The sequence below is a fragment of the Pleurodeles waltl genome, chromosome 12 (assembly GCF_031143425.1).
Source record: "Pleurodeles waltl isolate 20211129_DDA chromosome 12, aPleWal1.hap1.20221129, whole genome shotgun sequence".
Classification (NCBI taxonomy): domain Eukaryota; kingdom Metazoa; phylum Chordata; class Amphibia; order Caudata; family Salamandridae; genus Pleurodeles; species Pleurodeles waltl.
In genome coordinates this window covers 65,574,600-65,646,688 of record NC_090451.1, presented here as the reverse complement: position 1 = coordinate 65,646,688, position 72,089 = coordinate 65,574,600, and the positions used below count along the sequence as shown (strand labels likewise).

Sequence of the window (72,089 nt, the reverse complement as noted above, 5' to 3'; positions counted from 1 at the left end):
AAACTGAAATGATACATTGTTAACACCTTGTGCTGAGATGATATATTGGTTAAACCATGCATTAAGATGATACATTGTTTACAAGTTCCATTGACATGATACGTTGCTTACCTCCTTCACTGCTAGGCATTTTCCCCCTCTGCAAAGCCTTTTTTTGGCTTTTTGGGGTATTTCGCACTTAGGCCCCCATAACATTTTGTCCACATAAGCTCGCCACAACAAATTTGCGTCCTTTTTTTCCAACATCCTGTGGATTCTAAAGGTACCCAGGGTTTGTGGATTCCCCCAGAGGGACCAAGAAATTAGGCAAAATACATCTAAATTAGTTTTTTGCGGGGGAAAAGTGATGCAGAAGAAAACCTTTGTTTCCCCCCTAAAAATTGCATCAACAAAGGGTTTGTGGTGCTTAAATCACCACATTCTCAGCTTTCAGCAACAGGCAGATTAGAATCAGAACACCACATTTTTCAACACAGTTTTTGCATTTTACTGGGACACACCCCTTTTTCCTTATTTTGTGTGCTTTTGACCTCCTTCCAGTTAGTGACAGGCATATGTGACAAAACAATAGTGGATCCTGGAAACCTATACCTTTTTTAGAAACGTAGACAACATTCTGAATTCAGCAAGGGGTCATTTGTGTAGATCCTTTAAGGTTTTCATATGCAAAGTAACAATTGAAACAAAAAATATTGAAATTGAGTTGAAACAAAACTAGCCATTTCTGTCTACGTTTTCATCTGTAACTTTTTCTACCTATGGCAGAGTTTCGAAACCAATATACCGTTACATTCGCCGGACCCTTCTGAATATGGGGAAATATAGGGTTCACCCGAGGTACCCAGAGCCTACAAATGATCTGCACCTGGCAATGGTTTTTCTTGTGTACAGGGTATACAGCAATTCATTTGGTCAAATATAAAGAGTGAAAACTATATATCAAGGAAAGCTATGTATTTCCGAAATGGGCACAAGATATGAAGTTTAGAAGCAGTGGTTATTTGCTCATCTCTGAATTTGTGGGTACCCATAAGAGCATGTGAATTAGAGAGCATTTCTCAAAATGACTTCTTTCCTACACAATGTCTTACATTTTGGAAGGCACAAATGCAGAGAAAGACAATTGTTAATAACACTTGTTTTGCCATTCTTTGTTCCCCCAAGCCTTCGGATTAAAATGGTGCCTCACTTGTGTGGGTATGCCTAGTGGCTGGGACAGAAACGGTCCAAAACACAATGTAAACACATCACATTTTTACACTGAAAATGGACTTGTTTTTTGCCATGTGCCTAGCTGTGGATTTTGGGCTCTAGCTCAGCCGCCACCTAGGGAAAGCTAGCAAACCTGCACATTTTTGTAAACTAGACACCTATGAGAATCAAGGAAGGAGTGACTTGTGTGGCTTTCACCCGTTTTTCTACCTAGAATTACTTACAAACGTCACAAGTTCTGGAATCTGAGGGGAGCCACAAACTTCCTTCTACTGAGCATTCCCCCAGGTCTACTGATAAAAGTGATAACTCATTTGCATGGGCAGGCCTAGTGTCCATGACAGAAAACAGCCCAAAATGCAACATGGACACATGACATTTTCCACTGAAAACTGACTTGTTTTTTTTTGCAATTTGCCTAGCTGTGGATTGTGGGCGCTAGCTCAGCCTTAAAAGCTAGAAACCTAGGTGAATCAAGGATGGGGTCACTTGTGTGGCTCCTGACTCATTTTTCTACCCGGAATCCCTTGCAAACCCCAAAATATGCCTAAATACACATTTTCCGCATATTTTTGTGATGCAAAGTTCTAGAATCTAAGGGGAACTACAAACATCCTTCCACCCAGCATTCCCCCAAGTCTCCTGATACAAATGGAACTTCACTTGTGTGGGCTAAGCCTTTTGCCCGGAACAGGAAACAACCCAAAAACACAACATGTACACATCCAATTTTTTCACTGAAAACTGACTTGTTTTTGCAATGTGCCTAGCTGTGGACTGTGGGCTCTAGCTCATCCAGCACCTAGGAAAACCTAGTAAACCTGTACATTTTTTTAAACTAGACACCTAGGGTAATCTAGGAAGAGGTGACTTGTGTGGCTCTCAGTACAGTTTTGTACCCAGAATCCCCTGCAGATCTCAAAATCTGTCTAAAAAACACATATTCCTCACATTTTTGTGATGCAAAGTTCTGGAATCTGAGGGGAGCCACAAACGTCTTTCCACCCAGCATCCGCATTCTCTTGCAAATCTCAATATTTGTAAAAAAAACTCATTTACCCCACATTTCTTTGATGGAAAGTTCTGGAATCTCAGGGGAGCCACATATTCCCTACCACTGAGCGTTCCCCTTGGTCTTCCAATAAAAATGATAACGAAGTGTCTGCAACAGGGAAGGGACAAAAATGTGTAAAGTTTGAGGGGGAACCAAACCGGGTCCAAAAGGGCAGTTTTTAAATACATTTTTAGGCTGCCTCTGCTGTAGGCCCCACAAGTAGTATGGTAGCATTTTTATCGAGAGACGGAGGGGAATGCTGGGTGGCACAGAAATACACGAAAGACGTGTGAATTGAGTCACATTTTGAGGTTTGCAGGGCATTGTGGGTATGAAAACTTGCTGGGGTCCTCAAGAGGCACACCACCCTGTACTCCCCTGGGTGTCTATTTTTCGAAGATATCTAGGGCTGGTAGATGTTCCCTAGACAAGATGCAAGCACTCAACCAAGTCTCTTACATCTGTGATGTCTGAAATTGTGAAAAAAACACTTTCAGGTTTTGTTAAATTAAAATGACCCCTCATCCACCATCCTAGTTGGTGGCATGCTTCATCATTGGGGTCCCTCCCAAGACATGTAGTGTGTCCGGGTGTGGTTGAACACCGGATTAGAGTGGCGCAGGCTTTTTTTTTGTGAGTTGAATTACCAACTGAGAGAAGTGCACTAAAAAGGGCCTGTGGATAGCCATGGTTATTTGTACACATAAATACTGGTTGGTTTTGGAATGAGGTTGAGTGATGGTTCAATATATAAAATGTTATTAACAAGAGATTTCAAAAAAATGAAATGCACTGTTAATAATTGAAAGATTAAAAAACGGAACCAAGGACCCACAGCTTGTGAGATGTACAGCTACGTCAAGGCACCAACCGCTTTATAGTCCATTCACACACCTTTCATACGTGACACACACAAGACCATTTACACTTCCAGCTGCGGACACAACACTCACATCAACAGACAGCGCCTTTCAAGGGCCCATCACTTTCATATGCCCCATGTGTGACACAGCAATCACACCGACTGATGGAGTGTGTGGACTGGTGTTTGGCTAGCAGTTATGTTATGAAATTTGTAAAGCGCATGGCTGCTCCAACACCGGAGCTTCCCAGCGCTAACCTGGGGAAGAGAACTGAGAGATTACTACGGCAGGAAATTCAGGGAAAATAAGCAGTGTGTTTCGTAACCAGCAGCAAGTCACTAGTCACACACTGCCAGCCAAGTGCCAGTACACATACACCGCCAGCCAAGTGCCAGTCCACTCTATGCATACCACCAGCCAAGTGCCAGTCCATGCACATCGTCAGCCAACCACCAGACAGACTCTGCATCTCCTGTTGGGAAAGTCTTTTTTGGGTGTGGGAGGAATGTGACCCACAAAGTGACGATCTTTCAATCTAGCCACATCCTCCACCACTCCAACTCTAGGAACACTGGCGTGTTCCACTCTAACAAGGCTGCCTATCACAGACTCCTGAAACTGAACAAATGCCATCTTTGACTCAGGAGAACAATCCTTAAATACAACAAAAGCATTAAAGGTTACTAAGGGGAAAAGATGGATAGCCAACTTGTTATACCAAATGTAAGCCTTTCGAGCACCAGTGTAAGGTTCCAACCTCTGATCTACTCTATCAATGCCACCCATGTGCGTATTATATTCTAAAATGCGCACAGGTTTGCACACTTTAGCAACCTGATCCCAAACAGTCACATGCGAAGTACTTTCAGCATGGATGGTAATCAGCATGTAGACATCTCTCCTGTCTGCACATTTCACATCTAGAAGTTCACCACTAAGCAAAGATTTGCACTGTCCCCACTCAACTTTTTTTTACAAACAATCTCTCTTTGGTAACCTTTATGGTTAGAGCAGACTGTACCATAAGCAAGAGTGTCAACTTTGACCGATTCCACACCAGTGTAGAAGTTATCTATATGTAAATGGTGACCTTTGATAAAAAGTCCTCTACCAAGTTCCCACACAAATTTCTCATAACTCCGAAAGTGGACAGACAACCAGGGGGGTCAAAACTAGAATCCCTATGAAGTGTACATCTCAAATTATAGGCATATCCAGTCCTACTCAGACAGCATATGCATCTTAAATCTATAACGTGCCCTCCTGCTAGGAATCTACTGCCTAAAATCAAACAGCCCTTGAAAAGGACCAAAGACTCGTCGACAGCTACTTCTTTTCCTGAAACATAGATCTCTGAAAAACGATCTACAAAGTGATCGAGGACAGGCCAAATCTTTAAAAGATGGTCACAATCAGGGTGATCTTATGGTAACGCTAAAGCATTATCAACAAAATACAGCATTCAAAGCAGAAGCAAATACTGATCACAACTCATGGTTGCAGGAAATATAACCATTGCCATACAAGGACTAGTAGACCAATAGTAGACCATTATGAAGACAATGACGGCTTCCTTATCAGGCCCATCAAAAAAATTAAAGCCAAGACCTTCTTCAACTCTTCCAGACTTGTAGGAGTCCACTGGATAGCTCTAGAGTGGGACTTAAGTCTGGCACTGTTGTCCCTCAAATACTGTTCAGCATACAAATTAGTCTGCTCAACAATCTCATCCAAAAAGATATCATCCATAAACAACTGAAAGAAATTAATAGGCAAAAAGTTTTCAGTATACGCTCTACACAATGCAACAGCAGTAAAAGCAGGCAATGCTGGCTGCACCGTGTTTGGGGCAACCCAGAGCTCAGCACTTCTGAAGAGAAGTCTCTCAGCCCCAGACTGCAATCCAGATGCCTCATGCTGCACTATCTGCACAGCAGTGTCCTCTTCTAAAAGAGGCTCTTCATCCGCACTGAGAGTGGCTTTGTCATCAGATGATTCCTCTCGGACAGAAAATTCACTGCCAGAATCTTGCACTTCCTCCTCTGCTTCAAATGCAGAGTCAATCTCATAATCATGGTCAGAGGAAGATTGAAAAGCATACCAACAACCTGCTGAGCTGTAATCTTGTGGCTAGCCATAATACTTGCTAATAAAAGTAACTTGACAAATAAGTCAAAAACAACTAACACTTTGTAAAATAAGTAATAAACAAAGTGTAGCTTTAGCACAAAGACCTTTATACTAAAAAACGATATCACTCACTTGCCAGAGACAGCTAGACTCACCAGCAACTATGCTTCACAGACACAGCAAGCACCAACAATAACCCACTACAAAAGAAAAGCAAATGAACATTACACAAATGACAACACAATACACATTGTGCACAAACCTAAAGATAATTTCAAACACAATCAAACAGAATCTTAATATGCAGCTGTTATTACCGTATTTACAAGAACGTTTTCTCACCAAACACATGCAACTGCAGATCAGCCACTGCCCAAACTGCACGCAGGAGTCGCAGCTAAGGAAAAGTAAAGCTTTGCACTAGAAAATAAAAGGAGAAATAAAACATTATGATTGCAGAGGATGACAAAAAATAAAACAGTTAACAATATAAAACGCTATGAAGTCTGCCCAGCATCATTCAAATGCCAGATACACACATCATCAGCCAAATGTCGGTCGATGCTCAGAGTCAGTTCATGCACACTTCCAGCCAAGTGCCAGTCCATGCACACCGTCAGCCAAGGGCTAGCCCACACACGTAGGCCATCAACCGAACTCCAGTTCACAAATACACATACACACACGCACACACAGAAACCTGGTCTAGAGGTTTTTTGCCCCCCCTAAAAATGGCCAATCCAAAATACATGCCCCAAACAAAGGGAGCAATCCTTGCCAAAGGGGTCACTCCCCTGCATATAAATAAATAAAATATTTGGTGTGTACTGGCTTTCTCTCCCCTGTGGGGGTAAATGAGCCTAAAAACATGGCCAATCTGCCCCGGGGGGGGGGGGCAGAAAATGGCCAAAACATTTCCCCAATAAAAGGGAGCAACACTTGCCCAAGGGGCCACTCCCCGACATACAACAATAAAATCCCTGGTGTCCAGTGGCTTTCTGCCTCCTGTAGGGGCAGATGGGCCTAGAAATATGGCCTGTCTTCTGTAGGAGGCTGGCTTGGTTTGTAGTGGGTACCACAGGTACTTACACCTTATACCAGGTCCAGTTATCCCTTATTAGTGAACTGTAGTCAGTGCCTAGAAGCCAGGCTGTCTAGAGGCAGCTGTAGGCAGAGCAGCCAAGGCTGAACTAGGAGACATGCAAAGCTCTTGCAGTATCAGTGTAGTCACACAGTACTTACACACAAGAAAGGCAATACTCAGTGTTACCAAAAATAAAGGTACTTTATTTTAGTGACACAAGGCCAAAAATATCTTAGAGACAGTACTTCCTTAGGAGGTAAGTAATAGACATAAACTATACACTAGTAACCAAAATCAGGTAAGTAAACAGTCATAAAATAGTGCAAATAGTGAAAATACCCATAGGTTACAATGGGCCTAGGGAGAACACAAACCATATACTAAAATAGTGGAATAAGAATGTTGATTTCCCACCTAGGCAAAAGTAGTATGTAGAGGGGTGCTGGGACAGTAAGAAAACACCAAAGGTAAGTAAAGTACCCCACCCCAAAACCCAGGAAAGCAGGAGTAAATTAGAGCAAGTTTCCTCAGAACACACCGGAAATCGTGATAAAGAATTGTGCAAAAACCAAGCAAGACTGTAAGACACCATTGATGGATTCCTGGAACTGAAGGCCCGTGGAGAGAGGAGACCAAGTCCAAGAACAGCTGAAGAGTCCAGGAGTAACAGGAGCCCCTGCTAACCCAGATGGAGGTGCAAAAGTGGATTCTCCGGTTAGAATAAAAAGTCAGAAATGCACCAAAGAAGACAGCTGCGGGTTCCTGCTTGGTGCAAGAGATGTCCCACGTCGAGTAGAAGGATGCAGGCTGGTTTTTGTCATTGGATTCTGCCAACAAGCTTTGGCTCACTCAAAAGACGTGGTTGGCGGGTAAAGGTGATACCTGGACCCAGGAGGGACATGGGGGTCTCAACTCAGACTGAAGAGACAGAGCGGGCTCTCAGCACTTCAGAGAGCTCTCGGAAGACCAGGCGGCACAGGAGTCCCAGGATACAGGGACAAAGGAGTTGCAAATTGCGGTCATCGCAGCACTACACAAAGGGATTCTACGCCGCCGGGAGCTGAGCATCGCAGGATGGAGTGCTGTGCATGAAGGGTTCCTTGGAGAAGCACACAGAAGCCCTAGGAATTGCAAAACACATGGTGCACGGGGGTACTCCCTGGCTCAGGGAGGCAAGCTCTTACCTCCACCAAATTTGGACAGCTGGACCTTTGGACAGTCTGGGTCACTTCAGTACACCACCTGTGTTCCAGGATCCACGCTCGTCATCAGGAGAGGGGGCCCAGATTACCGGTTGTCACTGCAGAGAGGTGCCTGCTGAAGCAGGGAAGTGACTCTGTCACTCCACGGGAGATTCCTTCAGTCCTTCTGATGCAGAATGAAGACAGGCAGTCCTCGGAGTGGGCGCAACCTGGAAACTGTTGCCATTGCTAACAGGAGCTGAAGTAACAGAGTTGCAGTAGCCTTCTTGGATACTTTGTTGCAGTTGTAGAGTTCCTGGAGCAGTCCTGCGGTTGATCCGACAGCAGAAGGTGAAGCAGAGGTTGCAGAGGATTCCTGCTGGAGTCTTGCAAAACCGAATCTGAGGAAACACCCACAGGAGAGACCCTAAATAGCCCTGAGAGGGGGATTGGTCACCTAACTAGCTAAGCACCTATCAGGAGGGGTCTCTGACATCACCTGCTGGCACCAGCCACTCAGATGCTCCCAGAGTTCACTGACCATCCTCAAAACAAGATGGCAGAACCCAGGTACACTCTGGAGGAGCTCTGGATAGCACCCCTGGGGGTGGTGATGGACAGGGGAGTGGCCACTCCCCTTTCCTTTGTCCAGTTTCGTGCCAGAGTAGGGACTTGGGGTCCCTGAACCGGTGTAGACTGGATTGTGCAAGGAGGGCACCGTTTGTGCCCTTCAAAGCTTTTCCAGAGGCCCTCGGAGGATTCCTTCCCATGCCTGTAACACCTATTTCCAAAGGGAGAGGGTGTAACACCCCTCTTCTAAAGGAAATGCATTGTTCTGCCTTCCTGGGATTGAGCTGCTCAAGCTCCAGGAGGGCAGAAACCTGTCTGTGAGGTGGCAGCAGCTGGGGTTGCAGTGGAAACCTCAGAGAGCTGGTTTGCAGTACTGGGGGTCCATGTCCATAGTGGAGAGTCCAGGGTGCATGGAATTGGCCCACCAATACCAGAATTGGATTGGGGGTACAATTTCCAGTTCCTAAACACCTCACATGGCCATGTTCGGGATTACCATTGTGGAGCTACACATATGTATTGACATATATGTAATGCATGCTTATAATAATTCCCCACACCTATGAAGTCCGGAAAAATGGGCCTGGACAACGTGGGGTCACCTCTGGAAGTGCAGGGGTGCCCTCACACACAGGTACTATGCACCCAGCCTTCAGGGGCTGAAGGTTAGATATATAGGTGACTTATAAGTGACCTGGTGCAGTGAAAATGGCTGTGAAATAGTGGTTACACTATTTCATTTAGGCTGCAGTGGCAGTCCTGAAGAAGTGTTTGTATGAGCTTCTTATGGGTGGCAAAAGAAATGCTGCTGCCCATAAGGATCTCCTGAAACCCCAATGCCCTGGGTACCTAGGTACCATATACTAGGACTTATAAGGGGGGGTCCATTATGCCAATATGAAGTGAAATAAGTAGTCACTAGACTATAGTGACACATTTGGAAACAGAGAGAGCATGAGCACTGGAGTTCTGATTAGCAGGACTCCAGTGTCACAGTCAAGCATACTGATAACAAAGTAACATACTGACATATAAGCCACAAACTATGAGCACTGGGGTCCTGACTAGCAGGATCCCAGTGACACAGTAAAAACACAATGACATACATGCTTGGCCACCGATATTTTGCTCTAACTTTCCTTTTCATAATGGTTTGGCCTAAATGCCCTTCATGAGCACTCATCATTATCCTTTCTCTCACACCACACAGGGGTATTATGTTCCATCCCCGCATCAACATACCTTCATTTTCAATAGATTACTCATCTACTATTTTATGGAATGGTAGACCATTTGTGGGTAGTTGTTTTGAACCCTCCTGTTACAAACTTAGGGCCAGATGTACGAAATTTGTGAATTGCGATTCGCAAATTGCGAGTTAGAGAGACTCGCAATTTGCGAGTCGCAATTCAGGATGCAGAACGGTGCCTCAGACACCGTCTGCGACTCGCTATGGGGTCGCAAAAACCCACCTCATTAATATTAATGAGGTGGGTCGCTTTTTGCGACCCCATAGCGAGTCCCTGCACTCACAGGGATGGTGGCCTGCTGAAGTCAGTAGACCTCCATGTCTGTGACTGCTTTTTAAATAAAGCAGTTTTTTTTTTCATTTTGCAGCCCGTTTTCCTTAAAGGAAAACGAGTTGCAAAATGAAAAAACTTCCGAGCCTGCTCTGAAAAAATATTTTTGGTGACATTCACAAAGGGGAAGGGGTCCTATGGGGACCCCTTCCCGTTTGCAAATGAGTTACCACCACTGCGAGTTGCTTTGAGACCACATTCGCAGTCACAAAGCAATTCTGAATTGCGATGCGAGTCGCAAATAGGAAGGGAACACCCCTTCCTATTTGCGAGTCGCATTCACAAATTGCGAGTCGGTACTGACTTGCAATTTGTGAATGAGCATCGCGTTAGGCTGTTTGCATGGCGCAAACTGCGATTTTCGCAGTTTGCTCCATGCAAACGGCTTCCTACATCTGGCCCTTGGTTACCTCTTTTAAAGAATCCTCTTCATAAAATGCTGCACTCCAATCTTGTTCAGTGAAAACCGCAGACATTATGCACGTCTATAGGGGCTATTAAACATTTCTCATCATCATCGTTTTGATTGTTAGCCTCAATTTTTTCACACACAAGTACCCGTTACAGGTAATCAACCCTTAGATTCTTTCCTCCAGGCACATGCTCAATGTGAAAGTTGTACTGTAATAATTTAGAACTCAATATCGTTATTCTTGGGGTGTGGTCTTTTAAAACAACTTCATTGAAAATATTCAACAATGGCTTGTGATATGTTTTGAGTGTGAAATTTCTTCCCCAAACATCTCACTTGAAATGTTCAATAGCCCAACAGCAGGCCAACAATTATTTTTCTATTACAGAAAATGTTTTCTCATTTTCCCTCAAAACTCTGAATCTTATTTTTCAGTGTAACAAATTCATTTTGGCACTTCTCGTTCCATAGACGAGCTCAAGTAATGTAGATGTTTTTGGAGCAAATTTGCATAACTCTAGAAAAGATGTGACTTGTTCACATGTATCTGGGATGGGAGCATTGACTATAGCCTGAACCAAACTTGGCCATGGTTGAACCCCCTTCTAGGAAATGACATGTCCCAAGACCTCTATACTGTTTTTCTTAAACTCACATTTCTTCTTGTTAGCTACAATTCCTGCATCTCGTAATTTTTTCATAACTGAATTGATTCTTTCATCATGTTCTTCTACATTCTTTCCTTCAGTCAGGATATCATCCTGAAAAATGACCACACCATTTGCTCCTTTAAAAACATCCTCCAAGATCCACTAGAAAATGGAAGCTGCGGATGCTAACCCAAAAAGCATCCTTTTGAATTAGAATGTATCTACCGGTGAAACAAAAGCAGTCAAATGTCATGAAGAATGGTCCATTTCTACCTGATGGTATGCAGATGTCAAATCAATTTTGCTGAAAGCTCTAGCACTAGTGAACATTATGATTATATCATTTATTTTAGGGAGAGGAAGTGAGTCAACCCAAATCAACTTATTCAACCTCCTGAGGTCTATGCATACTCTTAGTTATCCATTTTTCTTCCTAGCTTATACTAAAGGAGAAAGCCATAAAGATGACTCCACAGGTTCAATCACATCATTTTTACACAATTTTTAAGCACATCAGCTAAATCCTCACATACACTGAAAGGTACATTCATTAACTTGTGCTTGACAGGGACAGCATCTCCTTGAAACCACATTTTGTGTTTGAACCATTTTATCTTACCCAGCTTTTCACTAAAAACTGACTTGTAGGACTCTAGACACACTTTGTACTTAGATGAAATATTCTCTTCTTCCTCAGCAATCACTGTTACTTGCACTTTCCTGCCTGGCCTAAGAGTCATCCCAAAAAGACCTTGGTGATACCAACTGAGAATGTTCAGTCCCTTCTTAGCCACATGTATACTTTCCTATTTATCCCTCTCTCTTTGAACTCCAAAGAACACTCAAAATATCCTGTTAACTTGATTGTCCTCCTGTCATTTGAAACTGGATTCCTATCTTCCCAAATCTTTTTAAACAGTTCTTCTGAAATCATAGTCATTCTTGCCCTAGAATCTATCAACAAGATAAGCACCTTACCATCAACTGTGATATTTTCATATAGGTCAACACAATTTGATTAGTCCCCTTGGACCACTACAACGTCTCTTTCAAAATTAGGTTCCTCTTCTGAACTTTCACTGAATTCCCTCTCTAGGATGGCCCTGACTGTTTGTTTGTTGGACTGGCATACCTTAGCGAAATGTCCCAACTTCCTGCAAATTCTACAGGTGACATTTTGTGCCAGACATGGACGACCATTAGATGTGTGATTGGAAAAACCACACCTAAAAAAAAATGTTTTTTGCTTGACAAATGTTTCATTTTTTTAATGTTTTTTTTTAATTCTGAAATTATTGTTTGTTGTTCCCTCACTCCTTTATCACACTAACTCCACATTGATCTTTCCGTGTCAATTCTTTACATGAATTTTGTGATATTTCTGTACTTTTTACAATCTCAATTGTCTTAGTCAGGGTTGGATTTTTTTTTGTCAATAGGTTCGCTTGGATTTTCTTATCGTAGGATCTAACGACTTTTTGATCCGGTATCAACTGTGTAGTGAATGTCTCAAACTCACACTCTGTGACTAGAATCTGTAGTGCCACCACATAACCATCAATGGATTCATTCTGATGCTATCCTCGTGTGAACAACTTGTGGCGATTGACTATAAGATTAGGTTGAACATCAAAATGTTTCTCTAATGCCATAACTGCTGACTGGAATTTGTCGATATCATCTTCATCTTCGCCTAATTCAGTTGGTGGTAAATGCCCAGAGATGGACTGACCTTCAAAACCCAAATTGTGTTATAACAAAAATATTTTCCTTTCTTGGTAGTACCTATTCTTACCAAAAGCTCCAATGTGCTTTGTGAACGCCCTGTACCATGTTTTCCAAGGTATGGCTGGATCTGCAGCTGTTTGCAGAGATGTAGATAGTGCAATACTACTTTGCATGATGTCAAAATACAAAATACAACAAAGTAAAATAAATATAAATGATTAACTTCTTCAACTAACTAAAATGCTTATTTTATTATGAAGCCCATAAATCTACACGCAAAAATGTGTACGTCACAGTAGTTGAGAGTACTTCTGTTGCGTCCCACTGAATGTGCAGGTGAATTACATTTGCAGATAATGTGTGCTTGTCACAGTAGATGAACCTATTACTAGCACTTTCTAGATAATATATTGTGACATACAAATGTGTGTATGTCACAGTTGTCCCTTTTTTTATTTATACTGTACTGCCCTGACTGTTAGAATTCAAGGACTTATTGTCCAGTAAATGTTGTTAGTTCCTTTCAATGGAATGAGTACTAAAGTGTTTCTTCACAATGAAAACAAATGTAATGTATTCAATTACTCGTCCCAACTTGGAAAAAGCAATGATGATCAGGGGACTATATCTGTCAGAGATCACTGGGAGGCATCAACCCTTTCCACAACTCCTAGCAACCACTGATGTGTGCAGTGCCTGCTGCAACCAGCACCCTGAAATGACAAGAGAATAGCCGAGGGTGCGAGCCGACGGCAGGCGTGCTCTCAAAATACAGCACTGAAACCTGGGTGCTCGAGAGAAATGGCATGCGCAGGACAAAACGTCAGAGGAGATCCTCAAGATGCTCTGAGTAAACCGCTCGCGTTCTCTAAAAAACAGCACTAAAACCTGTGTGCTCCTGAGGAATAGCCTGTTCGGGGAACAATTATAGATATCCGATTAAGGTCTGCTGGTCAGCATGGCCAAACTGAGGATTCTGCTGCAAACCTCTTTAATATTCCCTTCAGAACTGTTTTTGCAGATGGTCTTGTGGGTTCTAGGGCTGTGGCAAGCTCGTCGCCATTATTGTGGAAGATAAACCTTCATAAAGAGATATAAGACCGCAGTAGATTGAAGAGCTTTACTTAAGTATGCCACAACCCTTGGCAGGGTCAGGGCAACTGCCAGACATTCGAACTTAAAACCACAGGGCTACCAACATTCTACATTCCATTAGAACACTGGATATGTCATAGTATGTCATATCAAGACATCACCGCGATATCCATCACTGTTGTGGCAGAGTAACCCATCTCCTGGAATCTAAATCAGGCCCATGATTATATCCAGGTGTATATGTATGCTTTGGTGATTTTGGATCAGAAATGTACAGCAAAAGCAACAGAGTGTGCTGCTGTATGACGTGGTGTGGAGATCTTTTGATAAGTTATTTTTAAAAACTCCATAGTCGAGGTGGTAGTAATGAGGCCTGTTTGCGTGGAGGGAGTTAACACACTAAAGATGGATTAGAGATTCTTTAAACTGATGGGTTTTCATTTCTTTCAGAATTGCAGGAGCAATGGTCCTAATGTGTGGAGGGATGTTGGTTCATAATCAGGTGTAGTTGCTGGAGAAGCCTTACCGCTGGGTTTTTTCTGATATGCTTTTCTATCAATGTCCTAACTCTGTGTGTTGCTTTGGCTTCCAGAGATGTTAAGTTTCAGACCGGGGGGGCAGACTTTGTATGTGATACCACATTTCTTAGAATTATTTGGTCTGGAAACAATGAGATTAAACAAACCATGCAGGATTACCCCTGACAAATTATGCTGGAAAAAAAACAGAAATCATGATTGAGTTGAACAGTATATACAATTTAGAAAATATGTAATCAAAGCCTCATTTAGGATTTGGCTGATCAGAGGCTTGCCTCAGATCAGAGGGGCTTCTACTCCACCAAGCCTGTGGTTCCCGGTCTCATTTATAAGTGGTGGAGCAGGTGGCCAGTGAGCCTGTGCTGGTTCCACCAGTGGTCAACCATTGGTGCTGGGTCTTCAAGCACATGGCAGCCACCTGTACTGAACCAGAAAGTTCAACTATAAAGGCCCTTCCTACTGATGCATCTTTTCTCTGTCCAAGTCGGGCATGCAAGGCAAGGAGAAGACTCACTTCTTATGAGGACAGCTGTTTTTTTTTCTAAATATACCCCAGCTTAGATGCTTGTATCTGAAAAAGAAAAAAGGAATGCTGTGTGTGCTTCAACAACATGGCTGCCTGTTCGGCCTTTCGCTTTGCAAAAAGTACATCCATTTTATTTGGCAAACAGATCTCTATTGGCATGACTTATAGAAGTGCAGGAACTCCCTATGTCACAGTACCTGCTTACTCCTGACAAGTTCAGGTATTCTCCCATTAAATGTATTGTAGCAGAGCTGAGAAGTGCAGATGCTCTCCCTTTCAAATAAAAGAATTGCAGATATTCAGTAGCTAAGTGTACTTGCCCATTTGAGGCACTGGACTTATCACATGACTTGAATGCAGCCCATGTTACAGGCTCAACACGTGCACTGCAGCTTAAAGTTTACACTCGCAACAACATGAGCCATTCCAGTCCTTTATCGTGGAAATGTTAGAATGATGGAGAACAAACCATTAGTGGGAGTTTAATGGTTAACAGGGAGCAGTGCTTTATTTGGCAGGAATGTCCTTCCCTCATTCATTCAATCACTCCTTCCCTCTCTATCCTTTAACTCATTCATCCATCCTCCAACCCGTACTCCGTTCTTTCTTCCTTCATCCCATTCATCCATGGTCCACTTCAATCCCTGTCCAACTTTCTGTTTTCCTGACACCGGTCTGTCTGTGCTCATTTATCCCTTGCTTCTCTTCCCCATCATCTTCCTACCTTCCAGTTTTGCTTTCTTCCCTCGCCTCCCTCTCCACAATGTCCAACCCAGCCACGCCCTTCTTTCTTTCTCCTACAAAGAGCTGGAACAACCTCCCCCTGCACTTCAGACAAAGCCCGTTGCTCACCATCTTCAGGAAGAACCTCAAGATGTGTCTCCTCAGATGAGGCCCCTCCCCTCCGCCCCAGCGCCTTGAGACCCTCATAGGTGAGGTGCCACGCTTTACAAAAACTGATTGATTGATTGTACTTTATTTTGTTTCTTATCCTCCATCTCACATTCATAGTCTCTTCCCCTGGTACCTTCGTCCCGCTCTTCTTTTCTTGATCCCTACTTTATTACTTTTTACTCTCTCACCCTCCTGTCCATCTCCCTGTGTCCTCCCTTTCCCCCGCCCTCTGTTCTCCCCTCCCCAATCCTTTCCTATTTCCCTTCTTGCTCCAGCCCTCAGTTCCGGCGCCATCTTGGCTCAGCTCAGAGGCGCAACTGATTACTCAGACACAGCACCTGAGTGCGCGTCATGACCCACCTTTGTACCAAGTGCAGAGGGGCACCGATAGAGAGTGGTAATAAAATAATTCAAATGAAGCCATTTCTAATCTGGGAAAATTGCACAACTGATTGGTATCAAACAAGAAGCATAAACCTGGCGCCGGCATGTGCCCGCCCACTCCAGAGCCACTTCTTACCCAATTTTGATAAAATACATGTCTCTCTTCTCTCTCTTTCACATCTCTCTTTCCCTCTCTCTCTTTCCCTCTCCCCTCTCTCTTCACTGTCTATTTCTCAACTATCTTTTTTTTCTTTCTGTTTTTTGTCCAGAACCACAACCTCCTCTTGCAGGAGGCAGTTTTTTTTTAATCACAATTTTGATAAGTCCATAATTGCAGCTAATGGTAAGGAGATGTCTGATTAAACAATAAAATATTTTAAAGAATGGATAATATTTGCTGGCCCTTTCACTTACCACCCAGGCGGAAAAGTAATTTATGAGCAACTATTCCAAATAACCTCAATACTATAGAAATGGAAAAAAAAACTAAAAAACAACAGATAAAACAACAGTCTATGGCCCACATTATGACAGTGGCGGGAAAAAAATGCCTACCGCCGCGGTGACGGCTGCTAAAAGACCATCGCGGCGGCTACCAGCCGACCGCCACATGATGACCGTAGCTGGAATTCTGCTAGAAGGATGGCTGAATTCCGGCTACGGTCATGGCGGCAGATGGCGGTAAGGTGGCGCTGATTCCAGCAGCAGCGCCACACCAGTTGACCGGCGCAGACCGTATCATAACACGTGATGCAGCCTGGTGGCGTTCTGCTGGCCGACGCTGCTGCTGGCCGACGCTGCTGCTGGCAGCAGCGCCCTGTCTCCTGCCAGAGGACCCCCTGGAATCAGGTAAGTTGGGTGCTCCGACAGGGGAGGGGGTGGGAGGTGTTGTACATGTGTGTGGGGGTGTGTGTGAATGTTGTGTGTTTGTGAATGCGGGCATGTGATGCGTGTTGTCTGTGTGTGCATGTATGGATGTGTATGGATGTGTGAGTGCATGTATGTTGTGTTGTGTGGATGCGTGTGTGCTTGTTTGTATGCTACTGTGTTTGGATGTATGTGTGAATGGATGTATGCATGCGTGGGTGCATGTGTGTATGAGTGTGTGTGATGGTGCGTGAAGGTGCATGTACGTTGGGGGTGGGTCTGGAGAGGGAGGGGGTTGGGGGAAGCCTGGGGGGGACCTCACCTGGGGAGGGGTGTGGGGAAGACCCCTATCAGTGACAGGGAAGGGATTCCGTGTCACTGATAGTGCCTACCGCCATGGTTTTCGTGGTGGTAAGGAGGCCACGAAATCCATGTTGGTAGACAGGGTCATAATCCCGCGTCCGGGCTAGTGGCAGCCGCCAGGCTGGAGACTGAAGTCTCCAGCCCGGTGGCTGTTACCGGCCATGGTGGATGGAGTGGTACACTGGCGGTTTGGCTTGAGCCAAACCGCCAATGTCATATTATGGGGAAAAGTACCGCCAGCCTGTTGGCAGTACTTTTCTCCATAATACCGCCGTCCGCCAGGGTCATAATGAGGGCCAATATCTGGCAGGGGGAAGTCCATGTGGTCTTCTGCACAAAACATATTCCCCAGCTGGCCCTAATCAGGTGTTTCCTTCCCACATCTGATCCATAGGCAGGAACTGGGGATATACACATTATTAGGTTTTTCTGATAATCATGGTTAAGAAAATTTAAGATTGTGTTGAAACTTTTTTATTATTTTTGGCACAGAGTTGTGTCCTCACTGAGAGATGGCTGGAAACTAAGAAGTTTCTGTTCGCCATTTTCTACCCCATGCGTATTAAGTAGTAAGGTGCTTCACTCAAAATAACATTGAGGCAAAGATTGGGAGATCTCTGCTGTTACCATATCATTGTTTACAATTAAACAAAAGGTGATAGGCCACATCTTACAGTGAGTCCAGGATGCTACAACTATACATCTTCTGGGTGCTGTGAGGGGCGTCTGGGTGGTTTTGAGCACAGCCACCAGAGAAATTTGCATGATATGTCAGAAGGTACAACTATGTTTTAAACACTGAAACTCCCACCACCCAGCAGTGAACTAGCCTCCACAATCACAGTAAATTGGGGATTTTATGGTGGCAGAGCACTCGTCCTGATTCAAAGTGCCACTTAATGGGATGTCCCAACTTCTGTGGGTGATGACAAGTGGCTCTGTAGATGCAGTTCAACAGGAGATTGATGAGGGTGTGGATGTGGGGTAACAACCTGAACTGCTGCCTTCAGAGCTGGGGGAACTAGGTTTGAGTCTCAGCATTGGCTCCGCATTATGCAGTTCTGGGCAAATCACTTAATCTCCCTGTGCCTACAATTCAGCACCTTGAGATCCTCACAGGTGATTTTCTGTGCTTTACACATTTTGGACTTATTTGTTTATTTATTATTGTTCTATGTGGTCTCCTAAATCAAAGTCACAATATGGGGACAACTGTATGTGGCTATGGGCTAACAGTGTTGCTTAGGGTACAGAATTTTATGGGATCGTACCTTGTGGGTAACTAGTCGCTATCTAAATTTGGGGGTGCCAGATAAACTCATGAGTCCTTGGCATCCAGTGGACCCTGTATTTCCCAGCAGTTTCTGAAGAACTCTAATTTACCGTCACCTCCAATTGCTCCTTGAAACCATGATTCCTCCAGATCTGTAGGGCCAAAGAGATGGTTCACATGTTTTCGGCATTGCTGTCCCACTTCAGCCAATGAGACACTTCCCTTAGATCTAGAGTGAAAGACGAAAACAACTCTTGCATCTCTCTCTCTCTGACTGTAAAGGGTTGATGGGGACTTTCGCAGAGTTAGGAAAATTAGAAGTAGACCTGGGCAATGTAAGCGCAATCCAGTCACACTTGTGATCCTAGGTTCTCTCATCAGGTTATAAATAGTTGATTAAGTCTTAAATTTCTTCTTGAATGCTACTTATGAATCTATTGCCAAATAATCACTTGAGTTCAATTTTGCCTGAGAAAGCCCAAGGGCATACTGTAAGTCAGACTGAAACAGGTGTAAGCTACTTTTTTTAGTGAAGTAAATTTCAATTATTGAATGCATTTCCAGTCAATTTTACGTTTTGGAAATTAATTTCTATATAAAACCTCGAAAGAGTGGTGAGTCTCGAGAGCACCTATTTATTACAATCAATTCCTGGGTCTAGAGATCACCCCAGTTGAGACCAAAGAACTGCAAATACCCATCAGACTTGTCTTGACAAATCATGGACACTAGACCTGTTTTGGGAGAGGCTTGCCTAAAGTCCCTGCTTCCTCTGTAACACTTTCCTCAAGTCCATAAAAACCTTACTTAGTAGATGCCTTTGTTCTAGCCAACTGGACTGCAACATCACCTGGCCACTGGTCAGCTTGGTTCTTGAAGGTGGATTTTGTTTTTGTCAGGGTCAGGCTCATTTCTGCATCATGTAGTGCAGATTCCTCTTTGTTCAGGTAAGGACACAGCAACAGAGCTTTAGCTACACCTTGTTCTCAGTCTTGGGGAAAACAACAACTTTCTGGTCAGATGTTCCCCTGTGCTGGTGCAGCTGGGATTCTCTAGAATTCCAGACGTACAGCATCTACTTGGCTTTCTTCTCGGCCTTTCACAAAGGTCTTCTCTCGGAGTTGGGGACAATGTGAACAAGCATTGGCAAAGCCAATAGGCCTCTCCTATGTAAGAGCTATAGGCTTTGCCAACAAGTTTTAGCCATGTTGTACAACAGCACGGCTGCTGTTCAACATGGCTAAAAAGTAGTGGTGTAAAGGAGAGTGGTGTGGAGTAGTGTGGTGTGGTGTAGAGTGTTGTGGAGTAGTGTGACTTAGAGTGTCATATAGTGTTGGGGTAGAGTGTCATAGAGTGGTGTTGTGTAGAGTGTTATGGAGTGGCATAGAGTGTTTTGGAGTGTCACGAAGGTAGTGGAGTGTCATAGAGTGGAAGGGCATAGAGTGGAGTAGAATGTCATAGAGTGTCTAGGGTGGAGTGATGCAGAATAGAGTGAAGTGGCATAAATAAGAGAAAAGTAACACAGAGTGGCATAGAGTGGAGTAGATTGTCCTAGAGTGGAGTTATGTAGTAGAGTGGAATGGCATAAAGTGGAATAGAGTGTTGAAGAGTGCCGTAGAGTGGAGTAGTGTTTTGTAGAATAGAAGTAAATAAAGTGGCATGGAGCGACGTAGAGGGAATTGCATAGGGCATCGTGGAATGGAGTAAAGTGTCTAGAGTGGCACAAGGTGAGTAGAGTGCTGTAGAGTGGAGTGGCATAGGGTGGATTAGAGTTTAATGGAGTAGAGTGTCATAGAGTGGAGTATCGGAATGTAATGTAGAGCGGAGTGTTGTAGTGTGGCGTGAGTACAGTGGTGCAGAGTAGATTGGCATAGAGTGCAGTGACATAGAGAACAGTGATTAAGAGTAGAGTGCAGTGGTTTAGAGTACAGTAGAGTGGCAAAAAGTGGAGTGGAGTTCAATACATTGTAGTGCCATAGAGTGGAGTAGAGTGTAGTGCAGTGGCATAGAACACAGTGGGGTAAGTTAGATTGTTTCAGAGTACTGAAAAGTGCCATGGAGTGGAGTGGTGCAGGGTAGAGTGGACTGGTGCAGGGTAGAGTGGACTGGTGGAGGGTAGAGATAGTGGTATAAGGTGCAGTGGCATAGTGTGGGGTAATGCAGAGTGGAGTGGCATAGAGTGTAGTGGTGTAGAGTGGCGTAGGGTTGAGTGGTGCAGAGTAGAGTGCACTGACAGAGCACAGTGGTGTAGAGTGGGGTAGAGTGAAGTGGTGTAGAGTGCAGTGGCATAGAGTGGAGTGATACAGAGTAGAATGTAGTGGCGTGCAGTGCATTGGTGTAGCGTGCAGTAGAGTGGCATAGCGTACAGTGGTGCAGGGTAGAATACAGTGGTGTAGACTGCAGTGACGTAGAGTACAATGGTCTAGGTTAGAGTGGCATAGACTAGGCCTGGGTGGAGTTCACGGAGTTCTGTATAACAGAACTTCCGTGAAGTACTGAAAAAACTCTGTCATGCTACGTGGAGTTCCACGAGCAGCGGAGTTTGGATCGGGCTGTTCACGCTGATTTTCAGTGCCAGGAGTATCTCCCGTGCTGTAAAACCAGCGCGAACGGCATCACGCGGAGCGCCAGAGGAATTTCTACTGGAGTGGCAGCTTCCTTAACGTGAGCAGCAGCTTTCTCAACCTACTGCGGTCGTCTGTATTCAAAAATCTCACTTGTGCTTGTCAATTTAGCATTTTCTCACGCTCGCCACCTTAACGTTGCCGAGCCGCCCAACAAAAAAAAATTCTGCTGCGCTTTGCTTTGTGAAGCTTTTCGGAACTCCGCCCTCTGTGTGGAGCACGGAGCGGGGAAAACTCTGCAAACTCTGCCAGCAGAGTGGAAATTCTTGGCCCACAACTAGCATAGAGTCCAGTGATGTAGAGTGCAATGGAGCAGAGTAGAGTGGCTTAGGGTGCAGTGGCATAGAGTGGAATGGAGAAGAAGAAGCCAAACCATTGAATTAGACTCAAGGAAATAGAATGACAATAAAGGCAACCAATGGTAAGCAAAGGACTGGTTGTAAGTCCATGGTGAGTTCTGGGAAAACTCAGAATAGGTCTTTGGCATGTGCTGTCACTGATTGGCCGGCCCTTAGCAGAGAGTAAGCCATCACCTTTCAATGACTAGTTGTTGTATTCAGGTGTTATACTGGTATTAAGGAGGTGAACCATTTGCCAATAAATGATTAACCTGTGTTAAAATGGTGAACCAGCAATATAATCACACATTATTGGCATTTTATTGCCTTTTATGTGCCAGCCATGAGACATAAATTTGATCTTACGTTCTGCATTTTGCATTGTTCCTATTATCTTGAATATACCTCATGTGACCCCTCAGGTTCAGCCTTATGCTCTGGTGTTGAGCAATATAAAAACACAGAGAACATACTTAGTCAAACCACAGATCTGGAGTTCACTGGGGGACAACTAATGATGAGCCAGAAAGTCAAATAAATAGACAGGATGGCAAAGTTGTCCACATAATGCCATGGTTTCGTCTCCACAGCATACCTGGTATCTGCATCTGGTTACCGCCATGGCGGTCGGGGTGGTACATTGCCGGTTTAGCTTCAGCCAAACCGCCAATGTCATAATATGGAGGTAAGTACCGCCAGCCTGTTGGAAATACGATCCTCCATATTAACTCCGACCGCCGAGGTCATAATGACCCCCTAAGACCCTCATTATGACATTAGCAGTAAATCACACTTACTGCCACGCTGACGGCCGCCAACTTACCGCCGCTGCGGATATCCGTTCACCATATTATGACACCCACACACCAATCCGTCAGTATTCAGACACATACAAAGGTCAGTGATAAACTGGTGGTCCCAAAACCCACACCGTTACGCCAACAAAACTATGCCCACCATATTATGACCCACGAATCACCATGGCGGACATTCAACGGCGGTAAACTATTGGTGGTACATACTGCCGCGCTCACAATGAACACCCACAGACAAAACACCACCACAGTGGACAATTCAAACAGCACACACCTGGCACCCATACACACACAGCATCCACACCACTATAAAACACACACCCACATTACCCACAACCCTTCACGAATACAAACCATTGCCAGCAGAGAGACACCAAGACCACTGACACAACTAGAGCCACACACTACTCACAACTATACACCACTCACGCACTCCATATCACATACCCCAACACATTACCCAACACATCCTCACCAACACACATCACCAACACTCATGGCACCACAAAGGCACCCCTGTTTCAAAGAGGAGGAGCTAAGGGTCATGGTGGAGGAAATTGTCAGGGTAGAGCCACAGCTATTTGGAGCACAGGTGCAGCAGATATCTATAGCTAGGAAGATGGAGCTATGGCGGAGAATCGTGGACAGGGTCAATGCTGTGGGACAGCACCCAAGAACTAGGGATGACATCAGGAAGAGGTGGAATGACCTATGGGGGAAGGGAAGTGCCATTGCAGCAAGACACCAGCTCACAATCCAGAGGACTGGCGGTGGACCCCCACCTCCTCCCCCACAACTCACAGCATGGGAGGAGCAATCTTGGCAATACTGCATCCTGAGGGCCTGGCTGGAGTCGGAGGAGGACTGGACTCTGGTAAGTCAACTCTCTACTACTATCACCCCATGCCATCACATACCCTCACTCCCATCACTCCACTACTTCCCACACCCCCCACCATCACATCTCACTCATCCCAATGCCAAGCCCTGCATGCTGTACCAATGCATGGACATCCCTCACAGCCCTGCATGGACACTCATCACTAAAGCATGCACACTATAGAGAATGAACTATTCCACAATACACTAACATACACAATTGAAAGCTGGCAGGGCAAATCCAACCAAAGCGGGGAAGCCACGGATGTACAATATGTCAGACACAGAAACCATAAATCATCATTTACATCCCCGCAGGTACCCCAGCCAATGTCAGCGGTGAGGAGGTGGCAGCATTATCCAGTCCCCCAACTGAAGAGGCCCACAGTGACCACAGCAACTCTGGTCTTCTGGATCTGGATGACCAACCTGCCCCATCAGGGACCACTGGACAGACGGTTACCCAGGCCCAGTCACACACCACCACAGAGCCTCCCCATCAGGAAACACCACCACAGTAACCACCCAGCGTACCCATATCTCTGTCCCCAGGGCACGTCAATCAGCAGTATGTCCACCTCTACAGAGACCCCAGGGCACACATCGAGGCAATCAGGGACCTGGGGTCAGTGGCAATGGGCCCACGGTTCAGGGGACAAAGGCACAGGCCACTAGGGACACTGGGGGGACTGCTGTGTGCCAGGGGGAGGACGGGCCCAGGGAACCGACTCTCCAGGAGGCACTCGCAGAGATCCTGGGAGCTTATCAACATTTCCAGGACATGATGGGCCAGATCCTGGACAATGTGCAGGAGAACAGGTGGCTGCAGGAGGGACAGTACCAGGGGATCAGGGAGGACTTGCAGGCCATTAACAACACCTTGATCTCCATTGCAGGGGTGCTGGCAGACATAGCCAACATTATGAGGGAGGCAGTCTCACACTAGCGGGCCCCTGCCACTAGCCAGACATCTGAACAGCCTTCCACCTCTGCTGCCGCTAGTGGCCAGGAGGCCCCGCCACAGGACTCACCGGCCATCAGCACCCCTCCCCCTGCAGAAGGTGAACCACCCCGCAAACGTTCCCTGCGATCCAGACAGAAACCAGAGACACTTGCCAAGACTCCTGCCAGGAAATGAGCCTCCCCTGATTGTCACTCTTGTGTCCCACTCAGTCACCCTGTCCACCTTGAACTGCCATTGCTCCCCTTCCTATGTCCCCTCGGACAACGCACCTGTGCTACAAACAGACTGGAACAATACCGTGGACCTTCTTCCATCATCACCCCACCCCATTGCACTTGCCCCTCCATATATTAGCACTTCAATAAACATCCTTTGAAAAAAACATTTTGAAGTATGTCATGTATATCAAATATGTATTCATTGTAACAGGTAAAAACATTGCAAATCAACTGTACAGAGAATGGGCATTGATTTATGACTTGTGACTGGCTGTAATGATCACACCAGAAGTAAATGTCAAGTCACCAACATCTGCAAAATGAATTGCCAGAGGGAACAGTAAGTGGGCATAGAAGTGGGAAATATCAACATGCCATTGCAACACAAATTACAACCAAAGTCATTGAAATGTGAAGTTACACTGTCCTACCTGTGTGTAATTGGAAGTATTGTCGGATCACATATGTTCTGTTGTCCTCATCCTCATCCTCACTGTCCACAGGGTCTACTGCTGCCACACGGGCATCTCCAGCCTCCTCCTACTGCAGGAATGGGACATGGCGTCTGAGGGCCAGGTTATGCAACATGCAGCATGCCACTACTATCTGGCAGACCTTCTTTGGTGAGTAACACAGGGAACCACCTGTCAGATGGAGGCACCGGAACCTGGCCTTCAGGAGACCAAAGGTCCTCTCAATTATCCTTCTGGTTTGTCCATGTGCCTCATTATAACGTTCTTCTGCCCTTGTCCTGGCATTCCTCACAGGGGTCAGCAGCCATGATAGGTTTGGATAATCAGAGTCACCTGCAAATATTGAGGTATAACATTTATCCACACACTATCCTATATGGCTCACATCCATACCCATACACCAACATATACTTGGTGGGAACAAGGGCTCACCTACTAGCCACATCCTGTGCCTTAGTAGTTGGCCCATCACATTTGGGATGCTGCTATTCCTTAGGACAAAGTGATGAGAAGGGGTATGGTGGGCCATATGTGTAACAGGCAGGACTGTTTGTCTAATGGTATTTTCCTGTGTGTATTGCCTCTGCAGGTCAGCGCCCATCAAGTAGGGTATATGGCCTGCCATCGCCAAGGATGTGCGGACCCTGGGGGTCTATGGTAGGCGGAGCACTCACTGTTGCAAACGGTGGGGGGACCTGAGTCGCTGGGCACGGAAGATGGTGGAGGTCCAGCAGGGGATGGCCTCCCAACAAGGAAGGGATGCCTGTAGAACCCTGACCCCCTGATGGCCTGCATACTGGCGCTGGCCTATCCTGAGCTGGATGGGCGCTTGAGGGCATCACAGCAGCCACAAGGGGGTGAGTACAGTTCCCATCATTGCAACTTATGCATGGTGGGGGGGACCAGGGTGGGGGATGTGTGTCAGTGGGTGACCCTAGGCCAGGCCTGACATTGCAGCATAGGTCCCCTGGTGGCTAGGGTTCTGAGGCGTAATCTTGCTCCCTAGCTCGTAGAGATCCACTACTGGTCAGGGCTGCGTGGGTCCCGGTGTGTTGCATTTGGCAGTGTATGCCCCTCCCCATGCCTTGGTGGCAAGCTATTTCTCTGTTAGTGCAATGCATATTGCATAGACCTGTGCCATGTGTGTGAGGGTGCTGTGTACGCCAATGGTGGTGTTGGTGCAGCCATTGACCCAGTGCATCCTTTGTCTCTTTCCCCCCTTTTTTGTTTTTCTCATCTTGTCCTTATGTGCATTAGCGTCATCTGGCAGAGAAGCAGAGTCACCGGCGACAGAGGGAGCTGCATTCCACAGGACACAGATACCTCCTCCGATGGAAGTTCCCTGGTGGTGGTGGACACTTCTGTGACCACCCCAGATACAGGTACAGCCGCCACCCACCGTACCAGCACCGCCCTCCCAGCAGCCCCTCATCGAGTTGCCCTTGCCCGCTCACCGAGGAGGGTGGGCATCTCCTTCGCCCCAGGCACCTCAGGCCCTGCCCCTGTGAGCCCTGCTGCCGTAAGTGAGGAGGCTATTGACCTCCTGAGTTCCATCACTGTAGGGCAGTCAACCTTTGTGATTGCCTTACAGGGGCCGACAGCCCAGATGCAACAATCGAATGCATTCCTGGATGACATTCACACTGGATTGGCGGCCCAACAGAGATCGATTCAGGTTCTGGCCTCCTCTCTGATGGCAGCCATTGTCCCCGTTTCCACAGTCCCCCCTCCAACTTCCATTGCCCAGTCCCATTCCCCTCAACCCCAACCTATCCCAGGCACACATGCAGACGAGCATGCACACAAGATTTTCACAGGCAAACACAAGCACCACACTTCATCCCCACAGGCACTCACACAAACACCATCCAGTTGCAGACACAATAACATCCACTATTTCGACTGTCTCCACCTCCCTCCCAGCCACGTCTACACTCGCACCTGCATGCACTACATCATCATCCACTACCAGCATCATCACCACACCAAGCAGAACACACACCCCACCGTCAAACTCCTCCACAACATCCATGCACACGTACTCTGTTGCCTAAAGTACACAAATGCAAGCACTCAGACACCCAATGGCCACCCACCTCACAACAGCATACAGCCTGTGCACCTGCACCCAAAAGCAGCAGACACCTCCAACAACCACTCCGTCATCCTCCGCTCCCATTCCTTCTCCCTCTTCCCACCGCAATGTCCCTAAAAAACTGTTCCTATCCACCATTGACCTCTTCCTTACCCCTCACCCTCTCCTGCATATATGGCCAAGGTATCACAAACCCAACCAAGCACCTCAGCCACACAACCCACGGGCCCAGTCCTAACTGCACCCACTCATGGTGGAAAGGGATCCAGGCCATATGTACTCAATGAAAAGGAGCCTGCACCAACCAGCCTAAAGGGGAAGGAGCCTGCTCCAGCAGGCAAGAAGGGCAATGAGCCTGCACTTGCCACCCAAAAGGACAAGGAGCCTGCACCTGCCAGCCGAAAGGCAAAGGAGCCTGCATCAGCAGGCAGGAAGAGCACAGAGTCTGCACCAGCAGGCAGGAAGAGCACAGAGTCTGCACCAGCAGGCAGGAAGAGCAAGGAGCCTGCACAAGCAGGCAGGAAGGGCAAGGAGCATGGACCAGAAACTGTGGCAGAGCCCTCACCACCAACCATGGCGTGCATCCATCAGAGGGTACGGGGATGTGCAGGAGCCATCCCCCACCAGCACCACCACCACTGTGCATCGGTCCGAGGGTGCAGGGGGTGTGCAGGAGCCTCCCCCCACCAGGAGCACCACCACTGTGCATCCGTCTGAGGGTGCAGGGGATGTGCAGGAGCCTCCCCCACCAGCAGCACCACCACTGTGCAGCCATCACCGCGAGCGGACGCTATGTAACCCTGCCTCGATGGGCTGCTGTGTGTCCTGCCCCCTCCAGAACCAGTGGGTAAGACACCCACATGAGAGACTGTGGCCCATCACTCCCCAGGATCAAGCACAGGGCATGTTGTCCCATCCAGAACTAATGGGCAAGACACCCACATGAGAGACTGTGGCCCATCACTCCCCAGGACCAAGAACAGGGCATGTTGTCCCATCCAGAACTAATGGGCATGACACCCACATGACAGACTGTGGCCCATCACCCCCCAGGACCAAGCACAGAGCATGTTGTCCCCTCCAGAACCAGTGGGTAAGACACCACATGAGAGACTGTGGCCCATCACTCCCCTGGACCAAGAACAGGGCATGTTGCCCCCTCCCGAACCAGTGGTCTTTTTTATCTGCCGGCTGAGGTGTCTCCCCGTCCCCCTGAGGTGCCTGCCTATTTGCCAACTTAATGCCCCTGCAGTGTTCTCTTTGTGTTGAAGCAGGTGACAAGTGTGACCTTGGAACTTGGCCTTGGCCATGTGGCCCACGCAAATTGAGGACTGGGCTGTGTCCCTTTTTCTGTAAATATGTATATATCTATTATCTTAGCTTACTTATTAATTCTACTGTGTTGATCTTATTACAAACACTTTGGCGATATCTTTTTGTCCTTGCATTATTCAGCCGAGTGACAGGGTCAAATTGTTTTCTTGTGAATCTGATTGTGTGTATGGCATGTGTGTGTGGGGTGTGTGTTGTGCGTGTGTGTGTCACTCTCATTTTCCTCCCTCCCCCCTTGTGTGGTAGGCTGCTGTACTCACTGTCATCGTCTTGGCCGGCGTCGGTGTTCGTGGTGGAGCAGAATGTAGAATATCATTGGAAAAACATGCAGTTCTGGTTCCATGGTGGCGTGGTTCTTCCCTGTGTCTCTAATGGTGAGTCCTTTCACTTCTGAGCTCAGTTTCTGCCAGGCTTTTGATGTAGTTGGTGCCGCCCCAGAAAAGGTGGGGGTTTGCAGGGCCTTAATATGGTGGGTGAAACATTGACTTCCGCCTCGCTGTTGGCGGCTACCGCCGTGGTGGCTGTTGTTTCCGCCCTGGCGGTCGGTGTTGTACATTTGCTGCCTTTCAGAGATCTTTCCGCCATGGTCATAATTTGGCAGTAGTTACCACTTTATCACCAACTGCCAGGGTCGTAATGAGGGCCTAAGACCTATTTGTTTATAATCATTACATTTCGACAAAAGAGAAAGTAAAGAAAAAAAGAGCAAGGTAATTAGGAAGTAAAAGATGGCAAAACTGTGACAAATGGAAAAAACATTTGGCAAAACCAGTAGGTTTCACCTTTGAAATGCAAGCGTTGAGCTATGGTCCTTACCAACGCATGTTTGTAAAATAGTAAAAAAAAAAAAAAGCAAACTGGCTACTGGTACATCACATGCTGACACACTGGGAGCCACCTTGGTATATTTTGTCTTTATCAGAAAAAACAACTCCAAGATGGCTGCCGGGTTATAGTGACACATGGGCGGACATTTTGTAAAAGGTTTGTGGAAGACAAAGCATTCCAAGATGGCCACCAGAGTGCGCGCATGCATTGTGATGTCACACTGTGATTCTTTATTTGCTTCATAATGTACCTGTGGCATTTTGGATTTTCTAAAAGTTGGTTGACATCTGTTTTCGTAGAGCAATTTCAGAACAACAAAAAGTAAATGTGTGAGCAGCCTGATGGGCTTGTACGCTTGACGGGCTCTTGCGCAAAAAAAGTATCTGGTCATTTTTTTAAGAATAAAAAGGGAGAGAAGATGCTGAGTGGATGAGCAATTATGTGGGGATGGGGTGGGGAAGGTAGAAGAAAAGCAATATGGAAGAGAGGAGTGCTGGAAATGCCACAAGGAAATTGGTGGGGGGATCGGTAGGGGGCGGGCGAGGAACAGAGGAAGTGTGCGGTAAGTAACATGGACGGGGGAGGAAATGTGTGGACCTAGGGTGGAGACTGAAGAGCAAGAGTGAGGCAACTGACAGCGCGATGGAGTAACTGGTGGAGAGGGTGAAAAGCAATGAAACAATGGGGAGATGGCAAAGCAATGGCAATACTGGTGGGAAATAAGAAAAGAAACCGAAGAGTGGGAATTTGGTGGGAGAGCAGTGGAGGAAGTGGGGTCATAAGAGACAGAGAAGGGAAGGGGCTGGAGGGATAAAAATCAGAGGTGGAGCAGGGAGGGTTAGGAAGCAACAGAGGAAGTGGGGGAAGCAACAGGTGCAGGGGAAATGGGGGCAAAACAACATCACCAGGGAGAGAAAAGAAAAAGCATTTGCACTCTCTCCTGCAGACTGCTGAAGGAAAAAGTAGTCAGCTGATTGTAAGCAGTGGAAGGAAACAACTCATCCAGTTGAAAAACACTGTATGGAAGGGGGATTTTCACCAAAGTTGGTGCAGACATTGCTGTATATCTCTAGACACGTGTTTCTTGGTTTAGCCCTTCACCAGTAGAGAGTAGAGAGAGTAGAGAGTTACAGCAATGTCTGCACCAACTTTGGTGAAAGACTACAGATAATTTCTAAGTAAGCGCTAACTGTGAACTTCATTTACCAGGATGCAAAGGGGCGAACTGTGCTGGGATGTGAGGCATTGTGCTCCCAACCCCACCTTCCTGAAAAACACTGTATGCACCCTTTCTCCACAGGATAGACAAAATCAAGAAGAGAAACGAAAGACTTTGAATAATCAAGGATTGGCAGAGCTAATAGGTTCTTGCCCATGGGAACTATTGGCTTTGGCAATGATTTTTAGCTGTGCCATACAGTAGTGCTTCCCATGGCACTGGATTCAAGCTAGTCTGGCTGATGAGGGGTGAAACCCCGAAACCGGTCCCAGGATGCTTGTTTCCAGTCCAGGGAAGACCTGGCCTAGCAGTTCGGGCTGGACTGTTCCCATGGGGAACAGGGTCAAGACTGATTTGCATATGGCTGGGTCCAAACTGGAATGGCATGGGCAGCAAAAAAACGATGGATTTAGGCCCAGATCACTGTACTGGGGGTGAATGTTTGACAATGTTCAGCATTCCGTCCATCACTTGTTGTTTTTGCTTTGTCGCCCTAAGTGGGAAGGGTATGCCCAGACCTGGGTCCCGTGCTTCCCATGCCACTGGATTCAAGCTAGCCTTGCTGATGAGGGGTGAAACCCTGAAACCGGTCCCAGGATGCTTGTTTCCAGTCCAGGGAAGACCTGGCCTAGCAGTTCGGGCTGGACTGTTCCCATGGGGAACAGGGTCAAGACTGATTTGCATATGGCTGGGTCCAAACTGGAATGGCATGGGCAGCAAAAAAATGATGGATTTAGGCCCAGATCACTGTACTGGGGGTGAATGTTTGACAATGTTCAGCATTCCGCCCATCACTGGGAAGGGTATGCCCAGCGGCACTGGATTCAAGCTAGCCTGGCTGATGAGGGGTGAAACCCCGAAACCAGTCCCAGGATGCTTGTTTCCAGTCCAGGGAAGACCTGGCCTAGCAGCTGAGGGCTGGACTGTTCCCATGGGGAAGAGGGTCAAGACTGATTTGCATATGGCTGGGTCCAAACTGGAATGGCATGGGCAGCAAAAAAACGATGGATTTAGGCCCAGATCACTGTACTGGGGGTGAATGTTTGACAATGTTCAGCATTCCGTCCAACACTTGTTGTTTTTGCTGCTGAACTTCATGGCTAAAACTAATTCATAAAAAAGTGCTATGACACTGTCCCAATTTTTTTTTATTATAAAAAAACAAACAGGGGAGTGGTTTGCAGGAGGCAGCATTGCGGGAGAGAGGGCAGTGGTGGGAGAGGACACACAAGAGGCAATGAATAGACATATGGACAACGCAGGCTGTGCAGGAGCTCTAGGGAATAGAAAGGAGGGCTTGGGGAAGTAAGCTAACCATGAAGGGTAGGCCGGAGGTGTTGGGGCAGCTAACTGACAATGGAGGCTGAACAGGAGGGATGAGGAGGCAACCTGACAACAACTGGTGGAGGTGAAGGGGAAACACACAGACAGTGGAGGGTGGCCAAAAGGGAATGGGGAAGCAAATGAACAATAGAGAATTAAAGGGCGGGGCTGGGAGGGCAAATGGACAAGGGTTGCCGGGGAAACAAGATTGGCAGGGTAAGGGGGGGTGGCGAGGAAGCAACACAGCAACTGAGGGGGGGCCAAGAAAAAGGAACTTGGAAGGGAGGAAATACACAAGGAAGACAGCTTGAAAAATCATGCACTGTCATAGAGTGCTTAGACAAGGATAACAAGTGTCACCTGAAACATAAGCAGTGGAAGGAATGCGCCCGTGCTACAGGGAGGGGCCTACACAGGAAGGGGAAGGGCATCTATGGAAGCTGAATGAAGCCAACCAATGGGAATCAATGGGCGGGCTCTTTGCCCACTATCATCTAACAAAATGTCTTTCAATAGACAGTGCAAGAACTGTCCTAGGTGAGACCTGAAAAGCAAGGAAATTAGATTGGCATGTTAGCTTTCCAATGTGTAGGGTGGTGGAAGAAAGAGGCATGAGATGGAATCAAGACTCGGCAGCCTTGGTATTCATGAGATAAAGAGACAGGAAGTGTAGGGTGGTGGGAGAAAGAGACACAAGGTGGAATCAAGACTAGGATCCCTAGGTATTTGGTAACCTCAGCATTCAGCAGCGCTGGCAGCAGTCTCCTAAGAGAAAGTTTGATCCTCTGTACTTACTTTTATATAAAAGTGGCACTGGGTTGTGTTTTCTAAATCTAGGGAGACCCAGGGCAGCCAATATGGAGTTATCTGCGGCACACGAAAAAGTTACTAAAAGTCAGCTACATGGATGAAGGGTTGAATGAACCGAGGAAAGAGAAGATTGATATTTGCAGATTTTTGCAGGTCTATATGTAAATACAAGTCCATTGGAGGCCCTGGGATTTCACAGAGTTGGATATTTCCCATTTATGTGACCTAGACTAAAGATTAGAACTTATGCAAAGTACTGTGAAAGTGGCACGCATGCAAGTCCTATGAGTTTGTGATATTAAAAGAACACCTATAAACACAAAATGATCATGTAGAAGACGAAGGCAGAAGGACATAATGTGGAATGATGTGGGGCAGTTTTAGTCTTAAAAAGAAAAAAAGTGGTGCAGCCCGGAGTCTAGAGAGGAAATTGCACAACTTGGAGAGCGAAGCCTGGGGTTGCAAGAGCATCTGTCACTGTCTAGAGCCCAGGGTGGAAGTTTGAGAAACTGTCCTAGTCTGGAGAACGCATCCAGGTCAGTGGATGGACAACCGTGTCAGCTTCCACACCCGGACCAGAAACCTTCACTCCTCAGGCACCCTCCTCGCCCACACCCCCCACACCCGAAGAGCCAGAGCTGGCCGGGGCGCTTTCTTGTACCTCGCTGCTAACGCCTGGAACAACAAACTCCAGCTGCAATCAGAGCCGACAGCTCAGTCCTTGAATTTCGCGAGAAACTAAAAACCTGGCTTTTCCAGTAGGTCGCAGCTAGGGCCGCCCCTCCTTCTTGAGGCTCCAGGATACGATCCCAGGGGTATGGACACCATACAAATATACATAACATAACCAAACATAACATAGCATAGCATAATATAAAGCATAGCATAACATAACATAACAAAACATAGCATACTATAACATACAGTAACATAGCATAGCATAACATAGCATAACATAATATAGCATAACATAGCATAGCATAACATAACATAACATAGCATAGCATAGCATAGTATAGCATAACATAGCATAACATAGCATAACATAACATAGCATAGCATAGCATGACATAAAGTAACATAGCAAGCATTACATAGCATAACATAACATAACATAGCATAGCATAACATAGCATAACATAGCATAGCATAGTATAGCATAACATAGCATAACATAACATAACATAACATAACATAACATAACATATCATAACATAGAAGCTGTCAGAGTCTGGAAAAGGCAGCCAGGGGATAGAAGGATAGATGGATGGGAAGCAGTCATTGTCAGAAGAAAGCACCTTCCGGTGCTGGGGAATGTGTGTCTCAGACTCCAGAAAGAAGGCAGAGCAGGCTGGTAAATTGACTATCAATGTATTTTGGATGGAGACAGGAGAGGCCGATAACTGAAGTGTGACAGTCTGGAGAAAGCAGTCTGAGAATGTGACAAAGACAAATGCAAACATCTAGAGAAAGCAGAGAAGCCTGAAAAAGAAAACCTGCTGCCTGATGAAAACAGACACAGGAGAATGAAAGGCGGACTGTTGTAGTCTGGATATAGATGCCGACATAGACTGTAGAAGAAACTGTGACAGTCTGGATGGATCAACCAAAGGAGGATGCAGAAGAACTGCGTCAATCTGGACACAGTTTGTGAAGACTGCAGAGGGTGATGTCACAAGGGGAACTGTTACAGTCTGGATTGAAAAGATGAAGGGCAATAAAATCAAAGCTGCCCCTGCGGACAGTGGCAAATCAAGGAAGGCTGCAGAAATGCTGCAGTCTGGAGAATGTCTAGGACCTTGAGCAGAGAACGGTCACAGTCTGGAGGAAGCCACCGAAGGAGAAGGAGGGGAAAGCTGTGATAGTCTGAGAATTCAACGAAAGGAGAAGACATGTTGGAGACCTCCATGGAAGGCTTGAAAGTGAGCTGTCACAGTCTGAAGAACGCAGCGAGAGGAGGAGGAAGGGAAAACTGAGAGCCTTGGGGTCTCCACCAAACTGAGCTTTGGAAGAATCGCCTTAGTATGGAGAAAGCAACCAGAGCCGGAAGTGACTGCTCACATCTGGAAGAGTCCACCACAAAAGCTGCAATACCCGACCAGTCTGGAGAAGGCAGACCCAAGAGAGAGGGGCTGCTGCAGCAGTCTGTAGGGGTCAACCGAAGAGGGCTGCAGAACTGCTCCGGTCTGGATGGGTCATCCAAAGAAGGACGCAGAACTACCCCAGGCTGGATAAGGCAGCCAAGGAAGAAGGGGGTGCTGTGGCAGTCTGGAAGGGTCAAGTAAAGAAGGCCGCAGAACTGCTGCAGTCTGGAGAAGGTAACCAGAAGAGGAAGGGATCGATGTGGAAGTCTGCAGAATTGTCCCAGTCTGGTGAAGGCTGCTGAGGAGACGGGGACACTGTGGCAATGTAGAAACGTCAACCAAAGAAGGCAGATTAACTGCTCCAGTCTGGAGAAAGTAGGCGCAGGGGGAAGGGAACGTTGTGGCAGTCTGAAGAACTGCTCAGTCTGGAGAAAGTAGATGCAGGGGGAAGGGAACGCTGTGGCAGTCTGGAGAACTGCCCCAGTCTGGAGAAAGTAGCACAGGGGGAAGGGAACGCTGTGGCAGTCTGGAGAACTTCCCAAGTCTAGAAAAAGTAGGAGCATGTGGAAGGGAACGCTGTGGCAGTCTGAAGAACTGCCCCAGTCTGGAGAAAGTAGATGCAGGGGGAAGCGAACGCTGTGGCAGTCTGGAGAACTGCCCCAGTCTGGAGAAAGTAGCACAGGGGGAAGGGAACGCTGTGGCAGTCTGGAGAACTTCCCAAGTCTAGAAAAAGTAGGAGCATGTGGAAGGGAACGCTGTGGCAGTCTGAAGAACTGCCCCAGTCTGGAGAAAGTAGACGCAGGTAGAAGAGAACGCTGTGGCAGTGTGAAGAACTGCCCCAGTCTGGAGAAAGTAGATGCAGGGGGAAAGGAACACTGTGGCAGTCTAGAGTACTGCCCCAGTCTGGAGAAAGTAGGCGCAGGTATAAAGGAACGCTGTGGCAGTATGGAGAACTTCCCCAGTCTGGAGAAAGTATGCGCAGGTGGAAGGGAATGCTGTAGCACTATGGAGAATTGTCCCAGTCTGGAGAAAGTATGTGCAGGATGAAGGGAACGCTGTGGCAGTGTGAAGAACTGCTCCAGTTTGGAGAAAGTAGAAGCAGGGGGAAAGGAATGCTGTGGCAGTCTGAAGAACTGCCCCAGTCTGGAGAAAGTAGGCACAGGGGGAAAGGTATGCTGTGGCAGTCTGGTGAACTGTCCCAGACTGGAACATCATCTCAGGGAAGAACACGCGGAAATGTTTACAGTTTACAGGGGTCATCCGTTGGAGGCTGAAGAACTACCTAAGCCTGGAAAAAGCCTTATAAGGCCGTGAACAGAACTGCCCAGCCTGATGAAAGCAGCAGTGATAAAAGGGGCCCTTTGGCTGTCAGGCGAATAATCAGAGGAGCCGGAAACATAACTGTAGCTACCCAGTCACAAGCCTCAGGCCCAAGTGGGGCTGAAGAATATATCAAAATGGAGTTTGCTTGTAGTTGTTCCCTTTCTGGGGTGTTGGCAATTTTTCGGTATGCTCAACGTTAGAGTACTTAATGACACTATTATCGACGCACCTGATGCACAGTTTTATGTCCTTCGTAAATATGTTTTCGACAGGGTGTCCGAGGAGGAACCGGGACAGTTTTACTGTAACTGTGGTAAAGGTCAGGCTGATAGGCCCAGTGTGTAAGCCTTGGACCCTGGCCTTTCCTGCCCACCTCGAGGCCTGAAGTCATTTGCATGTTTCTTGCGCGTGCGCAGTCCGGCTCAGCGTCGCGTGGCCCACACCCAGGCACGAGGACACTGGGCGCCAGGCCGGTGGCAGCCAATCAGCTGGCGGGAGCGGTGTCGCAACCCTCTGCACTATTTCTGATCTGTTTGGAGTTTAAACTCTACCACATAGTGTGTACTTTGGCGTCGGAGACGAGGTGTCTGTGCTGAGACTGGGGCCCAGGCCCTCACCTAGCGCCCGAAGTTCCATCCAGCCCCAGGCCTCTCGTGCAGTGCAAGTCGCAGACTGTGAAGGCTGACATCTACTCTCCCATGTACACGGTAAGGTAGCTCAGCGGGTTAACAACCCACCTCAGGGATCTGTGTAACCTTCAAGTCAAGGGTTTCAATCTTGGCAGGGCTGACTCAGACTTTAATCTTTCTGTTGTCGATAATATGAGTACAACTTTCTCGTTATTAGTTAATATTAACTACTTTTGAAGTCAGTTCATTTTATAGAATGTGTAAAGTAAATTATATTATTGTGTATTAATATAATTGAGTTTCATTTAACGTGCTCTGCAGCGCCCCACATTCTCCGCCTGAACAGTGGGGTCTTATTAGATGGCACTCTTTTTATTGCTTTCTTTCAGTGGCCAGTGGCACAACAGAGTGCAGTCAGCTTTCTACTTGGCAAATCAGGGACACGGGCTGAGTGGCCTATGTGGAAATTTGAATAGTATTGAAAAGTCAGTAGCACTGGGGAGGAATCAGCCGCATATCACTCTAAAGGAAACCCGGATTTTCCTGCAGGACATTATTTCTGAAAGGCAGGTATGGCTGGGACTCCTGACATGTGGGGGTATGTCCCAGTGCTACCACCCATGTAGAGCTGGAAGTCCAGTTTGGGACCCTACTGGTTTGCTCTAGGGTCTACTAACAGATGTGTGTTTCAAAGCAGCCCTCAGAATAGGAAGGTAAGCATTATATTTACACATTGTGGACATCCCAGCACACATTTCTTATCCCCAAACTTTGTAAAAATATCAAAGGGGTGTGGTGATTAAATCAATTTCATCATGACTTCGGGCCAGAATTAGCAAAGTTTCAAGATTTATCAGGGGGACTTTCTTGAGGTCAGGAAGGCAAGCATTAATATATTCAAACCTTTTATTTAGACTTATTTTCCACCACAAAGTTTAGATCATGAAATAGCAATGTTGGTGCGGTTCATCTTTGTAAACACAATTTTGCTTTAATCAATGTACCATTATTGTGGTTCTTCTTTGCCTATGTCTAGTTTCTTAGAACATATTTTTTCTTTTGCTTACGTATCTGTTTTTTAACAGATTTGTAATAATCTAAGTTGTTTTATACATGACATTGAGACTAGTTAGATTCGTATTTTCTATTACTACCTTTCAATTTCCTGTAATTTTTGTTGTTGTTTTCCAGTTGTTTTCTCTGTAGTTAGCCTTGCAGTTTGTGCATTGTTTTCCTTTTTTTATTTTCAGTTTCTTCATAGTTTTGATTTTGCTTTTTTTTGCCTTCTGGGCAAATCACTTTTATCTCCTTTGCAGATTTTTTTTATCTGCTAAATTTGTAAATAGGCCTTTTGATGTAAACCATTCCGTGTTTTGTTTTTTTAAACCTGGGTTTTTCAGTATGTTAGGTTTGTTTTTATAAGCAGAGGGTATTTACAATTTGTTCTTGTAGTTTTCCAGGTGCTTTATTTTTTACACTGAGTCCCTTGTGTTAGTTCAATCTTTTCGTCTGCTTTCCCCATTGTTTTCCTATATTTTTTAGTACCTTTCCTACTAGGTTCACTGTTGATTTCAGCTTCTTTGCCTATTAGTTCTCTGTTGTTTATTTCTTTCTCTTTATTGTTTTTACTGCTTGTACTTTATATTTTTTCTTTAAAATTGTTTGGTTTTCATTCTAATTTCCAATGTCCTTTGTAGTTGTCTAGTTACACTGATTCTATTTTCCTTTTTGAGGAACGTTCTTCATTCCATAGTTCTTAGTTTTCCCCTTGTTTGCTTATTATTTTTTGTATCTTTGTAGCTTTGCATGTAATTTCTAATGATCCTTGTAATGTCCCCTTGTTTTTGTAAAGTTTTTCTTTTTTCTCCCTTTTGCATATTTCCTTTTCTCATATTAGTTCCCGCTGCTTTCTTTTTTATTTTGACCTTGTTTCTTCTTTTTTGTCTTATTGCTTTCCATTTAACTTCTTGTTGTCTCTGTTTTATGTTTGGGCCCTTCTTCTACTTGCTTTTCTGCAGCATTATTTGTAGCTTTAGATGAGTTTTACTTGATACATAATCTTTTCCTATCATTGTAGGTTCTTGACTACTCAGCTTATCATTTATTGTTAACTTTTGTGTAGTTTTCACCTTACTTTCTCTAGATTCTCCTTGTTATTTTTTTAGCTACTTACTCCTGTTTCATACAATTATCTCATTTCATGTTTTTAACAGTTTCCTAGTAATATCCTCATTGTTTGCAAGTGTTTTTCTTCATTCTTCTTTGTCTTCTTCCTTCGGCTTTCCTTTTAGTTTCAGTTTCTTTTTATTTTTTGGTCTGACCTTTGAAACAGCTTTAGCTGTCTCACTAGACTATTGTTGTTCCAAAAACGTCAGACACACACAATACCTACAAAGAAGGGCTCAATCAATTGGGTTTATCTGCTAAATTGTGATTCACATATTTCTTCTGCCCACCACTGCCTAAAAATGGGACAATCTGTCAGCCCACCTTACCCATTGGCTCTTTTTCCTTTGATTGACAGCACAAAGCCTTTGCACATTATGTACTTCCACATGAAAAGTTATTTTCTCTTCATTGACAATGTGGCTTCACAGTGTACTTTTCTATTGTATTTTTCTATTAATTTTAACTATCAGCCACATAATTTGCCCGAACTGTGTGTGATGATTTATTTTACAATTATGATTTATTTCATGTCTGCTTGTTAATTTTGGTGTTCTAAAATTACATTATGACATTGTAGCTGCCTTTGATTTGAGTGCTTTGAAAGGGGGTGATTTAATCTTTTCGCCTTCTCAATAATACTTTTAGAAATTAAAAAATACTGCAAGGATATGGCAGCCAGGTTTAGGTGGCAGCATGTTTTAATTTTTCTCTTTATTATTGTGGTACATAGTGCAATACAAAACAAAAAAATAACCTTCACTCCAGATTGCCAAGGACAGACGTATTGGCTTTATTTTTCATTGTGTTTTGTGTAGCTCTTGCTTTCTTTGCCTTAGCATGCTTCCTGTGTTTTACTTATTATTTCTCTTTTAACATCCTTGTCTTTTTCATTGCTCTCCTTGTAGTTTGCCACTTGCTTTCCTTGTGGCGCCCTCGACTTTCACTGTGTTCATTGCTTCCTTTACATGTTTCCCCTTGCCCGACGTGTAGTTAACCCTTGTGTTTCTATTGATTTCCCCTATTGCTTTCCTTGTAGTGGTTCTCAGTGTCTTAAGTAGAGCCCTACTACTAGTTTTGAAAATACATGGAATGATAAAGACATGCCATGGTCAGTTCTGTGTTGGTGGGCCCTGGTGTTTGCTGATGATAGTCTTAGTGGGTGCTATTGTCTTGTGTGCTGGTGGTGATGGGTGAAAATAGTGCTTGATGTTGGTGTTCATTGAAAGTGGTATTAAAGCATGTCGGGTGCTTAGAGATGCCTATGTTAATGGGTTCTGGTGTTGTTGGATGCTGATGTTGATAAGTGTTTTGTGTCTTCTGATTTTGGTGGGGCTGGTGTTTGCAATTATTTGGGGGGTAGTTTGCATCTTAGTGCCAATCGTGGGTGATGGTAATGATGTTGGTCATAATAGATAGGGTTGTTAGGTTCTGGTAGTGTTGGGTGTTGATTTACTGCACACTGGTAGATTTAGTGGGCACTGTTTTCGGGGATTACTTTTGTGCATTTGTTTGTCCTGATTTTGATGGTTACTGTTATGTGTGCAGTGCAAACATTGTTGACTTCTTGTGTTAAAGGTGTTGATGGTTTCTGATAATAATGGGCGGTGGTGGGTTATTGGTTGGGGTTGATGGGTTCAGGATAATGATTCTGTGGATTCTGGTGGGTGCTGTTGTTCATGTGTTAAGTGTTGACATGTATTGGTTGCTGCTGCGTGTGAATTTCCGAGTGTGGTGGAGAGTTTTTGGTATGTGTACATACTGGTGGCTTGGGGTGGTGGATACTTATAATGATGTTTCTGGATGCTGACTTATTGGTTTCTGGTTTATAGTGATTGAGGTGTGTGCTTTATTTCGGGGTGCTGCGTTTTCTTGCCATTGAAAAGCCAACAGCTGTAGAAGTACACAGAGCTTGGATGACTAGAGACATAAACAGAGAGCTGAGAGATGGACCAGATCAATTGGCAGCTGTTTAATAATCTGTGAAAGTTAAACTTTGGCCAGAGACAAGTGGCAAAGTCCAGGGCAAGATAACTCGTTCAACAAAGATGCTCTGCAGCAAACCTGTTTATTTTGCTAGCTTTTTCTGCAACAGGCTTGTTTATTGATTGACTTCAAATACAGCAGTGGGAACTTTTTACCAGACTACTGTGGCATAAGACTGGCTTAAAAATTGTTCTAACAAACCACACACAAAAAACTGCACACAGCAACAGGCCAGTGCTTCAAAGTGAAACTGGTTACATGAGTGTGGTAAAAGAATGCAAAAATGAAAAATGTAATATACGCATTTTTTACCACACACTAGGGCACCACACCTGAGAAACCAACACACAGTAATAAAACAATGCACAGTCTGCCCCACTGAATGACAAAAACGTACACTCTAACATACCAAGCACCAGCACACATCACTCACCATGTGCAATGTTGTACATGATATTAGAGAGTGGGTGTGGCTGGAAGGAAAGAGGCTTTAAAACTGTGATTTATTTGTAGTATAAACACTATCATTATGAAATAAGTCCCAAAGTGCAAGTACTTGTACCCAAGCAGCTGTGGTACTTGGACCCTTTGTTTAAGGGTGGGTATTTGTTTCTAGGAAACAAGAAACTAACGAGCCCCATAGTTGGGAGTTTTCTCCCTTGGAGTGTGTGTGTGTGGGGGGTGTTATTGTTTCTGTCTTTCCCTCAGCACCAGGCTTTTCCAGTGAAGAGTCATCTATCTGCTTAAAAAAAAGAGTGCGTGGTATGGTGGCTTTACTCAGGTGGCACCTTCTCCGAGGTTTCTGTCGACAGAGCATACGGGGCTCCACCGATGCAAAGCAGATGTTCCACCCGTCTCTAAATGAGGCAGACAGACCGAGAGTTGGGTGGAAGTGGTACCCTCTCAGCCAAACTCTACATCAGCCCTTTAGTCTTTAAAGCCAAGTGTAGGAGGCTGGCCTGGTGTGTGGTGGGCACCCAAGGCGCCTTATGCCAGGTCCAGGTATCCCCTCTTAGTGAAGTGTAGGCAGTGTCTAGAAGCCAGGCTCTCTAGAGGTAGCCGTGGATGAGCAGCCAAGGCGTATCTAGGAGACATGCAAAGCTCATTCAATACCACTGTAGTCACACTTAGTACTTATACACATGAAAGAAAACACTCAGTGTTACAAAAATAAAGGTACTTTATTTTAATGACACAAATACCGAAAATACTGTAGAGGCTATACTCCCTTAGGAGGTAAGTAATACACAGATTATATACACTAGCATGCAGAAATAGGCATAAAACAGTTAGAAAACAGTGCAATTAGTGAAAATCACAATAGAGAGAAATAGCCCTAGGGGAGCACAAACCATATACTAAAAAAGTGGAATGCGAGAGTCGGCCCCCCGCCTAGGTAAGTGGAGTGTGTAGAGGGGAGCTGGGAGTACTAGGAAAGCCCAAAGTTAAGTACCACAACACCCCCCAGTGACCAGGGAAGCAGGAGTAAATCACTGTAAATTTCCCTGAACACCCAGTTGGAAGAAAAGAATAATAATGCAAAGCCCAGAAGAGACTGCAAGACACCAACAGTGGATTCCTGGACAAGAGGACCTGGAGAAGAAGGGGACCAAGTCCAACAAGCACAGCTGAGTCCAGGAAGGGCAGGAGCCCCTACCCACCAGACTAAAGGTGCAAGAGGTGAGTCCGGGGTGAGGAAGGAGATTCAGCACTGGAGGATGCAGGTGATGTCCCATGCTGGAAGGAGGATTGCAGTTGGGTTTGCGTCTTCGAATTCCACCAACAACCCTTGGCACACGCAAAACTCACGGTTAGCGGAAAGTGGAGCTGCCCGGGACCAGGAAGGACCAGGTGGACTCTACCTAGGAGAGGGAGTCAGAGGGGGCCCACAGCAACACAGGAAACCCACAGAAGCACAGGCAGCACTGACAGGAGTCCTACAGGACGGGGACACGAAAGTCGAAGAAGGAGAACACGCAGCACTACGAAAGTGATTCCACACTGCCGGAGAACCACTCAGGGAGCTGTGCGTCGCAGGATGGAGTGCCAGGGGCTGGAGCTTCAAGATCTCTGAAGATCCCTTGGAAAAGATGGCAACAAGCCTTGGCAGCTGCAAATGACGCTGTGCACAGGGATACTGTCCTGCGTGGGCATGCAAGGGTTTACCTTCACCCAAGTTGGAAAGCTGGAAGAGATGAACGTCAGGACCACTTCAGTCCACCACCGTGATGCAGGATCCACGCAGCTTAGCAGGAGAGGGGATCCACGCAGCCAGTCATTGTTGCAGTAGGTGCCTGCAGATGCAGGGGAGTGACTCCTTCACCCCAAGGTGAGATTCCTTCTTCTTTCTGGTGCAGGCTGAAGACGTGCTGTCCTGAGAGGATGCACGACCGGGGAAATGTTGCAGTTGCTGGAAGGTGCCATGGATACAATGTTGCAGGAGGCATCTTGCTTCTTTGTTGTTGCTTGTCGGGTCCTGGAGCATCCATATGCGGTTTCTTCAGTCAGAAGTCAAAGTGGAGGTTGCAGGGGAATCCTGCTGGAGTCTTCAAACCGAATATGAGGAACCGCTCAAGAGAGAGACCCTAAGTAGCCCTGAAAGGGGGGTTGGTCACTTAGCTGGGTGACCACCTATCAGGAGGGGGCTCTGATGTCACTTGCTGGCACTGGCCACTCAGATGCTCCCAGAGTACCATGCCAGCCTTGAATTCAAGATGGCAAAACCCAGGGACCCTCTAAAGGAGCTTTGAGCACCACCCCTGGGGTGGTGATGGACAGGGCAGTGGTCACTCCCCTTTCCTTTGTCTAGTTTCACGTTAGAGCAGGGACTGGGGGTCCCTGGACCAGTGTGTACTGGTCTATGCACGGAGGGCGCCAAACGTGCCCTTCAAAGCATTGCCAGTGGCTTAGGGAGGCTACTCCTCCCAAGCCTGTAACACCTATTTCCAAAGGGGGAGGGTGTTACCTCCGTCTCCCAAAGGAAATCCTGTGTTCTGCCTTCCTGGGCTTGAGCCACTCAAGCAACAGGAGGGCAGAAACATGTCTGTGAGGTGGCAGCAGCTTGGGCTGCCTGGAAAACCTCAGAAGGCTATAATGGCAATACTGGGGGTCCTCTAAGGAGCCCCCAGAGTGCATGGGATCATACAACCAATGCTTGCAATACGTATGTTCGAAATTACCATTATTTAGTTTATTGTAATTGGTTGCGCCTGGGTCTGAACCAGAGACAACATGGTAGCAAGGCCCCAGACGTCCCTGAAGTTGTGTCACTATATGGAAGGAACACATGCCTAAAGGTTTTGAATTTATTTAATTTTTCTGTAAGTAGAAATGCTTCTAGGCTTAACATTTGTGGAGCAAATTACCTCTGCAACAAAAGAAAAAAAACTGAAGCCTCTGGTAATGTTACGCACCAGGAGGAACGGCCTTATTTTGTTCATTTTACAATAAACCGCACAGCTGATAGGGTTTTCTTTGGGAGACTGTATGCCTGCAAAGGTCACGCAAGACTTGTCCACCAGAAAAAGTAATAGCTCGAATCTGAAAATAAATATTTATCTGTTGGAAACTTGTTCATACCTACTATATAGATTCACACGTACACAAGCCTTATAGGCCATCTGGAGTTTCAATTCACATTTGAATAAAGTTTTTTTTTTTTTTTCCAAAACATGTATTTTTTTAAAATGCTATTAGAATAAATTAAGCATTTGTTTCAATGATTGTGTTCGAGTTTTTAAGATAAGTATGTTCTATAGTTATGATTAAGACAATGCAATGAACAAATATTAATAAAAACGGAAAATGAATCACAAGTAACTTCTTGGAAAGCCAGTTACCAACGCGTTTGGGAAATGCGCGTTGGGCTCTGTTGTGAAGTGGTAATTTAAACACATTGCAAACAATAAAACTTTTAATTTGTTGACTCCTAATATTTGTAGTGTTAGGACTTATTTATCTAGGAGCTGTCCTGAGGAACAGAAGAGTCCCCGTCTCTCAGACTATCTCTTGGTCCCTCTGCCCCACCTCTCTAGGTGTCAGCGCCGACGGCAGTCCCCAGGCCCTCGGCCAGCATGGACAGCTTGGAGCTCCTCGACCTGCTCTTCGACAGACAAGATGGGATCCTCTGCCAAGAAGGGCTGGATGTCGCCACCAGTTTTGCCTCCTGGGTCGCCTCAGGTCACAACGTGAGTCAGTGGGTAACACTCTAAAGTGGTCTAGGACCGGGTAGGGTTCCAGGGCTAGAGAAGGTTTATCCTACTAGAAGACAGATGGGATGGCTGATAATCTGTATGACCTGTGGCTGTAACTCCCTAGTACATGCCGTGCACCATATACTGTATGTAGATTGCTTTGCACCATCATCATCACCCACAGCCCAGCACACAGTGTGGTGCAGACAGTAGTCTGCTGTGTAGCCCCGCCCCTGCCCCAGCAGCACAGCCTATGGCTTCGACTCAGCTGAGCATGGTGTCACGCATCCTGTGGTCTTTGGGAGTAGGCTGCCTAGTAAGCCATGTTCCAGCCTGTAATTGAGTAACACCAGTGCACAGTGTTGAGTTCCCCAAAGGATTGGCAGTGCACATTACGCCTCCGTGCCTACGGACCCGACGCAACAGCTTGTGTGGAAATCCTTAACCAAAAATGCACCGGAGGCAGCATTTCTTTAGCTGTATCAAAATATATTTATTACAGAAATTTAGAGCAGGGGTTACTCTGCCACAAAGGTGAGGTATCCCGACCGCTGTATTACAATTCCACTAAGGCGCATGGGAATTGTAATACGGCAGACGGGATATCCGTCACGTTTGTGAGAGAGTATTCCATCCGCCAAACTCTAAATCAGGCCCTTAGTCTCTGAAAAAACGATCATCCAGGTTTACAGCAAACTCCCTGCCAACACCTGTTCCGAGCTTCCAAAAAGGTCTTACCCAGGGGCCTATGGGACTGCTATTAGTTCTAAACTAGAAACATATTTTAGAATACATTAAAACATAATTATATTTTTCAATACTTCTAAAATAGAATCCTATTTTATACTTCTATAATACTTCTAACATAGAATCATCTTTTAGAATACTTCAAAAATACTTCTAAAGTAGAATTGTATTTTAGAATACTTTTAAAATAGAATCATATTTTGGAATACTTCTAAAATACTTCTAAAATAGAAGAAATACTTTAAAAAAAGAATCATATTATATAATTCTATAATGCTTATAAAACAGAATCATATTTTAGAATGCTCCTTAAATGCTTGCAAAATAGAATCCTATTTTAGAATACTACTAAAATACTTCTAAAATAGAATCATGTTTTAGTAGTAATAGCAGCCCACAAGACCCTGAGTAAGAGCTTTTGAGAACCTTGAAACATGTGCAAATCCGGTACAAATTAAGCACTTAAGTTGATCTGTGTTTGAAAAATGAGGAGGCGTGAAGTATCAATTGGATTTGTGTTAACAACAGCTTGTGTGTTTGTAACTTATGCAAGCATTGTTCTACGTGTCTAGTAAGCCACTTTCAATGTGTTGTTTGCACACAGCCCGATCCCTCCTCTGAAAACGATGAGTTCCTCAACTCCCTGCTGGTCCCCAGCGACTCGTCTCCTGATTCCACGCTGTGGTCTCCCGCAGCCAGCGACAGTGGCATCTCCGATGACCCCCAGTCAGACCAAGTGGACAGCCCCCAGCAGTATGTTCCCATAGACAGCCCGGGCTATGGCGATGCTGGGCAGGTCGAGGCCATGTACCAGCCTTACCAGGAGCCATGCCAGCCCATGCCAGGGCTAGATGGGCACGGGATGGGTGTTGGCGAGAGTGATGTCTCCATCGATCTTGGTAAGCCCTTCCTCCAAACATCCTTTCTGCATATTGCTTGTGGTCTGTCTGTCCTGCATGTCTGCTCTAGTCAGTATGTATTAAGGGCACGTTATGTTATCTAGCATTTGTATAGCTCACAACTGGCACTAGTGTCAGGAATGTTACAGGCGGAGTGTGTGGTTGTAACATCTCCTGTGTGCCAAGAGGATGGTGCGTAACACCTGAGGCCCTTACACATGGATGGTCTGGTCATGTCACAGTGAACTTGACACTGCTGGTATGCATGCTGCAGTATATATTCCACATACTCGACTGAAAAATCAATTTGTGGTAGGTGTGCCACCCTAGTGATCAATTTGTGAAAATAAATAAATAAATAAAATGACTGCAGGGGTCTAAAGTTTTTCTGAGGAGCCTGCCACAGGCACTGCTTAATGCCCTGGTCGCCAAAAACCAAGGCTGCCTGGTCTTGATTCCTCCTATTGTCTCTTTGTTCCACCATATAGGCTTCCTGCCTCTTTACCTCACCGCTGCACATTACTTTCCATCGATTGTATTTACTCTTTTCACCGTTTTCATGTCTGTCTCTTCTTATCTCTTACTCACTTTAAAGCCTTCCCCTCCCCTCCCTGTAGAACCCACGCTGCCCTGTAGGTGGCAGCAAAGCTCTCAAACTGGATACAAGCTTCTGCTATCCAGTGCTTAGGCCGATGGGAGACCAGAAGACTGATCATTAGCATCAGTGAATGACAACCACTCCTGCCTCATTCTGAAGTCTGGACAAGTTAGACTATGCTGTGCAGGCTCATATTTTATTTACCTCTCTTATTTTGGGGAAAATCAAATCTAAAGTTCGGTAGTTGCATGGAACTGCCTACCACCAGGAGTGGAAGTGTGCAACTCAGTATAACACAAATCACAAGCATTGGCAAAGTCAGTAGATCTGGGGTTGGCCTACAGCCCTATGGCTTTGTCAATGCTTGTTTTGTCGTGGTTTTTGCTAATTGTAACTGTTGGGTAGTGCTTAATTTGTAAATAAAAACGTTCTGGTGCCCAAAGCCCTCCTCTGAAACACGCGGCTGCTGCAATTAAATGTGCAAGCACTGAATACTGAGGCAGCGTAATCCTGAAGCCATCCTGAGCCCCTTCATCTCACTCTTGGCAGTTTTCTGCTTTCTCCCCTGGTGTCGCTTTTTCGTTTTTCTCTTCCTCCGTCTTTCCATTTTGCTCGCAGTAAATGCTTGAAATAGAAAAATAGGTGCCGGCCCTCAAAAATAAGTGCTGGTGTCCCGCACCGGGAATAACAAGCATAAATTAAGCACTGCTGTTGGGGGAGCTGCCAGGCCGTTGCCAATATAAAAAAAATCTTACAATGGCTAAATCCAAAAACATTGTTTTGTCTCGAAAGGCACACTTTGGCACAGGAGTCCCTGGCACTGAAAGGAACTATTTTATATGCGGAAGTGTTCCTTGTGAAGGGGAAGAATGTTGTCACTCACAGTGAGGTCAGTCTATGGCTGAATGTGCAGCTAACCCATTACCCCATGCAGTAGGCATAGTGGGCGGAAGAAACGTGAATGACACATCAACAAACCAATTGGTGAAGAGGGTTTGCTGAATGGCCCATTAAGTGCATTATACATATAATTTTGGTAAAATCAAAAAGTCTCAGCTGACGTCAGACCTAAAAGTGCTGAGGCCAGACAAAGGGCAGTGAACATACTGAAATAACAAAGGCAAAGATGGAGGCCAAGGGGTGGGTACAGTGTTACAGTGATTACATTTGTTCTACATTAAGCTGAGGACATCTTCTTCCCTACGTGATTATAAAGTTGTTCAAAGTGGCAGGTACCATTCGATGATTAAGATTCAAGAGTCAAAGGATTACCAAGATCCTTGCATTTAATGACCTTGGTTTGGGTCATTAAAGTTTAGCAAATGACCCATTGACACTTTTCGCCATACATTAATATGGAGGAAATTGATTTTGTGTCACACTCGCCGGTATATAAAAACAAAAGGCAAAAAATTGATCGTGTCTACAGTGTTACTTCGCATTACCTGTAAGGATTGATGGACAGCTCCGCGTGCCACTTTCAGTTTAATGAACAGCATAGAGAGCATGGAATCAGTGGGCTTGATTTATTCCATCTGCTGCCAAATTTGTATGGAATGGTGTACTTATTAAGATCTGTGTTTTTGAGTGATATCCGAGCAAGAGTGGAGCCTCTACTCAGAGCTGGACACTGACGTTACGCAGCTGGAGGCGGGACTAGGGACGAGTGGGGAGGAGTCAACCCCGGAGTGTCCAGTTAATACTAAGCCCCAGATAAAGCAGATCATGGTGACCCTAAATAGTCCAAGGCAGGAGTGTCCCTTGTGCAAGTAGAGTAGGGTGTGTAAAGTTGCACAACATTTGCTCGGCAAGCTTTGAAAAGTGTTATCAATAGTATGCAAGCTTTGCATGGTTGTGCAGTTTAAGTTGTGATAAGACAATTTTGCAAAAGTTTATTCTGCTTTGAGAGAAATCTCAGAAATAGCAACTGTTAATGGCACCATTCTCTTGCAAACATTTTTTGGCTGGCAGGTTCTTTCGACAAACTAATCTCAAAAAGACTTTCACTTACAGGTGAAGTTTCGTGAAGTTTATAAAACTTTGCCTCCTTAGTGACGTGCAAAGGTTTTAAACTTTGTCAAACTTTGTGTCTTTTATTCAAAGTCATCCAACCCTTCCCTAAACACCACATGCAAACCAAACTTCTTTTGTTGCTCAGCCTGTGACGAACCCAGTGTTATAGTTTCTGTTTCTCTGGTATGATGCCTTTTTCCTTTTGTATGTACACATTTCTGATTCTGATACAGCGAGGATGTGTAATTATCAGCTTGCACTGACTTGCAACATCCCACTCTTTCTGAGTATCTAGAACTGGACTGCCCTAAATAGAGCTCTTCTTCTGTCCATCTCCTTCTAGTGACGTCCCTACTCACTCGTGCCAAGGCGTGGAAGAGCTCAGACCAGGGCACTATAGGCCTAATGAGGTAGAAATTCTGGGGTCCTGGAAATATGTACATTTGCAACCCCAAAATATGTTTTACTATGCACTACACCCACTGTAGGAGTGGGTAAACCTTTACTGATTCCTAACATGAGACTGGGAATGGATACCCATTTGCAATTCGGAATAAGCGTGTTGTAGGCGCCCCTTCCAAGCTGTGAATCGTATATGACATATCAATGTTTTGGGAGCGGAACACAGTCGTTTCATGCCTGTACCTTCTTTTACTTTTCAGCCATGTGGACTCCCAGCTTTTTCCAAAAGGAGCCTCAGGAGCTGCCTGTCCCAGCCCACGGGGCCGGGTCGTGCGCCTTGACGGTGAAAGCGTTGCTTCTTTCCAGCAGTTGTGAGATGGTGAGTATCGCTCTGCTCCTGGGAGTGTCGTTTCCAGCCTGGGCTGGGCACTGTTGTTCATACACATACTATGTACTTTGGAGGTACATCTCTGTCTCCCACAGATGGTTATGGTCAAAATCTGACACGTGGTATTAGAGAAGCGTCGGATCACAGGTCAGGCTGTCACTCCACATCATTCTTTATGATAAAAAAAAAGTGAAAAGTGAGGCCAATTCACTTTTTATCCATGCTTAATTCCAAATTCTGTCATGGGTGGCAGGTCCTCAAAGAAAGCTGCTACTTTACACTTTGCTCTTCCCAAAGCATCCTCCCTTAAAGATCTAACTTTTGGCTGCCACCTACCATGGATGCTGCAGAGAGGAATTGTAAATTAACCCTCCCGCCTCCTGAAAGAGCGAGCCCTCAACGACGCAAGTCAATCCATAGCTCTTTTGACACACGTCTGTTAAACAATATTCCTACTGGAACACAATGATCCGCTCATCCAAAGATATTGATTGCTTCAGTTTCCACCTCCAAACCCTCCAGTGGTCAGATATTGACTGTATTCATGAATAACTCAGATCTCGAACAAGCCCTGGTCTGTGGTATTGATTTGATCTTTACCTTTATGGTAATGCCACTGGATGTTCCAGAGAGACCTTCCTCCATGCTCATTAATTGACTCATACTGGTACAAGATGAAGTCTTTGCTGAGATAAAACAAGAATGTGCTAATCTCATTAGAGCATCCCCCTGTGTGTCTGTCTCTTGCTGTCCTCTCAGGGTCTTCTGAGCAGCATTGCAAGGGGTTGTCCCACTCTTCAGGAGAGATTTGGAAGAAGAAACCAAGAGATATTAAAAAAAACATCATTGCCATTAAGAGTATTTAAGTATTTGCAACCACTCAAGTTTAACATACTAGTTGGGGGGCAAGAGGGCTAAGCTGGAAGTGATTTATTTTAGTGTAAACTGTAAACTGAGATTCTTCTGGCACGTGTCAGTTGTCTTTGGTCTCATGGGTGGGGTGCAGCGTAAACCCCTGCAGGACAGTGAGTTCATACTCCGAGGGGACGAAGCCTAGCTCAGGCTGGGCTGCCTCTTCTGCAGTGGGGCCAGGAGTAATTTACTCAATGTGTGTCCCTATACACCTCTACTCAGATGATCTAAAAATCAGTGAAAGGGAATGCGGTCAGAGTGATCACCAGAGTTTCAGTATGAGTCAAGAAATACTTTTGTGCATAAATTAAAGTGACAAATGCTGAGCACAAAAGGAAGCCTCTGAACCCTCTACTTATAGGCTTGGAGGGTACATTGCAACACAAGGCCTGCTTGGTTTGGGGACATTTGTACAAAACGCGTTGGAGTTGTTTGCGATGATGCTTGTATAAAGGCTTGGCAAGGATTTTGGGATACAATGGGCAAGGAAATAATTTTTGGACAACTTGGCCCGCATTACGAGTGGGCTGTTTTGTCATAGAGTAATTATTGCATCAATAGATTCCAACACCAGGGTGTTCAGAATGCATCAGATGTGACAGTTATCACCTATAACAAGTTTTTCCCATGAAATGAGACATAACATGAAGGTTTTACTGCTTACCGCATAAAAATCTTCAGGTCCCGTCATTACTGGGCATGTTTCGCCATTTCAATTCTGGCAGGAGCGACCTGCCGAAATTTAATAGAGGATGTGTTTTTTATCACTTGGTATGTACCAGGTGTGTTAAAAAAATACACAAAATTCATAATTACAAACATATCAGAAAATTAGGACATTAGGCGGGCAGGATTGTTAAAAGCAAAGATTTAGGCTTGCTTAGAAAGGCCCAAAACTTTAATATCCAACAGAGGCAGATTTAGAATGTCCTTTCTTGAATCTTCTTTCTGAAGTAAAGAGGCCCTGATACGAATGGGCAGGCGAAATCTGGTTCTAAAAATGGTTAAGTGGGAGACAATTTCAATGTTTCACATTTCCACCTTAGATGTACATTTTTTGGACCCGATTCGTAAACCCATTTGCAGCCAAAAAATAAGTTCATGACTGCAAATTGCCCCAATACCTCCAACAGCTATCCACAAAGGCCAACCTACGATACGTAAATGGCTTTAGTACTGCGTAATTCTCAGTCTCTGTTGTTTAGAAGAGCAACGTAGTACACACCAGGTAATTGGTGCGGTGTGGGTGGATCAGGGTGTTGTATGCCTTTCAGTTTGTGAACACCCAAAAAACTCATTCACAAACTTCTGTCTGATCCTGGACCAGCCAGAGTGTTACCCCTCCCACACTAGGAATAGGAGCCCCTGCCCCTTATGGCACATTTGGTGGGAGTCTAAGGGACAGGGACTCATTTTCTGGCCATTGGGCACTTTTTTTATAAATGCACCTTTGCACATTGGGCTGCCTTTCAACAGAGTGTACATCTGTCACTGGGTAAATAGCAGCAAATACAAGAAAGCACACGGGTCAGTAGGTATTAATACTTGTGCAGCTGTCCACAGTGAGCCGTGTGAATATGGGGGAATTGTAAATCTGCACTCGTGACTAATAGTACTTTTATGAGTGCAGAAATAGAAATCTCTTTGTGAATTGAAACCTTTATCTTATGAAGTCCTCACCCATAGACCCTCATCTTTGAGTTAAATACCAAGGCAGCTAATGGGCGTGGGGTTGAGATATAATTTTTCCCATTAAAGTGACAATTATTGCAGCAAGACCACTAATCTGAAAACGACTCGTTAGGTCCAAGATCCACTCATTTATTTGTTCTTTAAAAGGAGGAACTCAAAAATACTTATCTCTGAAGGGCTTGTTTCAGTGCCCTTAGGGCAACCAACCTCAAATCAGCTGATTCCAGTACCCTGAAGTAACCTACTTCAATGCGATTGATTACCACCCCCTCTAAATGTCGCACCGCGAAAGCACGCTTCAGGCTCCTCAACATACCCACCTCAGAAGGTCTGATTTAAATGCCCTCAAAGACGGCTTCCTGCAAAGTCTTCCATTGCAGTGCCATCCCATCTACTCGCCTCAAATTATTAATTTAAATACCTCCATAGTAACTCACCCCAACCCAAACATAATTCCCCTCAAAACAGCTTGTCTCAAGGTGACTCATTCCAAAAGTACTCACTTCAGGACTCATAAAAAGTCCAAAAATGTGAATAGAAATTCATGATGAAAATATTAAAATATTGAAAACAGGATTGGGAGCTAAATGGACATGAAAAAAGCATAGCTGATATAGAATATGTATTGTATGTGAAGTCATTTGTAATAAAGTACGTGATTTTTAAGCAATTTGCGCTGTTAAGAAAATAAAATATGGTTTAGAAAGCCTTTTGTCAATTCCAACACTAGGGGGACACAGCTGTGGTTGGTGATGATTTGCAGAGAAGCCCATGTGGCTGGCACACAGATTTCCATCAGAAGAAAGTGGCCATTAAAAATAATAGACCAAGAGGGAAAACATCTGCAGAGGGGGTCTGGAGAGGGCCCTGGGATGGGTTTTCTACAACAATATTGGGTTTTAAATATATGTGCTAAAATCCTGAATATTGTGAAGCTAACAAGCAAATTTAGACTCATCATTCTTAACTCTACATCTTCTTTCCTTGAAGATATTCATATCATCAAAGTGATAAATGTGGAGGTAAGAATAGTAAATATGTGCTTACCTCCATACGTACGTTCAAGGTATCGTGTTACGTGATACTCTGGATATCATGTTATGGCTGGGCGATATCATTTGCTCAGGTTGTGATGCACATACCATGGGATGTTCCCACATACATGCACCCAGGTTAACATCACACTTTTTGTTTTTTAATTACCAGCAGCAGCAGCAGGCATCCTCAGTCCAGAACCTGAGTCTGGGGCACTGCCAGGAGCTGGTGCTGACAGAAGATGAGAAGAAGCTGCTGAGCAAGGAGGGGGTCTCGCTGCCAACCCAGCTCCCCCTCACCAAGGTAAGATAGCCACATGAGATGCCAAGATACAAGGAGGGTCAATGATAAACATCTTACTGCCCCTGAACTCCCCCAAGTAGAAAGTGCCCCAAGTATAAAGTTCTTATTGGTCTCATATACCTTAGAAAGCAGGAGTAAGGGTGAAGGTCTTACTGCCCTCCATTTCTCCCAAGTCACAAAGCAGCCTCAACATGAAGGCCTTACTGCCCATTCATAACTCCAAAGTACAAAGGAGCCCAGGGGTAAAGGTCTTATTGCCCCTTCACACCTTCCAGAGTACAATGCAGACCAAGTATGAAGGCCTTACTGCACACTCATACCTTCTAAAGTCAAAGCACCTCAAGGATGGAGGTCAGACTGCCCCCTCACACTTTCTAAAATACACAGCAGGCCACGGGCGAAGATCGTATTGTCCTTATTTACCTTCCAAAGTACAGAGCCGGCAGTGGATGAAGGTCTTACTGGCCACTCATGCCTTTCCATTGAGTTACAAACCATCTTGTTCTGAGGATGACACTGTTGCTCTCCCTTCTCCCTTGTCAACATACTGATCACTCACATGTCCGTGTCTTTCATCTGGGTACCTTCTGAGTGTTGCTTTTCCAGACTTTGTCTTGCAGACATATAACAATGTTGAGGAACAAAATGTGTAAATAAACAACAACCACAAGGCCCATTGATTTCAACACCCGTCCTTCTCTTTGGGCTCCCCAAGACTATTGCTTTGACGCACTCTAGCTGTCGTAAACCAAAGCACCTAAAGTTCATCCATATTCCACCCTGGCTCTTGAGTCCGAAAGGCTCATTTTATGGAGTTCTGAAACACATATTAGGGATGATGAGTATGAATTTCAAAAACATGATTTTCCAAGTTGTCACTTTGTCCCCTTTTCAAATGGGGCTCTTCGTTTAACAGTACGAGGAGCGAATCCTGAAGAAGATCCGCAGAAAGATCCGGAATAAGCAGTCAGCGCAGGAAAGTCGCAAGAAGAAGAAGGAGTATATTGATGGCTTGGAGAGTCGGTAAGTTCTTAGAGGTTCCCTCAGCAGGACCAGTAGTTGGACTGACCATCTACTGAGATGGTCTCTGTCTAACATCTGTCCAGGTCGTTCCCTGACGCGTGCCCTTTCACGGATCATGTTTGTTTGTTTCCTAAGGTGTAAACTTTGTCCCTTCTGGACATCCTGTGGGATACGTAGCTGCTCTATAGGCATGTACTGTGGTTTTCTTTCAAAGATACACCCTTTCTTCTCCAAGCATGCTTAGTTTACTTTAGAGTCCGGCCACAGAGTGCTCCAGTCTCTGATGGACATTTCTACCTCGCTACTTCTGTTAACACGAGAACATTACTACTACCAATACTGCTAGTGGGGCTAAATCATCCGTCGCACCCATTACTAATAATACTACCACTGCTAATGCTGTTATTCCTTCTGCTGCTACTGCCAGTCCCACTTCTTTGCTGGTTTGTTGCTACTTCTTTTGCTACTCCCACTTCTTCCACTTCTGCTGCTGCTGTTACTCCTACTAGAAGCTCTTACACTACTATTACTAATGGTACTATAGCAGGTTATGCTACTAATACTAGTATTCCTAATATGGCAAACGTATCTAATGATGCCGCTAAAGTACCTCGACTACTACAAATAACATGAGTACATCACTACTGCTAATGGTACTAATACATCCACAGCTTCTACTACTAATGCTAGTACCGGTGCTGCTGCTCTATCAGTTCTGCTTGTGCTGTAACCAGTACTACTACCACTTCTGCTGCTGCAAAATTACTTTGCTGCCTTTCTGACTGCTGCTGTTGATACTACTACACTACACTGATTTCATACTCTGTTATTACTAATACCACTACTAACACCTTCTGCTACTATTACTGGTACTCCTGCTACTGCAACTGTTACTGCTGCTATACTACCTCCAGTACTGCTATAAACAGGAGCACATTACTGCTGCGACTGGTACTACTGGTACTAATACATCCATGGTTTCCATTACTAATGTCACTACCACAGCTTCTAATACTCCATATACTGCTGCTGTTGCAACTCCTCTTACAAGGTCTTACACTTCTATTACTAATACTACTATAACAAATATTAGTAATAGTACTCCTGTTAATGCTACTATCCCTACAGCCACTAGTACTAATCATAAGGGCGCAACCAACTACTTATTTTCTCATTTACTTCCTTACTACATACACCTGTCTATGCTACATTGTCTTTGCAGTTTGTCCTACTTTTAAAACGTTAAGTTTCTTTCACTTTCCGTCTCCTATGTTGTACACTGGTACTCATATCTGCCCGGTGCTTTCTTTTCAGTATGCTCTACTGCACAGCACTTTTGTGCACCATGTCCCCCGAGCTATGCCTTTGTGTCCTACACTGTGATAAAAATAAAATACAACAGCGCTAGTCTTAAACAGGCACACTTCCACTACCTACACCACACATATATAATACGGATCAAACTCAGCAGGATGTTTGTGGGTAGAGCGGTGACTTGTTCTAGGTGTGGCATTGAGGCCTCATTCTTGCATCTCGCAAGGGATTGCCTGTCCGTACACCATTATAGGGAGCTGGTGACGGAGCGACTAAGGGGGGTGACAGCGCTTGTCCTTGAGGCATCCCCACAGGTGTGTTTGTCGGGAATGGCTCCTTGCACTGCCCGGATGATGTAATCAGGGCTGTGAAAAAAATGCACTGTTTAATGGTTTAAAGTTAGTTCATTGTTAAAAGTTACTTTATATTCTTAATTGGTGGAAACTGCTTATTTATATGTGTTATTGATGTGAAACTCTGCTGTGCCCAGTGAAGGGTGGGTTGTCTGCCTGAAGAACAATAAAAATAAATTCAAACAAAACTAAAATACAACACGTCGGGAAGCCTGAAGTTCAACTAGTGTTTAACGCAAACCAGCATGAAGAACAGAAGATCACAGGGCAGCTGTTCTTTCAACTAACGAAGGCTTCCGCGAATGCACTCTATGTCACTTACACCTTAATGTGTCCCTGAGTCACACTTGTGCATATTTCCCTTGTAGTGCATCTATTTTTTCCTGGCTCCCTTTACAATGTATGTTTCAAGGGGTTCTCCTACATGTTCTAAACTTTTTTTAATTATGCTCAATTTAATAAATTTGTCTGACTAAAGGTTCTTTTGAATGTGTTCCTAGGCATTACTCCTATCTGTCCTACATTTTGCTTGCAAATGTGTTTCCGAATGTACTTTTATGTTCAGTTGTCCAGATGTACTTTCTTCCTATATGTTCCTAGCTGTCCCAACTGTTCTAATTTATCCAATATAAATATGCTCTTTGTAGTTCTTCTATCTCCACTGTACTTTCTTAAGATTATGTCTGCTCAAGTAATACCATCTTTCCTGCATACTGTAAGGCTTCTTCGCTCCCAGAAATCTATTTTACACATTCTGTGAATATGCTCATGTTGTTCCCCTACCTGTTCTAAACTCTCCATGTCACATGTGCCCCCTGAAACTAAAGCCCAACCTACACTTTAAAGCAAATATGTCCCAAGATCTCTATTTTCCAGTTGAAAACATCTGTTGGTGGTACTAAAAAAACACTGTCTTGTGCTGCCAGTAATTCATTTTTCTGGATGGTGGCCAAATAGTAGAATGGCCTCACTGAGCAACTATGAGATTTCCAGAAGCTGGTGAATTTTAGCCAGCAATAAATACTCTCACAAGCACCAGGGTTTCAATGCCTAGTGGTCTTGTTTATGGTTTGAATGTATTATAAATTAATTCATAGAAAATAAAATAGTTCTATAAACGTTCCCTTTTAATAAAATGCGTATTTATTTAGGAGCTGAGTCATTATTCGCTGTTTCTGCATGCAACCTAAAGTGTGAGCCTGACTCTAGGCGCCGTAGTCAGTTTGGAACTGGGCGCCGGTAGTGCACAGGACTGGCTCAGGTTACTTTCTGTCCCAGGGTTTTGCCTGTGCAAATATGAATTGAGGAATTTGCACAGGCACAGCACTGAAGCAAGGGGGATGCCATGTTGCAAAGGTAGTCCCAGAGACTGCTTCTGCTAACTGTGCTCCATTGCCAAGAGGACCAGTGAGAACCAGGTGCAAAAGCCAACCCTGTCTCTTGTGGTAGCAGTAGTCTCCTATCTGCTGTCTGTGCCTTTTTGCACATAAAATTTGTAATAATACTTGTCTTCTGTTAGCTGTGAATGTTTTGTAGACTAACCGTGCTGTCCCCGCCACCTTTTCTTATACGGCTCATTAGCAGAAATATAAGCCACTGTTAAAGATGTGCTGTTGTGGCGGCCCATTGATCCTCTTTCGTCCTTCTTCAGGATGTCAGCCTGCACGTCGCAGAACCAGGAGCTGCACAGAAAGGTGTTGCATTTGGAGAAGCAGAACACGTAAGACCCCTGGCTTACGGTTGTATGAGGGGAAGCAAAGATGTGAGACAAAGGGCTGGGGTGTAGATACCACAGCCCGGGGTCTTCCTCTCTGAATGACCATTGGCGGCTGCAGCATTGTGTGTCGAGAAGGGTGTGCGAAGTCACAAAGGTTCTTCGCCTCCGACTAGATGAATGTTGTGAGGTTTCTTCAATATCTTTTACATTAAAATAAAACTTCTATTTTGTGGGGGAATTTTCGTCTTCCCTTTGGTTTTTCAAAAGTTGACAAAACCTCACAACCTTCACAAAGTACAGTGTTTGTAAACTTTGCAAAAAAGCAAACAGGTGAAGCTTAAATCTTGCATGCCTACTTTTTATGAATGTTACATTATAAAGTATGAGATGTAAAGTTAATCTTTATGGTATGCTATGTCACAGGTGCTTCCTCGGTATGCTCCTTTACTACAGGTGCATGACCTGGTCCCCTTGGCACCCATTCATTGGGCTCTTGTGGTTGACACCAGTAAGGTGGTGGGGTTTGTTAGGCCCTTACTTGGGAACAGGGTGTTAGGTTGGGATTAAAGCTCCTTAGCATATAACTGGTTTGTGATGTGGATTGTGGATGGGGAGGGCAGTATCACGTTGGGTATAAATGCCCTGGTATATGAATGTGATATCAAGTTCTTGGGCAAGTTAGGATCCGGAAGAGTCATACTTGGTTGACATTATGGGCATAGGGTAGGTGGAAAGAATCAAGCTGGAACTAAAATTCGCAGTTGTGTCGAGTGGAAGGGGATGCTGAGCCAGCTAAAGGTACAAGTGCCCAGCTTTGTTATTGAAGGTGGGTGATGGGAGGAGTCCTGTGGGATTGAAAGCCTCTGGTTTGTCACACTTGTGGGATCCCCTTGCAGGTCTTTGATGGAGCAGCTGAGGAAGCTTCAGGCCCTCATTGGCTATTCCGCTAACAAAGTGGCCCAGACTAGCACATGCGTTGCGGTGAGTGTCCAAACTCTGCCTACCTTCTGTTGTGTCTGCCTGCATCTACCCAACTTTCACTGCCTCGGTTTGCTTCTGCCCATTCACTCTGCTTCTACCACCTTCTGTGGTCTCTGTCTGCTTCTGCTTCTGCCCACCTTCTGCTGTCTCTCTGGCTGTCTTGCCACACCTTTCACTGCTATGCTTCTGCCCACCTTCTGGGTCACATCTGAATTCTTCTAAAAGCATTGTTCTCCTTAACATATTTTTCCATCTCCCTTATTCTGTTTTCTCTGTCTCTCTTTATTTCTCCCATAATGTCTAATTTGTTGGAAATGCTATATTTATCTCTATCACTATTTATACACACACACACACACACACATGCAAAAATATATATAGTGAGAAATTGGATTACTGGTTTAAGGGGGTGAACCCCTACTAAAGCAGCAACCGCAATCCATGTCAGGGTGAAGTCACAAGGAAACCCCAAATTAACCTGTGCTCAACCCTCTGGTGGCTTGGCACAGAGCAGTCAGGCTTAACTTAGAGCCAATGTGTGAAGTATTTATGCAGCACTTCAAACAGTAATAAAGTGAAACCCCTACACATGAAAAATCCCACACCAATGTAGAAAAACAGAGCTAACTTTAATAAATAAATTTAAACCAAAATGACACAAATCCAGTCAGTAGAAGCAGAGATATGCAATTTTTAAATACTAAAGTGAAAATATTGCCAAAGAGCACAAAGGACTAACTGTAGATATTTGGTTATGCTAGACCGGGTCAAAGTCACAAGTTCAGTCTGAACACAGTGCAGCACAGGCCGACTACAAGGACCCAGTTAGGTCCACTGAATGAGAGTACCTTAAATCCTGGTTGCAAAGAGTTGCAGAATCCCGCATTGAGGATGCATCGCACAGATGAGGTGATGCAAGTTCTTGGTTGGAGATGCATTGCGCAGCATTGGTTCCGAGGAGCTGCAAGGCTGTGATGCAAGGTCCTGCATTGTTGTTGAGGAAGCCGTTGCCAAGAGGCTTGTGATGCAAGAGCCTGCGTTGGGGATGCGCCACACAGCAGCGGTTCCAATGGGGCTGCAAGGGCAATGCGAAGTCCTTGCTTCTGGAAAGTCCACGCAGCAGAGGTGATGTATTGGTTCTAATCTGGGTTGTGCCGCGCAGTACAGCAGCTGCATCAGTTCTGCTGGGTTCACAGATGGGCTGGCAGAGCTCTTTCATGCCCACTTCCAAAGGTCCAGGACTGGAGTGTCACCACTTGGCAACTAGGACTCAGAGATGGCAGAATCCAGGTGCTAGGTTTAAGGTTGTGGGAAGTCTGTTATGTCTTCTGATCAGAAGGCCAGCCAACCAGCCCTTAGAGTCCCTCTGCGGTCCTGGGTTAAGAGATGCAGGTCCAGTCCTTTTCACTCAGACAAGAGGACAGGAGGGCAGCAGGTCAGCACAGCATGGCAGCAGTCCTTCACAGAGGCAGTCGAGCAGAGTGGCAATCCTTTCAGCAGCACAGCAGTCCTTCTTCCTAGCAGAGTCCACAGGTCCTGAGTATACTGAAGAGTTGGTGTCTGAGGTACAATGTTTATATCTGGGGCCCACTTTGAAGTGGGGTTAATTTCCAGAGGATTCCACCCACCTAGGGGTGTTTGAATTTTCCTGCCTCCCTGCCCTGGCCCTGATTGTTTGTGGTCACAACAGACTAGTATCAAACCCCTTTGTAAGAGTGCTCAGGCAGGGCATTTGTGATATGCAAGGGTGGTAGGCGATACCTCCTCCCCCACATTGACTCAGAGTGACTGATCATGGCAGCACCTTGAATCCCTTTGGCTCACTGTATGGGAGAAATATACAAAGACCAACTGTCAACTACACCTAGTCATGTGACCCAGGATACTGTCAGCAGACCCCAAGTAGTTGGGACAAGAAAATGCCATCTTTCTAAAAGTGCCATTTTCAGAATTGTGATTAAAAACCCTACTTCACCATTAAAGAGGGCTTATAATTACAATTCTTTAGACGCCAAACTCAAACTGTCTTCCTGCTCCCAATTGGAGGTTACAGCTTATTAAATGTAATAAGGTAACTCCAATGTTATCCTATGGGAAAGGTAGGCCTTTCAGTAGTGAAAAACGAATGTAGGCATTTTTCACTACCAGGACGTTAACCTTAAAAGTACATGTCCTACTTTTTAAACACACTGCACTCTGCCCTCTGGGCTGTTCATGGCCTGCCTTAGGGATGACTTATATGTATTAGAAAGAAAGGTATGGGCGTTGCAAAAGATTTATTTAGCCAGGTCAAAATGGAAGCTTAAAACTGCACACAGAGGCTACAATGGCAGGCTTGAAACATGTTTAGAAGAACCAATTAAGTGGGTAGCACAATCCGTAGCATGTAATTTACAGGCCCTTGGTACAGGTGGTACCACTCTACTAGGGACTTACAAGTCAATTAAATGTGCCAATTGGGTATACATTAATTCCACCATGTTTTTTTTTTAAGGAGAGAGCAGAACACTTTAGAACTGGTTAGCAGTGGTAAAGTAAAGAGTCCTAAGGCCAACAAAAACAAAGCTAGCAAAAGGTGGGGGGTAAAGGCAAAAGGTTTGGGGCTGACCCTGCAGATAGGACCATTTTATATATATGTATATATCTCCTTGCCTCTTTCTGTCTTCTGTATATCCCCCTCTCCAGCTCTTGCACCTTCTCTACCTTGTTCTCACAGTCTCTCACTCTCTTTTTCTCTATTTCCTCTGTTCCTCTTTCTCTCTCTTCCTCTCAGTCATACACATTCTCTCTCATTCTCTTCTTCCATCTAGTTATATTTATTTCTTACCTCCTCTCCTCTCTATATCCTTCTCTTAACCCTCTCCGTCCCTTTATCTCCCTCTTTGACTGTCTCCACCTCTCTCTCTCTGTCTCACTCCCGCTTCCTCCCTCTCTGTTCTCTCTTTCTCATCCTCCAGTTCCATCACTTTCTCTGTTTCACCTTCTCTCGTTCAGTGTTTTCTTGTTTCACTTCTCACTCAGGTCCTCCATGTGCTCGGGCTGTCACTCTCAGCTGCTCTTCCAGTGTCCCAGTGTATGAAATCTTCTGTTTACCATACGATTGTTTTTTTTTTGTTTTTTAGGTTTTGCTTCTCTCCTTCGGTTTGATCATATTTCCGACTATCAGCCCTTTTGCTAAGAGTAAATCTGCCGGCGACGGCGACTTTCTGCCAGTGAGAGGTAGGCCTGTTCTTGTTGGCACATTAGAACTCACTGGGGGGTCAACAGACGTATGTATAAGAATGAATACTCTCCAGAGACAAATCTCTTGTGTTTGGTGTCAAGTATTTATTTGCTTCCTCTTGAAAACAGTCTGTTGTTTTCGGTCTGTGTTCCAAGTTTCCCATTGGTCAGCTTCTGGTGCTAAGTCTCCTATTGGCCAGCCGTTTGTGTCATTCATATCTCGACCTATTGGCTGCAGAGATAACTGTCTTATTTCAGTAAGTGTTTGTTTGATTGGTCCTTAGTGTCAAGTCTTTGATTGTTCTGTAGGATAAAGTATGTCACTGGCCACTGACTGATCGATTTATTTTAAGGTAGATACAATTGTTCAGCAGTCCTCTGTTCATGGGCGTTCTCTGAATGGGTTGCCAGGAGAAACAGTGCCACCCATCCACTGTGCGTAACATTCATTGTAAATATTATGCCAAGGAAGGGTTACTTCAGAAAACACTTAGTGCATCTTTTCATTAAAGTGCCCCTGTTTAATTAGAAAACATATTCAGCAGTGTCATTGCCACAAGACACTCAAATGTTATCTTTTATTAAGCTGGGCATCCCTTTTAATGATTTAATATGCCCTTGCCAGATGGCCAGTCACAGCCTTCGGGCTGACTTGGGTTTAAGAAACCCTCATCTATGATAATATATGGAAAAAGGTGTCTCATATCTGCCAACTCACCCACATTTGGTGGGCGCCACACCTATTTCATGCTCATTCACCTAATGGGATTACTCTCTTAAATAGTCAACTTTACCCACATTTTATTCAAAAGGTTGACAGGAATGGCGTTTGAAGAGGGCATAAAGCATCTGCCTCATACCTTTGCTGTTGTGCATTGAATGGGAGTCAGAGGAAGGGTTGGTCTGAGGTCAGGTGGCCACCTGTATTCAGTTTGTGCTGGTGGATGCCACCAGCACTTATTTTAGAGGACCGGAGCTCTATGGCACTTTGTGCACCGTCTCGGTCCTGGTCCACAGAGCAACAAGAGACAGCAGAGCATCAGTCTGTCTTTTATTTCCACTAGGGGCATGGAAACAGAAGAAAGATTGTCAATACATTGGTAATTCATCATTAAGGGTGTTGGCAGCCCTACCTCTGCTTCCACAAATGAAAGTGAAAATAAAAGAAGGACTTTTTTCTTCACTCTCGACAGTGTGCATGCTGAGGTGACAGGCTGGCATCTATCTTCTGTGGTTATGGTGCAGCTAGTGGTGCAGCAGCAGCTGGTTACAAAGGAGGGAATGAAAGGCCTGCCTCCATAATTGGGGGGACCTACACTTACTTAAACAAATTAAGCACTGGTTGCCATTTTTCTTAGAGAAGAGTATTAGCCTGTCATTTCTTCATATTTTGCAGTTTCCTTTGAGGGCCTAGTAGCAGGTACGTAAATAAGTATTTGTGAAACAATGTCCTCTGTTATTCTTAAACATGACACTCCCTCCTCTGTTTGCTATAATAATCTTTTGGAAATACTTTGGACAGCTCCAAAATACTCGAGTGAATTCTGCTTACTGATTCATGTTTTTATTTCAAAGAAACAAAATACTTTTTCCTTAATTCTTCCATTTTTTTCTTTTGGTCATATGATATAAATAGTGGCCTTGTCGATATAATGCTGACCAGGCGGGACCCCTGCTGAGTGAGGAGCTCTTCAGGGCATAGTGTGGAGTTTGCACTAGAGCTAACCTAGCCAGTGTGGCCTGGGCTGGGCTTTCTAGATTCTGAATGAACACATATGTGCATCTAAAGATGGCTCTATACATTGAACTGCCTTTTCTCTTCTGCTGCAGTATTCTCCAGGTCTCTCAATGACGACACCGCCTCCCGCATCTTCCATGCCCCGGAAGTGGAAACCGATGACGTCCAGAAGGAAGCACAGCTGCAGCAGTGGACAGAATATGCTGGAGAAACCTGGCATAGTCGTCTAGAGGGGGTTCGCAAGTACTTCTCCAGCCACCCGCTGTCCGATGAAGACGAGGCAGGACAGACTCACGTCAACCTGACTCAGGCAGTCCTGGGTACCAAAGGACACCCTGACCAGGAAGGGCTCAGCCACGATGACCCCATCGCTGGCCGCACGATGGCCACTGTGACCTGGAAGGACCCCAGCAAGCTGGCACTGGAGTCCTCAGACGAACTGTGACTTCAGGGGACATATTTTCCTGCCGTGTGTAAGACTGTGAGAGGACATGTTTGCTGCAGCTCTGTGTGTGACCTGTGAGCCCTGCCCCACCGGCAGTCGAAGTCCAGAGGGTGCAGGCCTAGCTTCCTGTAACAGCTGGGGCACTCCCTTGCTAATATGTAAAGTGGGCAGGCAGCCTTCCATGGCACAAAGCTAACAGGTGAGCGTGACTGCTACCTGGTGCCAGATGCTCCGCCCACAGACGCTTGAGTGCCCACACATTTACCTTTGAGAGGGGATCCTGTAAAAGAGTGAAATGTTGTGTGTTTAGAGAATATTTAAGAGCGAAGAAAATCCTCAGAGAAAGCCCAAAAGATAGTGTTTTTCAGCATTTTGTCAAAGTATGAAAAATGAAACACCTATTTGATGAGAGAGGAGATAGGGAAAGCAATCCCCTGAGCCAGTGGCCAAGGTTGGCATTTTGTGGAGGGTACAGGCTGACTCGGCAATGAGATTTGGATAAATCATTGTGTTTAAGGTGGCGTGTAATTTCGGGAGCCGTCACCCACATACTTTCGAATGTATAGATCGGCGTTAAATGTTATCGCCTAATAAAAGGGTGCCCCAGGCAGCCCGCAGAGGAAGCCAAAGCCTACACCCCCCATGGAAGCACGCGCTATAAGGGAATGTCTGGTGTTCGATGAATGAAACGTGTTGAATCCTCAGCTGTGGTCTAGTTGTGTACATCAGCCCCAGCCCGCCCCCTAGCGGCCAGTTCAGCACTACGCAGGCCGTTCCGTGCAGAGAGGGCCTGTGCAGGAAGGCAGAAACGATGCACACTGACAGGACTTCCCTAGGTGAGACAGGCAGCTCAGTCTGGACTGGCAGCCTCGCAGCTCAGGTGCCCCAGGGATGCAGCGCTCCATCTGTGAAGGTGGATGCGAGTGGAGCGCTCTGTACTCATCTTGGGGACCGGGAATAGTTCGTCATCATCAGACTTTTAACCACAGCAAGAGAGAGAAAGGAAGAAAAGGGAGATCGAAGGAGGAATGGAAGATAGGAAAGCAGGGACAAAGAGAGAAAACAAAACCCTGCTCAGGGGGAAGGCTCAAAGTAATCTCTCTAGGCCGCATTCCATTGTGTCTGCCCCCGTGCCACTCCAGAACAGCATCTGTCCTGGTTCTGCTCGATTAGGAACCGTCCAGCTCGAACTGCTAGGCCAGGTCCCATCTGACCAGTAAAACAAGCAGTCACGGGAGAACGCCAGCCCATTTGGCCCTCGTTGGTGGGGCGCCCCTTGATTTGTGTGGCACAGTGAGCACAGGACCCACATCTTGGCACTTAAGCAGTACAAGAGCAACAACATGAACATATCCTACTGAGAGGGCTCGGGAGTGACTGGCCATCAGCAACCCTATGTAGCAGAAGGTGTCTTGGCGCGCGCACACACAATACCCAGTTATGTCTCCAGGTGGCAGCACTGCCCTTTTGGTAAGTGTTGCAGACAGAAGCTGCGCACTTGATTTAAAGCAGACAGGCAACGGGGCAAACACTGATGCCATGTTTGCCAAGTTCAACTGTCCCTAGAAAAGACTGTGTTTCAATGTTCTCGCCTCTTTATACGCTTTTTAGGTTGGCTTTTTCATGTGTCTGGTTTATCTAAAGACATTGCAGTCGTAGACTCTTCTAGTCACTGCATAAATGTTGATATTAACAGCATATGGACCAGAGGAGGAGCTGAGGCTACACCTGTGATATCATCAGGAAAACATATTTAGAATGGCAAACTTACGTGGAGCAAACTCATTAAAAACAAAAAAAGGGTACCATGATCTAAACCAAGTAAAAACTTGACCATACGGGTCATCATAAGGTAAAATGCAGATCATCAACATTTCTTTCTAGTCTGTCAGATCCCTTTAAATATGTTAGAATATTTATCTGCTCAGCTGCAAGGATATTCACAGTGCCAGATAATACAACACCTAGCAACAAGTCCAATTTTAAGTCAATTTGTTATAATCTGCTGCCCTCTTGTGGCCGCTTATTAAACTGCAATAAGACAACTGTCAGAACAGCCTTAATGTAGCATTGTTGTTGTTATTTTGTAATGCACAAACCTGTGATAGGAAAAAGCGTAACCCCATTATTATATCCAATTACAATGAGATAGCAGGGGCAGTGGGCTCGTGTGTCCATCCCCTCTGAGCCCCACCCCTGTGTTGTAACCCATTCTCTGCAGCTGTATACATTCTGCAGGGGAGGGGCAAAGGCTTCCTCACCATCACCATCTGGATGGAATAGCTTTAAGATTTATAAAAATAAGTTTTCTTTTATCAAGTAGTGCAGTTGGTTCCTGCATGCCAGGAAGGTGCTTAATTAACAGGTACATAACGGGTGGCGTGGGTTTCTTAGTTCTGATGCCACATGGGGCTGCGCAGTTCCCTGCCTTCATTTCCTGTGCTCCAAACATCGTTACTGGTGTAGAGGAATTGAGTCTACGTGCTCTTGGAACCTTACAGTGATGATATCACAGGAAGTGACATCACGTCACCACTGACTTCAAGAGTGGGCTGTTCTGTGTTTTAAAAAGTTCTTAATCAAAACTCGAGTCTGCAGCACGTTACAGGAGTGATTGATAAGTGGCACAAATAAGCTGGGAGAAGTAACTAAAGGTAGGTTTTAGCTCTACGAGATAGGTGTTCAGACTGATTAAAACACTGGGGTTGCCAAGCAGCCAAAGGGTTTGTTAGCTGCCAGGTTGGGGCGACAGGTGTTACCCCTGACTCTCCCCAAATAGCGCTCTTGGTTGAGGCATATTCAGAAATATCATTATGCCAGTGTGGACAGGAGTGCGGTTTGAGGGCTTCAGGCCAAAACTGAATGTTTTAACAGAAAAGTAGTGATTGCCTTGTGCGAGACACATGTAAAGCAGAGGTGTGCAGAGTAGGTCCAGTTGACCGCAGCCATGCCAGATGTTTTGGATGACCACATAAGATGTATGTGCAGAATGGAAGCAAGTGGAACTCATGTACAAAGGCAGGGATTGCCCTCAAAACCTGGCACGGATCTGGCCATCTTAGAGACTTCCTTGAGCACGTGCTGAAGGGTGAGGCACTAGCACCCAGTAAGTAGAGGCGTGAGGCGCGTGCATGGTGTTTCTGACCAGCCTGCGTTTCTCTGTCCACGCCCACACCTGTGGCCCAGCCCCCTGCTCTTGTTTGCAAAGGGTCCACCATGACACCTCCCCACCTCCCCTGTTTTATTCAACGTGCTCAAACTGTATGAATGACTATGGACTTTCCACACTTATTTTTATTTGTCTGTATGTGAGTTGTTCATGCCAAATAAAGCAGTTTTTGGTTGAAAGCTTTGTATTTTATTCTCTCAAGGGATGGGGGAAGGCACGTTGAATGGGGTCTGGAAAGTAAAGGACATGTGCATGGGTTCTGGACACATGCGTTTTTTTCAGGTCACTTCACAACAAAGGACTAGAAATGCGCTGTATCAGCTGGAGTTGTCTCGTGAGGCATTATATGACCTTGGAAATCAAAAGCTGCCAGGATGAGGCTGGACACCGCTGTGTGTTTCCCAAGTACCACTCGCCTCAGGTCCACAGCCTTTCCCTGCAGCCAGATGAACTTAGGATCTTATTGAAATGGTGAGAACTGCCATACAAGACACCGTCCAGTAGACATACGGATGCAACAGTGCTGCCAACCAAAGGGTTATTTATTCCAAACAATAAATCAAGACAATGTTACTTTATGAAAGCATGTACAATGGCTCAGTGGGTGTGAGTGAAAAACGTGCTCGGTGCTCTCATCGATTTCACACGAGACATTGTGATCAAAAGCGAGTGCGTGAAAACAAGAATAGCACAGCCCTTTCTTGGCTAAAAAAGCAATGTAGATAGGGGTCTGTGATTTCAGTCGACGTTTCGACCCCTAAGGCGATCACGGGATGGCCATCAGGACTCTATGCATAACCGAGCCCGAGAGTCGGGAGTAGAAATGGACCGCGCAGAAGGCTCGAGGGTGACGCAATGATTACCAGGCCCTCGTGCGTGACACCTGTGGATAATGATCCAAAACTCCGCGAGGAGGATGCCGGGAGCCACGCGGAGGCAACCCCAAGCCAAGGGAGTCAGTGTTCCAGTGCCTGGTGTGTAGCCTGAGCTTCTCCATGAAAAGCTGTCCCAGATGGGAGCGAATTCAAGGAAATCAGGTGCAGCGTGGTGGAAACAGCAGCCTGACGCCGAAGAGAACAGCGAGTGGCCTTATCTATCTAGATTATTAGCCAAGAGCTGCCATGCAATTCTTATTTTTGGATTCTCACTTTTGATCACTATTGTTAAGTGTGTATCACCGATGAGAGAGCACCAAGCACATTTTTTATTTACCCAAACCGTGCACCATTATACATGCTTTCATAAAGTGACATGTTCTTGATTATTGTTTGGAATAAATAACCATTTGGTTGGTAGCATTGTTCCATTCATGTGTCTTTTGTACAACAGTATTTACCCAAGGTCCCTGATAACTCTCAGGTTCCCTTGTTGTGTAGAAACATCTGATTTGCAGGGGCAATCCAGTGTACTGAAAATAAACAACTCTCCACCCAGACCTGCATTGATAACAATCACCAACAACAGGCATTCTGACATTTTGCTTCATTTGATGACTTCAGTTGGGGTTTTGAGATTTCTTGTGACAGCATTCACTACTTTAAATACCAGCTGGGTGTTCCTCAAAATGATTATAAAATAACACACTAAAAACATGGCTTTGTTGCCATTGTAAATGCCCATCTTATTAAAAAAATGAACTCTGTACTATTATTTTCAGACAACACATCCCAATTTTTTCTTTTTTTTACTCTAATCTGGCTAAGTGTTGGAATTAGCCCCTGGCATCTGTAGTGTGAGCTTGGAAGCAGCCAGGCATACAGGATAATCAGGAAACTATCTGAAAACCTGCTTTCTCTGAAGATGGACAACGATTCACCAGAATATCAGGCGCAGCGTAAATGACTTCACACATCCGTTGACCTCCCCAGTGACACAGTCGTGTCCACTTATCTCCTGAACCACCTCCTTTTTGGTTCTAACCGGCAAGTGAAAGTTGTAAACTTAAAAGACAACTAAAAGTAAACCCCAGTCTAACAGTCCTGTTTACTTTCTGTTCCTGCTACTACATTCATGGCCCTTAGACTGGGGGTAGGAAATGGCCTAGGGTTGTGGTTGCTAGTGCCAGTGAGTACTAATTGATGTCAGTTCCTCCTACTGCTGTCCTGGAATCAGTCAGAAGCCAGTTAGAGAACATGGGGACCATCTCTCTCCTGGCCTTTGTGGAACCCCCTCCAGGCCTGAACTTTTCACCTTAAAATAATTGATTTCAGCTGTGTTAGTCTGATTAGTTCAATGGAAGCAAAGAAGACTACAACTCCCAGAATACATCAGGCTACCTTACAAAAGCCAAGGACTGGAACAAGTGTCCGTAGTGACCTGGAGGGTGGTAGTGACCCTAGTTGAGTATTTCCAGCCCTATGGACCTGTCCGCATCGGTGTGTACTGGTTTGCATAAACATTTGTCTGTCACGGTCTTCTGTTGATGTTGCTGTGCTTTAGAGTCAGTGCCTCTAGGCGCTGGGACGCAAACAATAAGCCACCCCTGCCTCCTCTTCTGACTATAATCATGCAATTAACATAAAAGACAAGAAGAGCTCGAGACAAGATGGCGCTGGCTCTGCGAGTCTTAGAATACCAGACCGTTGCTCGCGGACAGTCTTGCACAGACAAGTGGCACTTTGCCACGCCAGATTTGGCATCTACCAGACCATGAGCACCAGACGTCAACCTTCCTTGAAACCTAAACAGCTACAGGAAGGAGGGGAGGAGGCTGAGATGTCAGCAGCTCTCTGAGGTTCTGGGGCTTGCTGGTTTGTAGAGAAAACGAGCAGGTAAGACGCCATTGGACTATCATGTTTGGGTGAGATGGCAAAGTGTTTGTGCATTTTTAAGCAAGAGGTAGGCAGAAACAGTGTAAGGAAAGTGAGCACCTCAGGCAAACATACATATTTGCTCATACTGCCTTATTTCCAGCTCTCACCTGCAACCGGCACCCTTTACTGTTGGCTGCTGGTGACACCTTATCTTGTCTTGTTGGCACGCTGGTCATGCAGGCAGGGCTTGCGTGGGTGAGCGGCAGGTGAGTCACCACAGCACCATTGCCCCTGTTGTCTCCAGTGCAGCTCTGCAGCCTCGGGTGCTGGCACGTTGGTTGTGGACGCTGGTGCTGTCTTCATGCTGGGTTTGCTTTTGGTCGGTGTACAACCACTTGGCTTGAGCTAAGCAGACACTTGAGTTCAGGGCCCAGGCAGAAGGTCTTCCTAGCTTGAGTCCAGCAAGGGGTGAATGTGGAGACACTGATATCCAGGATACACTGTTTATGGTCCAGAAAGGACTTCAGCATCAGCTCCTCAAGGTACAGACCACAGAGGATCAGTGGGTATTCAGTCCAGGGGAACTGAGACAAGGTCAAGCAGCCAATCAGCAAGGAGGTTAGTTTGATGTGTTAGGCAGCCAACCACTCAGCTAAAGGGTATTTCTGCCTTCTTACTCACCAAGGTCAAAAAGAATGCCTGCAGTGGCTCATGTCAGGAAAATGGTTATGTCCACAACTTTTCCACTTGGGGCAGGGGTCTTCAAACTGGGGGAGGTCCCCAACCGGGGGATCAACTGATTCCCCCGGGTGGGTGCCAGCCTCTGGCCAAAAGAAGCATCATGCTGATAACCGGGCTTTGTTTTCAGCTGAAAAACACGAACTGCAGTAATCCGATCTCTAATGGACCATCACTAATGTTTTGACATTTATATCCAAGCAGGGAGTATGTGTCAGAAGAGAAGAGACTCCAAATACTCTTCAAAACCCCCACCCTCACTTCTAATAATCACACTGTGGATACTTTCACACATTAGTACGGCCTATCTGACCAGAATAGTATGCTTGACATCATGTACTTGATTGCATTTTTAGAACAATAGCAGAACTTAATTGCAATGTTTAAATAAGTTTACACATATTTAAACATTGCCAATTTAATAGAATAATTGTGAAAAATTCATAGGGGAGCACCAATATTTTTTTTCCACGCAGCATTAAAACATTTGAAGACCAATGCTTTGGGGCAGAGGCAATACTGCAAGTATTTATTCATTGAGTAGGATTGCAAGGATAATCTTACAGAACACTCCGGAGGATGCACCATTTATAGGAAACAGCATGGATTTCACACAGTGGTGGTTGATGAATCTCTTTGCCAGGAGGACAGGCTACATCTAAGCCTATGGTGGAAGTAGTGGATGCTCCATCACAAACGTTACCGATATCTCGTCCACCGTATTACAAGTGCCATAGGATATAATGCACATTTGTGACAGAGTATCCCATCAGCCAAACTCTAAATCAAACTTTTAGTCCTGAGGAAACAGTTAACCAGGACTGACACCTTACTTTTTGCCTACTCTTTCGCGGGGTACTGTGTTTTCGCACAAGAGGAAGATTATGGGCCAGATTACAGGTAAAAGGTAATCATCTACAGGTCGTGATTTCCTCTCTACGGC

The 72,089-nt window shown here is 45.4% G+C and overlaps 1 protein-coding gene across 1 annotated transcript; it reads left to right on the top strand.

The window, feature by feature from the left end:
* The first annotated feature begins 36,300 nt into the window (after positions 1-36,300).
* On the top strand, positions 36,301-67,834 carry CREB3L3 (cAMP responsive element binding protein 3 like 3). Its single transcript, XM_069217518.1, has 10 exons — positions 36,301-36,437; positions 44,546-44,698; positions 46,056-46,350; positions 49,624-49,742; positions 53,562-53,693; positions 54,610-54,716; positions 58,035-58,103; positions 58,997-59,081; positions 62,204-62,300; positions 64,134-67,834. The coding sequence occupies exons 1-10, from the start codon at positions 36,429-36,431 to the stop codon at positions 64,484-64,486; spliced, it is 1,419 nt and encodes a 472-aa protein (XP_069073619.1). The 5' UTR covers positions 36,301-36,428; the 3' UTR covers positions 64,487-67,834.
* The last annotated feature ends 4,255 nt before the right edge of the window (positions 67,835-72,089 follow it).

Coding starts and splice junctions, on each gene's coding strand:
- CREB3L3 (XM_069217518.1), top strand. Junction 44,699..46,055: donor GGGTCGCCTCAGGTCACAAC/GTGAGTCAGTGG, acceptor GTTTGCACACAG/CCCGATCCCTCCTCTGAAAA. Junction 53,694..54,609: donor CCCAGCTCCCCCTCACCAAG/GTAAGATAGCCA, acceptor TTCGTTTAACAG/TACGAGGAGCGAATCCTGAA.